Consider the following 71,883-nt stretch of genomic DNA (forward strand, 5'->3'; position numbering starts at 1 on the left):
CCTATGGAGGTCTGCCCAACCTGCTATAAAGCAGAATGTAAGCAAACCGAGCATTTGTTACGATTGGCTGTTAAATTGGGGAGATTACGACAGGGGACGCCCGAATGGTGGGATATTTACCTCCATGGGATTCGCCCTAAATTTTATTGTTACCACTCCAATGAACCTAAGCCGATAGTGGCAGAAATCATTGGAGGAGACTGTAGAAAAAAAAAAAAATGTGGCTCACTTACCCTGCCATGGTCCAGTGGTTAAACATAAAAACTGAGACAGTTATAAAAACAGATCATTTACCCCGGAGCCCCCCCGAGGAATATCCTTGCTGCCAAGAAGATGGTGACCCCCGTGGCTCGCAGCAACCGAGTCGACGGGCGAGGCAGAGGGATTGAACCTGGGAGAGTAAAGACAGTCCGTGGGACTATGAAAAGATCTGGACCGAGCTGCCCCAAGTCTTGGAAGGACTTTAAAAGGGTTCAAGAGCCCAAGCAGCAAAGTGGGTATCAAATACAGGTAAGAAGTACATGTTCAGCCATGGGACCATCACTTACATGATGTATATATATGTGTAGCTTAATTTTGTTAAAATGTATCATGAGTAGCACTAGCCATCATCCTCATGAACTGTTTAAATGGTCTCTGATCCGATGGGAAGATCAACACATCATACAAACACAAACTACTGTGGGAAACCCCTCTTTTCAGATCCCAGTCGGGTCATTAGGACCATACTAGTATCTGAATCGTACTACAGATTACTATATGTGCCCAAGTTCAAATCCTGGTCTTGAGTACTGTAATCAACCAACAGCTTATTATTGTGCACATTGGGAGTGTGTAACTGTAGCAGGAAGTTGGACTCCCAGGAACAGTGACAAACATATTTCCACAGGATGGTATCCTCAAGGGTGTACATCACCTACTAAGTACAATTATATTGACACTGGGAACTCAAACCATAGCAACATTGCTAGCTTTAAGAGCTACTAGAGCCAGTACAGGTATAGCATCTCTTGTAAACAAAAATTTACTGCTCTGCGGGTAATATGCTGACCACACAGGGGTAGTGAGAGATGCTATGTCTGAACTCCGTAAAAGATTAGAAAAACGCAAAAGAGAAAGAGAAAACACCCGGAATTGGTATGAAAGCTGGTTCAATACATCCCCGTGGCTTACAACCATGTTATCTACCCTAGCGGGACCTCTGGTTGTACTAATATTGACACTTACATTTGGACCATGTATATTCAATCAACTTTTAAGTATAGTTAAAGGAAGATTGGAAGCAGCACACCTAATGCTAGTTAAGGCTAAACTAGAGATAATACCCGATCAGCAAGAATATGATATGGCCGAAGAACTGATCCTTAGCACAGAGGCCTTAAGGCGATTTAGTGAACAAAATGGTATTAAAGAAAGGGGGGGGATTGTGATAGATAAGGATTGATTCTCTAAATCGCAACAGGAAAACAGGGCCCCCACGGGCCAAAGACCTCCTGCTGGCATAAGCAGAACTTAAGCATCCTGTTTACACAAGGCTTATACAAAACTTGCAAGGTTTAGGAAGAAGGGCAGGCTGCGAACGTGACTACGACCTTTTGGAAGGCAGCGGCGGACCCTCTAGCAACAGCAACAGACTACGCAGACACAGCCTTATCTCCAACAAATGACACGTAACCCGGAAAAAGGGACTGCATAAAACCTCGGCACACACAAACCTCTGCGCGGTGTGTCTTAGGCAGAGCAAAGGAGCCTGCCTAGCCCGCCCAGCACTGCTTTGACCTGTATCCGCTTGCTTGAATAAATTACAAATTACTGAATTGGAATTGTCTCTGATTGACTTATTGAGACCCAATTTATAACTGTGGTATGTTAATCCAATCTCCGTAGGGTGATACTATATCTCTTAAAAAAATTAAAGAAAGCTCCTTTCTCTAGGTAAAGTCAAGTAAAACTAGCTAGAGAGATACAATAAAATTTCTAAAGTTATATTGTTTCTGACACTGGTGGGATCCATGGAGTTGTGATATTTTCTTTAATCTGTCTCTGTCACTCTCTTTCTGTCCCTTCACCTCTTTTCTATTCCTTTCTCTTCCTTCTTCCCTCTCTCTCTCTCTCATACTTACTATTAAATAAAATCCATACTATTGACATCGGCATATGGTCTTGTTTGCACCTTAATTCGGGCAGAGGCATTTCTAATAACTTTAAAAACTGGACCATAACACCTGTTAACACCATCTCTTTTTTGCATGCCAAAAGACTAATGCTAAAAGCAATGCCTTTGTGACACTTCATATTACAGAAGGATAGCAGAGTTCTTCATGTTTTTATCTTAGGGCTTCTTTGGAATCACAATAGGGGGCAGACGATTTGAAAGCACACAACAGATGCATTGTTCTGCTCTAATTTTTAACTTGAGCCTTATATCTTTATTGCACTTTTTAGTCACTTTTGACCCAGATGGATCCTTAGTCTAGCTTTGCTGAACTAAATGGATTTACACTGGGAATTAATTTGGCTCATTAAAGTAACATCTATCCAGATGTTTTCTTCATTTTAAAAGAGTGAAAAATTACTCCCATAAATAATACTCCCTCAGGGAAAGGGAGATGAAAAAAATACAGAGAGAAATGAGAGAGATAAAAATACAGAGAGATAAAGAAGTACAAACAACAAAACTTTCCAATAACTATGATGGAGCCCATGCAGGAACAAGTTTTCTGGCAGGACCTGTGGCTATTTAGGGGACTCACACTGGAGTAGTCCATTTCTGAAGGACTGCACCCCATGGAAAGGACCCACAAAGAGAAGTTAAGTGGAAGATTGTGTCCTGTGGAAGGGACCCCACGATGGAACAGGGGAAGAGTGTGAGTAGGAAGGAGCAGCAAAAACATGTGATGAACTGACTGATCCTTGCTCCCTACCCCCCTCTGCCACTTAGTGGGAGAAGGCAGAGAAATCAGGATTGAATGTGACCCCATGAAGAAAAGAGGGGTGAGGGGGAAAGTGTTTTAAGACTTGTTCTTATTTTTCATTACCATACTCTGACTTCTGATTGGCAATAAACTAATTTCCTGGAGTTCAGTCTGTTTTACCCATGATGGTAATTTCTGAGTCATCTCCCTGTCCTTATCTCAACCTATGAGCCTTTAGTTATATTTTCTCTCCCTCATCCTGTTGAGGAGGGGGAGTGAAGAGGCTTAATGGGCACCTGCCATCCAGCCAATGCTAGCCCACCACAGGTTGCCATGTAACATGTTGCACAAATATTTGAAGTTTTTTCCTGTACAGGTCAAAGAACCATTGGGACAAAAATGGTAACTTAAAGGAAGAGAGATTTGTTTGAAATGCAATAAAGAGAACTGAAGGGCATGAAAGTAGCTGAAAAATGATACTGTGTTTGACTGTCTAGGAAATGGATGTATGTTTCTGGGATATCTTGCCTGTTTCCTAAAGAATGAGATATATGTGTATTGCTTAATCTAGCCTCATATCTGGGTAGCAGTGATAACAAGGTTATGTCTATTCTAATGGGTTTCTTAAAATTTGTCAATTGTGCAACATCAGGGATTCTAGGGAGAGCACCAGTATAGGTGAGATTTCTTTATCAGTGGTATTTAATAATGCATGATACAATCTTCTTTAGCTTGCTTGCTGTAAAGGTCCTACTGAGTCCATATAAGTTCTTAAAAAAAATTGATTTTGCTCAGTGATTAAAACTTTGGTCTCCTTTTTTTGTGTGTTAGTATAGATTCTTTTAAAAATATCATTTAAACAACACTAGAATTAAAATACTAGGGCACTAAAGCCATGTTTGTTAGAGTTCAACCCACCCATTAAATAATTTTTCTTTCAGTTAATAAAATAGGCATGTTTCAATTGCATATTTTTATAAATACCACCAAATTCTTACCAGCAATAAAACCTCATGGCAGAGTTCCATGGGTGAACTGTGAATTTTCTGCAAAATATATACATATTTTGAGAGTTTTAAATTCAGAAGTTCTAAATGTGTCTCAAAATTTCACTTTCCAAGTAAGTCAGATCTCTTATTGTTCTTATAATACTTATACTAGGAACGAGATTAATGCTGTTCAACTAGCTCTAGTTTAGAATTTATTTTCTTTGGTATTCTCTGTATGCCAAAAATATATGATTAAGTTTAAACAGACTCAGAATCATAGAATATCCTGAGTTGCAAGGGACCCGCAAGGATGACTGAGTCCAACTCCTGGCCCTTCACAGGACACCCGCAAGAATCGTATCATGTCCCTGGGAGTGTTGTCCAAATGGTTCGTGAACTCTGGCAGCCTTGGGGCCATGACCACTTCCCTGGTGTGTTGGTTTTGCTTGGCCCAGTTTTTGGTAGTGGGGGGGCCACAAAGATGGCTCCTGTGTGAAGCTTCTGGAAGCTTTCACCACGTCCAGCAGAACCAATCTCTGATGGCTCTGAAGATGATGGATATGCTGCTGGCCAAGGCTGGGCCAATTAGAGAGGTTGGTTACGCCTCTGTGATAACATATTTAAGAAGAAATCAAAACAATGGGGTACGCAGTTCTTTTTAGCCAGAGAAGGAGGAGGAGGAGGTGAGAACATGTGAGGGAAAAAACCATGCAGACACCAAGGTCAGTGGAGAAGGTGGGGGAGGGAGTACTCCTGGCACCGGAGCCGAATTTCCTCTGCAGGCCATGGTGAGGACCATGGGGAAGCAGGTTGTCCCCCTGCAGCCCATGAGGTCCACGGGGATGCAGAGATCCACCCACAGCCTGTGGGGAGGTGCCCATGCCGGAGTGGGTAGATGCCTGGAGGAGGCTGTGGTCCAGTGGGAGTCCCAATGGAGAGAGAGGCCTTGCTCCTGAGATGGAACAGCTTGACCTCGTATGTCTGCACCCCATGGACGAGGGGCCCACGTCGCAGCAGGTTTTTTGGGAGGACTGTCTGCCTGTGGGAGGAGGCTCACGTTGCAGCAGGTTTGGGCAGACTGCTGCTCGTGAGATGGACCCATGGAGAACTGTCTCCCGTGGCAGGGACTGCATGGCAACACAGAGGATGACTCCTCTCCCTGAGCAGCTGAAGAAGATCTCAGTGATGGACTGACCAAACCCCCATACCCTGTCCCCCTGTGCCGTTGGTGGGAAGGAGGTAGGGGGGTGAGCAGACAAACGGTGTCTTTAAGGACTTTATTTTACTTCTCATTATCCTTCTCTGATTCCGTTAGCAATAAATCACTTTGCAACTTTAAGTTCAGCCTGTTTGGCCTTGAAGTATTTTTTTCCGGATTCCTTATCTCAAGTCATGAACCTTTTTGTGTGTTAACCCTATTTTTTTTCCTCTCCTCTGCCCAGCTGTGGCAGGGGAGAGTGGAGAGAGCAGGTGTTGTGGAGTGCCTGGCATTTGGCCAGGGTCTAAACCACAACACCTGGGGAGACTGTTCCAGTGCCCAACCACCCTCTGGGTGAAGAACCTTTTCTTAATATCCAACCTAAAGCTCCCCTGTCACAGCTTCATTCCATTCCTTTGGGTCCTGTCACTGGTCACCAGAGAGAAGAAATTGGTGCTGCCCTTCTGCTTCCCCTCATAAGGAAGTTGTAGACTGCAATGAGGTCCCCCTCAGTCTCTTCTTCTCCAGGCTGAACAAGCCAAGAAAGCTCAGTCACTCTTTGTATGGCTTCCCCTCCAGGCCCTTCACCATCTTTGTAGCCCTCCCTTGGATGCTCTCTGATAGCTTTAGATCTTTCTTATATTGTGGCACCCAAAACTGCCTCCAATGGCTCAAGGTAACACCGCCCCAGTGCAGAGCAGAGCGGGACAATCACCTCCCTTAACCTGCTGGTGATACTGTGCCTGATGCCTTCCAGGACACAGTTGGCCCTCCTGGCTGCCAGGGCACTGCTGACTCATCTTCAACTTGCCATCAACTTGCCATCAACCAGGACCCCTAGGTCCCTTTCCACAGCACTGCTCTCCAGAGCCCTTTCCCCAGGCTGTCCGTACATCCAGGGTTGCCCCATCCCAGGTGTAGAATCTGGTAGTTGCCTTTGTTGAACTTCATACGGTTGGTGATTGCCCAGCCCTCTCATTTGTCAAGGTCTCTCTATAGGGCCTCTCTGCCTTCGAGGGAGTCAACGTCTTCTCCCAATTTAGTGTCGTTGGCAAACTTACTTAGTATACCTTCAAGTCCTGCATCCAAGGTGTTTATGAAGATGTTGAAGAGAACTGGGCCTAAAATGGAGCCCTGTGGAATCCCATTAGTGACCAGCCAGCAGCCTGATGTTACCCCATTCACTATAGCTCTTTGTGGCCAACTCGTGAGCCAGTTGCTCACCCATCGCATGGGGTGTTTATCCAGCTGAATGCTGGATATTTTGTCCAGAACAATACTGTGGAAGACTGTATCATAAGTTTTACTGAAATCCAAAAATATTACATCACCTCTCTTCCCTTGATCAACTAGGTGGGTTACCTTGTCATGGAGGGAAATTAATTTTGGCAACACGACTTTCCCCTCATGAAGCTGTGCTGGCTGTGACCAATGACTACATTGTCTTTCAGGTGTTTTTCAATAACTCCCAGAATAATCTTCTCCATAATTTTACCAGTCATCAAAGTGAGACTGATAGGCCTTTAGTTTCCAAGGTTATCCTTCTTGCCCTTCTTGAAAACTGGGACATTTGCCAGCTTCCAAACAACTGGGACCTTTCCAGATCCCAAGACCATTCAAAAATCATTGAGAGAGGCCTCACAATGACATCAGCCAGCTCTTTGAGTATTCTCAGATGAATCCCATCAGGTCCCATAGACGTATAGGGATCCAGCTGGAGCAGCAGATCCCATACAAGTTTGGGTCGACTGGGAGTTTATCATTCTCAAAGCCACGGTCCTCCAGCTCAGGGCACTGGGACCCCCTTCATCTGTTATTAGTGTTGAAGACAAAGGCAAAGAAAGCTTTAAACACCTTTGCCTTGTCCATGTCCCTGTTTTTGAGGTGACCATCCTCATCTTGTAATGGGCCAATGTTATTTCTTCACTACCTTTTGTTATTAATATCTTTAAGAAAACCTCCTTTTATTGTCTCCCACAGTATTGGCAGCTTCAACTCCAGTTGAACTTTGGCCACATTAATTTTCTCCCTCCAGTGACAAGCAGTATCCCTTTATTCTTCCCATGTCACCTGACCTTGCTTCCACTGGGCATACATCATCCTTTTTTGCCTTAGCTCCAAAAGAAGATTCCTGTTCATCCAAGCTGACCTTCTGCCTCACCTGCTTGACTTGTGACATTTAAGAATTGCCTGCTCCTGTGCCCTTAGGAGGTGGTACTTAAAAAGTGACCAGCACTGATGGACCCCAGCACCTGCAAAAACATTTTCCCAGGGGACCTTGCTCACTAGTTCCCTGAGCAGCCTGAAGCCAGCTCTCCTCATGTCCAGGGTTGCTGGCACTTTTCCTTCTGTCAACACAGATTTTAAACTTGATTGCTTCATGGTCACTGTGGCCAAGACAGTCACCAATCTCCACTCACAAGACCCTCTCTGTTGACAAGCAGCAGATCAAGGAGGGCACCCTTCTGAGTCCGTTCCCTTAGGACCTGTACCATGAAGTTGTCATCCAGGTGTTTTAGCAATCTCCTGGACCTGTTTGTGCCAGCTGTGCGGTGTTCCCAGTTAACATCCAGCAAGTTGAAGTCCCCCACAAGGACAATGGCAGTTGATTTGCAGGCGTCCCTTAGTTCCTTGAAGAATAATTAATTGATATCATGGTCCTGGCTAGAAGATCTATAGTAGACTCCCACAGTGGCATCTGCATTATGTTTGCCCCTTGATTCTTACCCAGATGCTCTCAACTGTGCCATTTCTAACTGTGAGCTCCATACATTCTAGCCCCTCCATTACATACAATGCCAACCCTTCCACCTTGTCTGCTCTGCCTATCCCTCCTGAAGAGCCTGTAACCATCCATCATAGCACTCCAGTCACAGGATTCATCCCACCAGGTTTCACTTATATGAATGATGTCATGTCTCTGGGACTCAGCCAAAGCTTTGAGCTCCTCTTGCTTGTTCTCCGTGGTTCATGTGTTGGTGTAGAAACAGTTCAAGTGTGGTTCATTGTAGCTGACACCTCATGGAGCAGATTAAAGGATCTCACTAGTGCTCATTTCCTCACGTTTTGGCACACTATCCCATCGCTCATCACTGGCGAGCTTGGTTTTGTCCCTTTCCCCCTTCCAAGCTAGTTTAAAGCTCTGTCAATGAGCCCCGCTGGCTCCTGTGCTAGAACACTTTTTCCCCTCTGAGAAAGGTGCATCCCATCAGGTGTCACTAGACCAGGTGTTGAATAGATCCTCCCATGGTCAAAAATCCCCAAATTATTCCGATGATACCAGCCTTGGAGCCATGTGCTGATCTGATGGGTCTGCCTGTTCCTTTCAATATTATTTCTTGCTACTGGAAGGATCAAGGAAAACACTACATCTGCTCCTGATCCTTCAACCAATCATCCCAAGGCCCTGAAATCCCTTTTGATTACTCTCAGACTTCTCTTTGTTATCTTATCACTACCAACTTGAAGAACCAATAGTGGATAATAATCAGAGGGCTATACTAGACTGGACAGTTTCCTAATAATGTCCCTTACCCGGGCCCCAGGGAGGCAGTAGACTTTTAGAATTTTTTATTTCTTTAAATTGACAGTGCTCTGCTCTACCATGCTACATTTGCCACAAATAACATAGTTTTAATAAATTGAGAGCCCCAAGTCTGACTAAAATGAAATTATTCAAATAGGTCAAACCCATCTTGTCTTCACCCCTGTGCTGCTTCGACCCCCGAAAGACTGCCAGCTGCCCCAAAAGCAGCAACGGAAAGGCGGCTGGCAGCGCTGAACACGGCCCCGGGCGCGCAGCCGCGATGAAGCAATCAGGCGAGTGCGGCTTCCAGGAGAACAGTAGCGCTTTAGGAAAGCGGTAAATACGAAAGAGGCGTAGACTCCTGCGTTTGGGATTCTAGAGGGTTTATTATAGGAACGGGGGTGGAGGACAAGGTAAAGGATAGGGTAGCCTAGAATCCGGAAACCCAGAAGCCCCGAGCCCGGTTCTGCACAGTGTTAAAAGGGCGGCGAGCACGGGGCGTGTCCAGACCCAGAGGACCTATCAGGAAGGGTCTTAGGGTGAAGGGCAGGCTTACAAACCAGTAACAGTATTGCAGGGGACGGTACATGACTTTTAACCAATGGGATGTTTTAGCTGGGGGAAAATTCTGGAACAGAAATTATAAATTCAAAGCTAGTTCACTGCAACACCCCTGGTACTATAATCTTTTGTATCTGAATGGATTCCCTTTGAAGTCTATTTATTCTCTATTGTTTCATTTTTGTAATGTTGAGTGCTTTTTGTAATTTTCTTTTATCTGCTACATATTTCAAAGGAACAATTAAAAATGTCAGAATGCCATAGTTTCTAAGTCTCCATGGCAGTTGTTGCTTTTAAATTATCTTTTCCAAAGTATTTGTGTGTGGTGTGAGATTTAGATTCACTCTGAACCACTCTCTTGAGATTTTCTGAAAGTTAGCCAAAATACCAAAAAAATTATTTCTCTATCCAAGCAGAATTCTTGTGTTTCAGTTTCCAGTTCACACATGAAGTAATGTGTTGGTATACAAAAGAGATATTTTGTTATTTCGGTTATAGATACAATTTAAAATTGTTCTTCTGTGATGGTATTAAGGCATGTTCTGTTATGATGATGAAGGGAAGGTTATTGTCTAAGCATCAGTGTTGATAGGAAAGATGTGTGTTAATGTCTTTACAAATAATTCCATGGGTGAGGGTATGGATGTTAATGTCTTTGAAATGGGTCTTAATGTCTCTACCAATTTAGCCACAGGTTTGTTACAGAGCCCGGGCAGTTTGACTCCTGAAACAGACAAATGGGTCAGCACAAGCCTGAGTTTCTGAACTTTGGGGCAAAATGACAGGTTCAAGGGGGAATATGTGGTAGGTGGTTTGGAAAGACTGTACCTTCCTAGTACCTCAGCCAATGGGGAAAGGAAGAGGGCAACCTGCAGCCAGGAGTTTAGGAAAAAGTAGGCTGTGCCCTCCAAAACCTCGAGAGAGAAAACCCCACAGGTGTATGCCCCAGTGAACTCTCTCCCTTTATTTGAATAAAGTTACAGGACTCCTCTGTCTCCCTTTGGACATAAACCTCTGGCGTCATTAATAGTTTTCCAAACAATGTACACAATAGCTCCACATTGGCAGACAGAACTGTTTTCTGTGTCTGCAATACAGGATGCTAGCATTGGTAGGGTGTCGCTGTCGAGCCGCTAGCAGAGTAAAGAGGACCAGGTTTTCAGTGGCATAAAAAAGTGTCTTTTATTATTTAATTCCAACTTATATAGACTTTTGAAAGGTGACATAACGACGAGAGGGAACTCACAGCAGTCTCAATGTGAGATATAGAGTAAGCTCCGTTTTATTTCACCAAACGAGAAAAACTTAAATACTGTTACAGATGTTACTAATTATAGTTACACACGTATCTGCAGTCTGTTCTCACACATTCAGGGATCCTCCTGGTAACTCCCTTTTTCTTTCTCATAACACTTCTGACTCCCTATTCTTTCCCATGACATTCTTCTCACAGAACATTCTCAGGTAAACAAGTCACTGTAGCTTGTTAGGATTTTACTGAGGCCTGAGTATGCTGAGGCCCTGCTCAGGTATATTCAGTTAGCATAAGTTTTGCTGGAAAACTGCGTTTTCCAACAGAAAGGTCACCCAGATTGGTCAGTCCGAAACCTCTCCCTGAGCCAATTGGCCAGGCCTGAACTGTCCAAATCTCGAGACACTGTTTTTAATAACAACCAAAATTTATCTTTGTTTATAAAACACAGAAAAAAGAGAGAAGAGAGTTCCCATGGGAAAGGTCTGTGCTAACCACAGCAGGGTAGGGTGCTTTTGAACCTGGGAAGTGGTGTGTCTTATGCATCTCTTGCTGGTGTGCTGTGATCCCTTCAGGCTGATGGCTAGCTAGGCTTTTCAGAAGGCTTCACAGTACTCTAACATAGATTAGGGAAAAAGGTGATTATCTTTAATTACCATGTCTATTCATCATTCACTAGAAGAGAGTGCATGGGAGCATCTGTAGCAGTGTTTCAGCCTTAGTGCCACCTTCAACCACTAGCTTGGGATCATCACAGAGAGGAGCCATGCAGGGGACCATGTAAGGGTTCAATCTCCAGCAATCCTGGGGCTACAGATGGAGAAGGGACTGTCTTCCAAAAGCAAAGTGTGGCTCATGGGGGTAAAATGATCACTCACAACTAAAGCTTCCAGTGATTCCAAATCGAAACCATGACATTGCAGGCATAACAGGAGAGGAAAAAGAAAAGGCAGGAAAAGAAAGCTAACAGGGCAGGTGGGGCAACAGGGCTGGGGTTGGCTGAGGCAAGGGAACAGAGTGGTGCCATGCCCAGCTGCCTGTGCACACCACCACAGGTCCCCTGAATGAGTCCTCATGGCAGGGACAGACACTTGCCACCAACCACCTCACCAGGGGAAGAAACCATCACCACCCTCAGCAGCACATGCAGGCACCTGGCACATTCCACTCCTATCCCATTGAGCCACACCTGAGATGCAAGAGGGCCCTGACATCTCTGCGTATACACCTTGGCCATTCCACCCAGCCTCTCTGGATTGTGCCAGGGCCCATGTGTGGAGGTGTCATTATGCCTTATGGCTGAAGCTGCTGTCAGTAGCAGCCTCCTTTTCCCTCCTTCTCCCTGCGAGCTGCTGATCTGCAGCTTCAATTTAACCCCCGCCAGACTAGTGTTTGTCTCTCAGCAAACACTTTTCTCTGGGATTGATTATGTTGCCCATTTCATCTCGAACACCACCTGACCGCCTGCCTGCTTGCCCTGCAGGGAACCTGGCTGTCTGCCTGCATGCCCGCCCCTCCTGGGCCACAGTTATGTGGCGTGGCGTGGCGTGGCGTGGCGTGGCGTGGCGTGGCGTGGCGTGGCCGGGCCGGGCCGGGCCGGGCCGGGCCGGGCCGGGCCAGGCTGGGCCACAGAGCTCTGTCTGTGGGGCTGAGGAACACTGCTCACTCCTGCGAGGTTAGCAGTCTGGTGGTCTCCCATGTCACGTGGTGAGGGTCACGCTCCCGCCCTGCGCAGAACCAGTCATTGTTCCTGTGCCTGATGGGGAGAGTACTGGAGACTTGCTTGCTTTGTTCCCTGATAGGTGCCTTTCGTCGTCTAGTTATTCTCCCTACGTGAGGGTGAAACAGCAGGCGCAGGGTTGGCTAATATCGAGCAACCTTGATACTCTATGGTTCTGTCTTTGCAGGCAGTTCAGCGGACAGCTTAGTTGGGCCTCTGGCTGCCGGGGTCCTGGTGTGACCTCTGTGAGGTGAGGCAAGATGTGAGTCAAGTGGGAGCTAGTGGGTGGTTGGTCTTTGATGGGTGTTTGGTTGCTAAGGTGGAGGTGGCGTGGAGCGGCAGATTTATGAGCTTGGAGGAGAGTGAGGCTGAGCAGCTGGAGCAGCAGCGGCGGATGAGAGCGACTCGAGCATCATGGTAAGAGAGAGGATAGCTCCTATGTGTGGGCCGGTTGGGGGACTCGGGCTGCGGGACTGAGTCTCTGGAGATGTAACCTCTGCACTGGAAGGAGCTGAATGGGTGAGATGGTACTTATGGATCTCACTTGGCTCTGTGCTTATGAGCCGGGGGTAGGGGCCCTCTTTGCTCCTCTGCTCTCTTGTGACTTAGGGCTGAGGATGTGACTTATTGGGGATGAGGGGATGTCTGGAGCAGAGAGTAAGCCAAAAACCCCAAAATACCCAACACCCCCTTCTCCCCCAGCAAAAGTGTTATAGCTGGTCTCTGTTACTAGTACTTGTTGGAGAAATACTGTTCTGTTTTCAATCTCACAATGACTTTATACTGGTATGTTTTTATGTCACAATGGTTATTTTCAAATCTGGTTCTTTTTCAGTCAGAAGTAGTCAAAATCGATGCATTTAATGGTCTGTATCAGGTTTAAGATGCACTTTTCTAAATAGAAATGTGCATACATGTATATATGGGAATTCACACCCCATATAGCCAAGAAAGAATAGAGCATGTAATGATTTGAATCAGCTGTTATCTTAAATATTTTTAAAAGCTTTACCAAGTGCTCTGATTTATGAGATATTTGGCTTCAGATGACTTTTTTAATAGATGTCTTATCATAGACACAAGCTATTGCACCTGGCATAACTTACGGTGAATCAGCTTCTTGTAATACAGACAGAAACAGAGAAGAATGAAGCTTGACTGGTGTAATTTCTAATAATGATATAAGCTGTTTGGATATCTCTAGTTTAAATAGCAGAGACATAAGTATTTTATGAGCTGTCCTGGAGTGATGTTATGATAATCCTTTATCCCCTATCGTTGGCTTATATGCTCAAAAAAAAAAAAAAAAAAAAAGTGGTCCTGTCGCTTTAACTACGTTTAGCCGCAGAGAGAAACGCGGGTTGTTTTGAAAACTTTTTCCCCAAGCCTCGCGCGGGGGAGGATTCTTCGCTCGGCAGAGACTGCGCGCTGGATCGGCTGTCGGAGTGGGCTCTGTTCCGGTTGCTTTTTTTTTTTTTTCTTTTTTTTTTAATTTTTAATTTTTCTTCATTTGGACCCCTTTTCTTCGATCTGCTTTGTCACCCGAAGACCCAAGGGAGCCAGAGGACGGCAGAGTTCTTGGGGAGCTCCGCCCAGCCCCCAGGGCGGGCGAGGAGGGGAGAGGCTACGTCTGAGGAAAAGGACTCTTTTTTTCAATCAGGTTTAATAATTTTTTTTCCCCTTGGTTTTCCCCTTCCCCTGTGCCTTGCAGGGCACTCTGCGTGGTTTTATTAAATAAATAGTTTTTTCTTCACTTCCATCTAAGAAATTCTGTTGGGGGGGGTGTCAGAGCCCTTCGCTCTCGGAGGAGAGAGAGAGTTTTATCATTAATCCGAGACATGAGCTCACATCCTTTGCTATAAAGATATATTGAATTCTGTGTTTAGGTCTTAATTCCAATGTGCAACACCAGGATTGGCTGAGTCCATTTTTAATATACTTGCCAAATATGGGATATATGGGGCACCCTAGGACTACATTTGTACTGGTGTAAAAAGTCCATTTTATATGTGCCATTAACACATATATTTCTGATTCTACTTGCACATCTGTTAGTTCTGTTTGTTTAGGAACCTGCAAAGAAATGTGTAGCTGTTGGGTGGTTTGAGGGCCTTGTTTTGGGTTGTTGTTGTTCCCCTTTCGTGCATATATTTCTTTTCATAGAAGTTAGAATATTGAATCAAAAAAATTTAAATACTTGCATTGTTTGTAGGATTCCATGGGTGCTGTCATCAAGCACTGTACATGAAACTGGCTTTGGAAGGTTGTGGTCTAATAGCTAGTTTTCTCAATGTAGATCCTTATTAAAAAATAACAAACCCCAAAGGATTTTTTTTGTTGCCTGATAGGCATGAAAAATCAGAACCAATTTTTCTTATCAGTTGCTGGAAGTATGGAAAAATAATCCTTGCATATGATTCCATGATATAAGGAAAATTAAAATATTATCTGTGATGGTCTGCTCTTATGCTGTTTGAAGGCTGTAATCTCCAGCAGCAAGTCAAGAACAGAATTAAATGTTCACCAGTTTCTTTTGCATTTAAAAGTTTATAAATTAAATTATCAACATAATTTGCTAGCTACAGTATTCCAAGTTGTTGCCATTGGGACTCATCTATGTAGTTATGCTCACAAATTTGAATTCTACACAAAGATCCTAATACTACCCAAGGCCATGTTTAGACTGTTCAGCAGAGGCATTAAAGACAGTTCATAGAATCATCAATGTTGGAAGAGACCTTTAAGATCATCAAGTCCAACCATCAACCCAGCACTACCCCTAAACCACATCACCCGGTGCCAGATCCAGATGCCTCTTGAACACATCCAGGGATGGTGCCTCCACCACCTCCCTGGGCAACTTGTTCCCATGCCTGACCACCCCAACAATGAAAACTTTTTTCTAATATTCAATCTGACTCTTCCCCTGTCTCACCTTAAGGCCATTTCCTCTTGTCCTCTCACTGCAGGCACAGGAGAAGACACCAGCCCTCACCTCACTACAACCTCCTTTCAGGTAGTTGTAGAGAGCGATGAGGTCACCCCTGAGCCTCCTCAAAACAAACCCAGCTCCCTCAGCCATTCCTCATAAGACATGTTTTCTAGACCTTGCATGAGCCTTGTTGCCCTTCTCTGGACACACTCCAGCACCTCAATGTCCTTTTTTAAGTGAGGGGCCCAAATGTGAATGCTGTACTCAAGGTGTGGCCTCACCAGTGCCGAGTACAGGGGTATGATCACTTCCCTGGTCCTGCTGGCTACACTATTCTTGATAGAGGCCAAAATGCCATTGGCTCTCTTGGCCACCTGGGCACACGCTGGCTCATATTGAGCTGGCTGTCGACCAGCAAGCACCCCCTAGTGTTGTTCTGCCCAACAGCCCTCAAGCTACTCCTCCCCCAGCCTGTAGCGCTGCAAGGGTTTGCTGTGACCCAAGTGCAGAACCTGGCACGTTGCCTTATTGAACCTCATGCAGTTGTCCTTAGCCCATTAAGTCTGTCCATACTCTTTGCAAAGCCTTCCTACCCTCGAGCAGATCAACACTCCCACCTGACTTGGTGTCATCTACAAATTTACTGAGGGTGCACTCAATTCCCTTGTCCAGATCATCAATAAAGATATTGAGAAAGATTCTCTGAGCTTTTGCCCCCCCTTCCACCAGCACAGCGGCACCTGTTTGTGGCTTCCAGGGTTGAAGGCTTGTCTTGGTTTGAAAGACAGGTGTCTGCCAAGAGAGGTTGAACCCTCCCTTAGATCAGAGAATGTGATTTTTTTTTCCCTCCCTCTGAATTATTTAATTTTGTAAATCAAGGGCTTTCGGGCAAAGGTATGGGAAAAAAGGAATATCAGTTCTTTACTAGTATCTATAAACAAACAATAACAATAATAGCAACCACAACTAGAACCAGAAAACCAATAGCAGATAACTTGTGAGCTGCTGAGCCTTCTCCCGTGTGGTGTAATCACAGTTGCAAGCAGCAGGGGCGCTGTTGAGCTCCCGGCCCGGCAGGGCAGGTGCGATGACTCCCGAGCGGCTGCAGGTGGCGCTGTGGCGCAGGGTCGGGTCAGTGTTGGGGAGCTGCAATGGCGGACAGGCTGAGAAACATGCAGGGCATCGAAAAGCAGCTCGGAGCAGCGAGAAAGCAGGGCAGCAGGGGCGGGCGCCGGCTCTCTCTCTCTCTCTCTCTCCCCTGCCAGCGAGGATTTCTGCAGTCACAGCAGATGCCGCGGTCTCGTGCGGCAGAGGGCGGGGACAGGCAGCAGAGGCCGCGGGGCTCTCCCGGCAGCAGCCGCGAGGGAACGCAGCCCGGGGGGAAAACGTGCCCTTCCCCGTGGGGAGAAAGGTTGAATCAAAGCTCACCCAGCCAGGAGAAGAGAAAAAAACAGGGCACAGTTGGATTCGCTTTGATCCCAGGCGAAGAGCAAAAAAGAGCAGCCTCTCCTCTCAGCGTCCGAACCAGGAGTGAGAGTTCCCAGGGCCGGCTCTTCCCTTACCGTGCCCTCCCAAGCACACCTTTTGTCTTTTACAAAAGACTTGATGGCTCTAAAACACCCAACTATTTGTTGCTTAGTAACAGGAATGGGAAGAAATTCCAAAGGTACTCAACCCCCCACAAGGCTGAACTCTTAATTCAAATTCAAATTGTAGGTAACAGCTCTGGCCTGATGGCTTATCAGCTAAAGCATGCATTTGAAACCAGCACAGAAACCGCTGAATCATCCCATGAAGGACCTTCACCTTGGAGGGGGCTTTGGGGGTCTCCAAAGACCACCAGGACATACAGAGAATACGTGGTGCACATGCTAATGATATTAATGACTTCCGAGAAATGATTTGTATAACCACTCATATCCTGAAGAATGTAATTATTATTCATGAATTTTACCTATAACACTGTGTCTTTGGGGGTACTGAGGTGTGTGTGTTTGGTGGAAACAATTCCCACACATCTGGTGCACTGAATAAAGCAAATACCCACTTCTCTGATTTGGCCTCTGAAGTGTCTCTGAGCTCGATTGGGGCGAATCAAACTGGCACCCCAGATGGGACCCTGACTCTGCTCAGCTGCCGGATCCAGGGGTAAGCAGACTTCCCAGTCGCAACCCTGAATTTTCAGGGGGAGCTCAGCTGTCCTTTGGCTCACGGTGGGAGTAGACTAAGGACCATCTGCACCAAATTAAGGTATTTGCTACTTTTAAAATAAATGCCTGCAGGTCCGGGGTGCTGGTCCCCGAGGGTGGGTTGAGACTGGGTCTCCCAAAATTAGTCCCGGGCAAGGGGTTGGACCCCGCTGTCAAGAAAAGGTACTTTTAAAGGGTTGGACCCCGGGATTGGACCCCGCTATAGTGAAAGGTACCTTTAAGGGGGTTGGACTCCACTGTACTACACCACCATACTGTGATTTTTGTTCTGTCTGTCGTTATTTTGTCACTGTATTACTGTGTCATTATTTTGTTACTGTGTGAGTGGGAATGAATGAGAAAAGTGAAGCGACTGGCCAAGAATGAATGAGTATAAATCATATATAAACTGTTGGTTTGGAGTATCTGGAGGGGGGCAGATTGTATTATTGAAGGGAAAGATTTTAACTGCTGTGATAAATACATAATAATATAGTGTTGGCTTTTCGTAGATATTCATTGTGTGTATGGTTTTATTCTTTTTACAGAAGTAGTCTTGTCATAAAGATAGAGGTATATAACCAATGTTTTAATTTCTGTTATGAACTAGATTTCAATATAGTAGTAAAATAACTAGTAAAAGTAGTTTAAAAGACTTTCCTTTACTAACCACACTACCTGCTTGACTGGATAACACCCAAAAAGAAGACCTGCCATTGATACCTGACTATCAGCCTATAACTAGATGCAAGGACTATGGACCCAAGCCCAAACTGGGAGACGATAACCAAGGCTGGAAGAAACCACAGCCGAAAAAGCGCATGCTCTAAAAAGGTGGGACCAAGGAGGAGCCATGCAAAACAGTTCTTGGAACATGCAAAATAGTTTTGAGAAAAGTTTGAATATGCATGAATGCTTATGAATAGGCATGAGGCTGACGCAATACAAAGAGTATTTAAGACAACTCCCTCACTGGCAGGTGTGCTTCTTGGCTTAGGACCAAGCACCCAGCGCTGTTTCTTTGCTTTATTGTTTGGTGTCCCCTATTGTCTTTTATTAAACTTTTAAATTTCAACAGGAGAGTGAAGCTCGTTTTTCACACTGCTGAATTGAAAACACTCAGACCCCAACACCTTTCTAATATTGCTCCTTTAGATTTTGCCTTTAAAATTCTGTTTTGTGTGTGGAAACAGTTGTGAAACTTAAACTTAGTGCACATGTATTAATTGTGAGAGGAAGTGATATTGTCTATTTGCTCAAGTGCTTTTGAAATTTTTTAATGTGTGTGCACGTACTGTGTTTGCAAAATTTTACCTGTGTTAATTTGCATTTTGCCGGCATATAAATTTATGCGGGGACAGGCGTGAGATAAAAATAACTAATTGAATCTAATAAGTACCTCTTTAGAACTCCTGTGTGTAGCTGCTGGAATATGGCTGTATAGAATGTTGTAGTAGATAGAGCTTGCAAGTAAATAAGAGTAAAAAAGAAGGAAGAGAGGAGAAGTATTTCAAGACCCTCCCCCATCTTGCCTAAAATTTTGGCAGCTGACCCAGGGCGAGCTGCAATTCCCTGTATCCTCCTGTTTCAGAGCAGCAATAGCAAGCGCAGAGGTGCGGGGCTGGGTGCACTGGCTGGGGGACTGTGGGGAGGTGCGGAGCCGAGCTAGAGCTGTGAGACAGCTGTGAGCTCAGCACCAGGCAGTCCCTGACCCTGCCAGCCCCTGGGGCAGGGCGGCTGTGGCCTCCCAGCCTCCGTGAGGCTGCGGGACACCCTGGTCACCTTTGGTGCTGCTGGCCTTGCCTGCTGAGAGCCTAGGAGGGGGCAGGGCTGCGTTTGGATACTGCAGAGGGAATGTTTAGAAATGTAGATTGTCTGTTAAGAGTTCTGTCTGGGTCACCAGAATGACTTTGTAAGACAATGAGCACCCTCAGGCAGTAGTGGGGGTGGGGGATAGAGGAAGGGCAGAAGCCCCTGAACAAACTGGTTAAAAAGATACTGCAAATGTATGTAAGAAAAGATAAAGAAAAGGCAAAGGCAAAAGTGATGCCAAAGGTATTACAGCCCCAAAAGAATAAACTGCGAAGTCCCCGGGGCAGAGGAGACAGAGCCAGCCACCAAGACATGGCAAAGGCATTCCCTCCTCAGCAAGAGAAAGCTGATCAGAGCAGCAGCTGATAAGAGATCAGACTGCTATCTGCAGGACAGAGTCACTGAAAGCAGGAATGTCTGTAGAAACAACTGAATCCTCAAGAGGTTCAGTCCTCTCTGTATGGTTTGTTGTCATGGCAAGTAACTTTTGCAAAAGTGTTTTTCCCCATGCTTTGAAAATTTAGCAGCCACTTTTGGAGAACACGGTGGCCTGATGCTAATTTTGTGAGTTGCCAGATCCAGTGGCTGGCAGCTATTCATTGTCTCAGAATGTAGCCAGAGGCTGGCCGCACTGTCTGCAAAAGTTGTGCAGTCAGGGCTCTGATGGTAAATGAAGCCTAAAGGCTGACAATAGGAATATACCTCATAAGTTTCACACCAAGCTAAAGATTTATTAACTCAAAGAACATCTGAGTAGATGACCAGCACAGTTATTGTACTGTGAATCTTGTCTAGTAAAACAAGAGTATTTAAGAAAAACCCCAAAAAAACCAAAAAACAAGGGGTCTGACTCAGCCTCCTTAAAGAAGTTGAAGAAAGCCCATGACTGCACAACATTCAGGTAATAAATCTCCAGACCCATGCTAGGGAAGATTTGCGAGGCACTCCCTGGTCTGGGGAGAAAATGTATTTAGTAGTGAGTCTTCAAAAGTACTAGAAGAGTAACAATTTAAAAGATACACTATCATTAATGAAAGAAAGTTAAAATAAGTGAAACATTGCCTCTCACATAGTCAGCTTGAGCAGCAGAGCTGTAAGTGCTTGTAAAATCCTGCAAAGTATATCGAGACAAAATAGTGAATATTTTTTACTAATTCTAAATATGCATATAGAGTAATACATGCATTTAAGAAATTATAAGAAAAAAAATTATTAACCTGCAAGAGTAAAACATTAGTTCATTAAATCTTCATTTCTCACTTATTAAAAACTTGATTTGTATAAGAATTTCCAATAGAGAGTTGAAAGAGGCAAGAATTCATCCTTCTCCCCACTCTAACATGTGTTATCACTGTGCAAGTTTGTTTTAACATCCTTAAGTGTGTCCTCATCAGATAAAAAGCTGTGTGAGACAAGGAACCACTCAAGCCACAGAAGCAAAAGAACTGCTAACTTCCCTCACAACTGTGAGATCTATGGCCAGAGACTCCTCTCCAATGTGAAACTCCAGACAAAGAAGACACAAAAGAACCATATTGGACAATATAATATACAGTAAATCAGTTAAAAGCTGCAACACCAAAATGAAACTCATTAAATGGTTTTGCCTTTTGTATTTCCAGAACAGTGTTATCCACAGTCAGCTATCCTAGCAAAACCTTGTAATAATTGTAATGGCAAGTATGGCTTCAGATGCAAAGGGGTAAGTAAGCCAGAAAAAAAAAAAAAGAGAAAGCTATATGGGCTTAAATCTAAATTTGTGAAATTGAAATATAACAATAACAAAATAATTTTACTTTTAAAATGAAAAGGTTTCAAAAGGATGGCTGGCTATTCTACTAAGTAGTTCTAACTGTTGCTGTTTAATGCATATTTGTTTGCCCAGTGTTTGAGAATGCTAAGCCCCACAAAAGGAAAATACTGCCTTTGAAAAACCGCTAAAAGTCATAGACCAATCTGCCAAGCTTTGGGCTCTGCAATTTTAAAGATAATTTTAAATTTAAAATAGCAGTTAAAAGTGCCATTTTTCAGTAGCACATTTGAGGTCCTAAAAAGAGCTCGCAAAATCGTATAAAAGGATCCTAAACGTCTGTTGATTTATGTGAGTGGCTAATATTTGTGAGCATATTTTTTCTGTAAATTGAAAGATAATCTAGATTTACAGAGAGTAAAACAAAAGACTGAAAAGGAGAGAAAAGATAGCCTAATGGATCACAAGCAAAAGACTAACAGTATGAGAGTCTTAGTCAGTTATCCTTTATGCTTTCTTCTCTCCTTTCTGCTCTGTTTGCTAGAAATTCTACCAAGGTGAGGAAGAAAAGTACCCCATTTTGCAAGCAAGAAAAGCTATCAGTGGTCCTGGTCACTGTCTGGAGCCATGATGTGAGCTGCCAAAACTAGAAAAATTAATGTCTCTGAGACACTTCAAAATGCCAGTGTGTGTGGTGTGTGTGGGGAAGGGGCAGGTCAGACCTTGCCCTGGTGAGACAGTGAACTGCCTCTTAACTCAGCCCCAGAGCATCCCAGCCCTACAGTGAGGTCCAGTCATGGACACAGCAGAGGCAGTGCTGCACAGAGCTCCAAGCCCAGCCCTGTAGTGGGGCCAGCCATGCACACAGCAGAGGCAGTGCTCCATTCTCCCCATCCCTGACTCCAGAGGAACCTGCTGGCGGATGGAAGGCCCAAGAAAGCCAAAAGAATTAACATTCCTCTTAGAATTTCTATAGATTCTGTCTTTCTTCTTTTTCTTCAAAATAACTGCTCAACCAGTATCTCTCCACATTAGTGTTGTTTCTCAACAAAGCTTACTCCGAACTTTTATACTAATATATAAACCCACCAATTTTCACAGTTTTGCCAGGTAGTTTATACCCTGGCCCAAAGTAAGTAAACTAAAGAAGAATCGTTCTACCATTGTAGAGACCATAATGAATGCCACTGCAGATGCCATAAGAGCACAGCAAATCAAGATTAAGAACATCTCACAATTAACTATAGATTTGCTGTATGCCAAAAGAGAAAGAGTATGTACAGTTATAAATACAAGCTGTTGCAATTATGTTAATCCTAACTTAAACAAATGTATATAATAGTTATTTGTGTTATTGCATTGTTATTTACTGTCTGCAATAGTAGTTATTGTTGTATGATATTATGTACTTGAAATTGCAGTGCTTATATTCAATGGCAAAAGTACAAATTTAGATATGAAATAGAAAAAAAGTACTTTTCATGACATACAAGATTTGTAAAGAATTACAAAATTACAAAAAGAAAAGGGGGGATTCAGAAAGGAGTGGTCAAATAGAAAACCCAAATCTATTTGCACTTCAACCATTCTTGTTTCTTTGAGCTTTCAGCCCTTCCACCAGCACAGTGCCTGTCAGTTCTGGCCTTGTGGATTCCCTTAATCTTATCAAGATAAAAGGGGGCAAAAGGAATCCTTTTGCCATTGAGCACAAGAAATCGCTAATAATATTAATGACTTATGAGAAGTAATTTGTATAACCACTCCTATCCTGAAGAATGTAATGAATATTCATTAATTTTACCTATAACACTGAGTCTTTGGTGTACTGAAGTGTGTGTGTTTAGTGGAAACAATTCCCCACACATCCGGTGCACCGAATAAAGCAAATACCCACTTCTCTGACTTGGTCTCTGAAGTGTCTCTGAGCTTAATTGGGGCGAATCAGTATGGGATGTCAAAATTCCAGGAAGATCAAAACAGGCTTCCTCAGTGGTTATTGAACTGCTGGAAGGAGTACAGCCAGTATCAGTAAAGCAATATCCACTAAGGCATGAAGCACGGGTAGGAATAGAACCAATAATTGCTAAATTTATTGATCAAGGGTTGTTGAGAGAATATAGGTCTGCCTACAGTACCCCAATTCTACCAGTGCAAAAGCCAAATGGAAGTTACAGATTAGTACAGGACCTGAGGGCAATAAATGCAATAACAAAACCACTACATCCTGTAGTGTCTAACCCTTTCACCTTGCTAACAAAATTGCAAAGTGACTGGGTGTGGTTTTCAGTTTTAGATTTAAAAGATGCTTTCTTTTGTCTGCCATTAGCTGAAAGCAGTCAGGAAATTTTTGCCTTTGAATGGGAAAACCCCAAAACAGGGAGAAAAATCCAACTTACATGGACTGTATTGCCACAAGGATTCAAAAATAGCCCCACAATATTTGGAGATCAATTAGCTAAAGAACTGGAAGGCTGGACGCCGCCCCTTGGGGAAGGTACACTTCTGCAGTATGTTGATGACCTACTAATAGCAACAAGGACTCGTGAAGACTGCAAGAATTGGACTGTAAGCCTTTTAAACTTCCTGGGACTAAATGGATATAGGGTCTCTCCTGAGAAGTCTCAGTTGGTCCTCCAGAAAGTTACATATCTGGGATATGAATTGGCAGGAGGAGAGAGAGCCTTGGGAAACAACAGGAAGGAGGCAATCTGTCAAATGCCCCGGCCAACTACAATCAAAGAACTGAAAACCTTTCTGGGCATGACAGGATGGTGTAGGTTGTGGATCCCTCGTTATGGGTTGATTGTGAAACCCCTGTACCTACTCCTAAAGGAAACCAAGGGGACCTACCTATGCTGGACACCAGAGACTAATAATGCATTTGTAACTCTGAAACGTGAGCTAATGCAAGCCCGGGCATTGGGTATACCAGATATCACTAAACCTTTTCAGTTGTTCTCACATAAGAGGCAAGGACTGGCGTTGGGACTTTTGGCACAGAAGCTGGGACCCTACAAAAGGCCAGTGGCTTATTTCTCTAAGCAATTGGATGTGGTCAGCCGAGGATGGCCCGCCTGCCTGCGTGCAGTGGCAGCTGTGATCCTGGACATAGAAGAAGCCCGCAAGTTCACAATGGGCCAGAAGATAACTGTTTTTGTCTCTCATACAGTGTCAGCAGTGCTCACACAGAAAGGAAATCACTGGTTAACCCCATCTCGCTTTCTCAAATATCAAGCTGTCCTAGCAGAATCAGACAATGTGAGTATCCAGGTAACCAACATCTTAAATCCAGCAGCTTACCTCCAGGGCAGAGCTACCGAAGAGCCTGTACAACATGACTGCATTGAAACCATGGAGGCAGTTTACTCCAGCCGTCCAGACCTGAAGGACTCTCCGCTGGAAGATGCGGAAAACTGGTTCACTGATGGAAGCAGTTATGTCAGAGATGGTAAACGCCTTGCTGGGTATGCAGCTACAACCACAGATGCCGTCATTGAAGCAAAACTGTTACCTGTGGGGACATCTGCTCAAAAGGCTGAGATAATAGCTCTAACTCGAGCCTTGGCACTAGCCAAAGGAAAGCCTGTCAACATTTGGACTGATTCAAGGTATGCTTTTGGGGTGGTACATGCTCATGGGGCTATCTGGAAGGAGAGGGGTTTATTAACCTCGCAGAAGAAAGAAGTCAAGCATGCTACTGAAATCTTACAATTGCTAGAAGCAGTGCTGAAACCTTTAAAAGTGGCTATAATGCATTGTAAAGGGCACTCCCAGGGGAACACCATCCCTGAACTGGGAAATGCTATGGCAGACAAAACAGCAAAGGCAGTGGCTGGTGCAGTTCAAATACAAGCCCTAGCTCTAATCCCTTCTAGCATCCTTATGGGTGAGAAACCCCCACTATATGACACCGATGATTTGAATTGGATACAAAAAGAGAAAGGACAAATAGGAGCAGACGGGTGGGCTAGAATAAAGGATCTCCTGGTCATACCCAGAAAATTGTTATTTATCCAAAGCGAACATTCCAAAACACATTGGGGAGTTGATGCCTTACATAACCATTTAAAGAGCAAAGTGATAGCAACAAAATTAAAGGAGACAATCGAGGACATAACTTCCACTTGTGAAATCTGTCTTAGAAACAACCCTAATACCACTGTTAGGCAAAACACTGGAACAATCCTCAAAGGAGCCTTACCAGGGGATGTATGGCAAATTGACTTTTCTGAATTACCTAGAAAAGGGGGATACAAGTACCTTTTAGTCCTCACAGACACTTTCTCCGGTTGGCCGGAAGCCTTCCCTTGTAGAACAAATAAAGCTAGAGAAGTTGTTAAAGCCTTAGTACAAGAAATAATTCCACGATTTGGGGTACCCAGGGAAATTAATTCTGATAGGGGATCACACTTTGTAGCTCAGGTGGTTCAGGGAGTAAGTAATCTACTAGGCATATGCTGGCAACTACATCCACCATACAGGCCACAGGCAAATGGACAAGTCGAAAAGATGAATCACTTAATAAAGCAACAATTAGCCAAAATTTGTCAAGAAACCAACTTATATTGGTATCAGGCTCTGCCCATGGCTTTGCTAAGAATTAGGGGAAAACCACGGCTCAAGGAAAAACTGAGTCCCTTTGAAATTTTGTATGGAAGGCCCTATGGAACAAATGTGATTCACAATGACAGTGTGGCTCTGGTAGGGCAAAACTATCTAATAGATTATGTAAAATATTTAGGTCAAAAGTTACAATCAATACACACTACTGTTGTTAATTGTAAACCCCCACCACCTGATAAACCCTTTCATAATGTGAATCTGGGGGACTGGGTTTATGTTAAGTCTCTTTCAGGAAATCCACTCCAGGAAAAGTGGGAAGGACCTTATCAAACGTTGCTGGTGACTCATACAGCAATTAAAGTACAGGGAAAATCGACTTGGATGCATTATACCAGGACCAAACTCGCACCAAGACCAGAGTGGGAGACAAGAAGAACAGGACCTCTGCGCCTTCAAATACGAAAAATCAATACAACATGATCTGGATCATGCTAGTGACACTGGTAATTGGGGCAGGTGCATGGGACCAAAATGCATACCTTCAATTAATTGACAGTTATAAATACAAGCTGCTGCAGTTACAAAATACGAACATTGCATCAGATCACATTAGATGACACTTCTTGAAGGTTTAAAGAGGTATGGGACAAACTTATAGCATGGTTACCCAACTTAACCTGGCTTAAACAATTGTTTGTTATAGTTAATTGTATTTTTGCATTGTCACTTTGTGGTGGTTTTGATTGGCCCAAAACATCAGCGAAGTGTTTTTAACATCTAGGAGAAATTTGGGCCCCTCAGAAGCTGTTCTAGTAGGCCTAGGGAGGTGTCTGAGGGGTGGGGTGTGGCACAAAGATGGCTCCTGTGTGTCCTGAGTGCAAGTTCTGGAAGTTTTTACATCAAGTCCAGCAGAGCCAATCTCTGATGGCTCTGAAGGTGATGGACATGCTGCCGGCCAAGTTTGGGCCAATTGGAGGTGCTGGTTACGCCTCTGTGAAAACATATTTAAGAAAAAGTCAAAACAAAGCAGGCGCGCACTTCTTTCACTTTGTAGTTGGAGGAGGAGGAGGTGCAGGTGAAAATATGTGAGGGAGAACAGCATGGAGATTGCCAAGGTCGGTGAAGAAGGGGGGAGAAAGAGGTGCTCCAGTGCTTCCGGCACCAGAGCTGAAACTTTCTGCTAGCCGTGGTGGAAGCTATGGGGGAGCCAGAAATTCCTCCTGCAGCCCATGGAGTCCATAAGGATGCAGAAATACACCCACAGCTCTCTCCAGAGGAGGAGGTGGATGCCTGGAAAAGACTGTGAACCAGTGGGAGTCTCATCTAAGAGTTAAAACTGCAAAAGGCCTTGACTGAGAGAGATAGGCCTTGCTCCTGGCATGGAAGCAGCCTGGCCTCAGCTCGGGAGAGTCTGCACAGCACCTTATGGACAAAAGACTCATGTTGCAGCAAAAATTCGGGCGGGATGTTGCTCGTGAGATTGGACCCACGCCAAAGAAGTTCTCAGAGGACTGTCTCTCGTGGGAAGGACCCCTGGCTAAGTAGAGAACCTCTTTTCCTGATTGGACTGACCAGAAGACCCCTCAACCTGCCCCCTGTCTGTGTTGCTAGTTTGCAAAGAGGGAAAAGCGGGTGGGGGGTGAGTGCAGAGACTGCTTCTTAAGAGGGTGGGGGTGAGAGCAGAAAACTGTCTGAAGAGAGAGAGAAACAAGTAGAGATAAAGAGTATTTGTAGTAGAAGAATTGTGGTGATGAGTAAATTTGAGAATCTGCTCTGTGGACTGAAAAGAGGCCCCACACCCTGCCCCCCCCACCTGGCTTGTGGATTGTAGAGGAGGAAAGGGGGTGAATACTATAGGTTCATAAGAGGGAGGGGGGGAGTGAACAAAATAATGTATGAAAAGTATATTTTTGCCTTGCATTTATCCTCCAATTCTGTTAGGTAATTAAACACTTTTTGCAACTTTAAGCTTGAAGCCTGTTTGCCCTTTTTTGTGCGTCCTCCTGGCAAGGGTCCTGTCTCAAACCCACGACACACTTACTGTTTGTATTAGTAGTTATTTTTGTATAATATTATGTACTTAGAATTGCGATGCTTATGCTCAATGGCAAAAGTACAAACTTAGATATAAAATAGAGAAAGGTATTTACTTTCATGACATACAAGATTTGTAAAGAATTACAAATTACAAAAGACAAGGGGGGATTGAGAAAGATTCTCTGAGCTTTTGCCCCCCTTCCACCAGCACAGGCGCCTGTCTGTGGCTTCCAGGGCTGAAGGCTGAACTCTTAATTCAAATTCAAATTGTAGGTAACAGCTCTGGCCTGATGGCTTATCAGCTAAAGCATGCATTTGAAACCAGCACAGAAACCGCTGAATCATCCCATGAAGGACCGTCACCTTGGAGGGGGCTTTGGGGGTCTCCAAAGACCACCAGGACATACAGAGAATGCGTGGTGCACATACTAATGATATTAATGACTTCCGAGAAATGATTTGTATAACCACTCCTATCCTGAAGAATGTAATTAATATTCATGATTTTACCTATAACACTGTGTCTTTGGGGGTACTGAGGTGCGTGTGTTTGGTGGAAACAATTTCCACACACCCAGTGCATCGAATAAAGCAAATACCCACTTCTCTGACTTGGTCTCTGAAGTGTCTCTGAGCTTGATTGGGGCGAATCAATATTAAACAAGACTGGCCCCAAATCTGAGCCCTGCAGAACACCATTGGCAACTGGATTTAGCTCCATTCACCACAACTCTCTGGGCCTAGCCATCCAGCCAGTTTTTTACCCATCGAAAAGTCCACCCATCCAAGCTGACAGCAGCCAGTTTTTCTAGGAGGATGCTGTGAGAGATGGTGTCAAATGCTTTACTGAAGTCTAGATAGATGACATCCACAGCCTTTCCCTCACCTACTAAGCCAGTCACTTTGTCCTAGAAGGATATCAGGTTGATGACCTAGGACCTGCGTTTCGGAAGTTCATGTTGGCTGGGCTTGATCCCCTGGTTGTCCTGCATGTGTCATGCAACGGCACTCAGGATGATCCTTTCCATAACTTTGCCCAGAACTGAGGTTAGGCTGACCAGCCTGTAGTTCCCTGGATCATCCTTCCAACCCTTCTTGTAGATGGGTATTACATTTGCTAATTTCCAGTCAGTTGGAATTTCTCCAGTTAACCAGGATTGCTGGTAGATGATTGAGAGTGGTTTGGCAAGTTCCTTTGCCAGTTCCCTCATTATTCTTGGGTGGATTCCATCTGGGCCTATAGACTTGTGAGTGTCTAATGGGCATAGCAGGTCACTAACCGTCTCCTCCTGGATTATGGGGGCTTCACTCAGCTCCCTGTCACTAACTTCCAACTCTGGGAGCTGGGTATCCTGAGGACAACTGGTCTTGATATTGAAGAGTGAGGCAAAGAAGGTATTAAGTACCTCTGCTTTTTCCTCATCCCCTGACACTACACTACTCTCTGCATTTAACAAATGATGGAGACACTCCTTGACCCTCCTTTTGCTGCCAAGGGATTTATAGAATGTTTTTTTTGTTTTCTTTAACTGTAGCAGCCAAATCAAGTTCCAGGTGGGCTTTGGCCCTTCTAATCTTCTCCCTACATGACTGCAACATCCTTATAGTCCTCCCAAGTTATTTGACTCTCCTTCCAGAGATGGTAGATTATCTGGTTTTCCCTAAATTCCAGACTAAGTTCTCTGTTTAACCAGGTCTGTCTTTTTCCCTGACAACTTGTTTTTCTATACATGGGAACAGCCTGCTCCTGAATATTTAGCAATTCCTTTTTAAAACACATCCAGCCTTCCTTGACTCCTTTGCCCTTCAGGACTGATTCCCAAGGGACTCTGTCAAACATCCTCCTAAACAGGCCAAAGTCTGCCCACAGGAAGTCCAAGGTGGAAATTCTGCTGGTGCTCCTCCTTACTTCACCCAGTATTGAAAACTCTAACATTTTGTGGTCACTATGGCCAAGATGGCCACTGACCACTACATCACCCACTAGTCCTTCTCTGTTCACAAACAACAGGTCCAGCAGGGCACCTCCTCTGGTAGGTTCATTTACCAGTTGTATTAGGAAGTTGTTTTCCACACACTCCAGGAACCTACTAGACTGCTTCCTCTCTTCTGTGTTGTATTTCCAGCAGACATCTGACAAGTTGAATTTCCCCATGAGTACAAGCGCTGGTGACTGTGAAACTTCTGCCAGCTCCTTGTAGAATGCCTCGTCTACCTGTTCGTCCTGGTTGGGTGGTCTGTAACAGACTCCCACCATGACATCCACCCTGCTGACCTTCCCCCAATCTTTACCCAGACATACTCAACCTTGTAATCTTCATCATCGTCAATTTCAATACAATCAAAACACACTGTAATATACAGAGCAACCCCACCACCTCTCTTGCCTGTCTCTTCTAAAGAGCTTATAGCCATCCATTGCAGCACTCAGATCATGTGAGTCATCCCACCACATTTCCATGATAGAGACTACATCATAACTTTCCCGTTGTATGATGGCTTCCAGCTCCTCCTGCTCATTGCCCATACTGCATGCATTGGTGTAGATGCACTTCAGCTGGTCTATGGATTTCACCCCCAACACAGGCATGCCACCCCTGGGCTCATCTCTAGTGAGCCTGGTCTTAACCCCTTCCCCCTTCAAGCCTAGTTTAAAGACCTCTCAATCAGCCCTGCTAACTCCTGGGCCATAATCCTTTCCCCCCTCTGAGTCAGGTGTACCCCATCCAACATGAGCAGGCCTGGTGCTGTGTAAGCTGCCTCATGGTCAAAACTCACAAAATTCCACTTATGGCATCAGCCTCTTAGCCCTGTATTAATCAGTTGTCCTTTCCTATTACTTTCAGTATTTTCCTCTAATATTGAAGAAATTGAGTAGAAAACTACCTGTGTACCTACTCCTTTAACCAAGTGCCCCAGTGCCCTGAAGTCCCTTTTGATTACCCTGGGACTTCTTCCTTCAATCTTATCTCTACCCACCTAGAATACTAAGAGAGGGTAATAGTCAGAGGGTCACACCAAATCAGGAAGCTTCCTGGCTACATCTCTTACCCAAGCCCCAGGGAGGCAGCAGACATCCCTGTGGGTTGGGTCTAGTCTGCATATCGGGCCCTCCATTTCCCTCAGTAGGCAATCACCCATAATAATTACCCTTCTTTTTTTCCTTTTTGTAGCTGGTTGCAATACATCTATTTGGATGATTCTGCTTAGGCAACTCCCTAGGTGGTCCTTCATTAAGACCATTGTTTTCCTGGCCCTCAGTTTCCAGAGCCTCATACCTATTCTGTAGGGGGATGTGGGATGCAGAGGGAGGCTGTGAAGGAATTCCCCTGCCACCCCAAGCAAGGACCTGCCTCTATTCCCCCTTCCCCCATCCTGCCCGTCTCCTAGGTCCCCTCCTGCCTGTTGTAGAGAGGGGGGAGGATCCTCCACTTCCTGCAGTACATTTGCCTCAGGGCAAGTAGAGAATGGCTCTGCCAGTCAATCTCTTCCTCAGTTCTATCTTTGTATTTGGAATTATATTTTTAATGGCAGAACTTTCTATTTAAAAATAACTCTGGAGAGTAACAGCTTCCATAGTTCTTGCTCATGTATTAATTGAGAAAATATGGGTAAACTGGATTAAAAAAAATTGTAATAATATTAACCTCACATTCTTTTTTCACCATAATTTCACCTTGGGTTTTTTCCATTGTCATAGATCAGATTCTTTGGACTGCTGCTTTGATCTAGATCTTTAAATTTAATAATACATTTAGTATATATTATTGTTCTGCATAATGGATATCATATATTGGTTGCTTCAGTGGTAATGGTAGTTGTGATTTTAGAAATACCTTTATTCTGGTCATGAGTTTTCTACAGTAATAACTTGATTTGTTTAGTAGTCATGAGCAGAGAGTTGTATAGTCTTCATGTTGTAAGGAAAATTAATTCACAAACACCAGAGGTTTATGTCCAAAAAGGAGACAGAAGAGTCCTGTAACTTTATTAATGAATAAAGGGAGAGGTCATAGGTATTTCCCATGGGGTCTCTCAAATTGCTAGAGGACGCAGCCTCTTTCTTTTATCTTACTTTCCCGGCCGAATTTCCCTCTCTCTTTCCCCATTGGCTGAAGTACTCAAGAGGTACAGGCTTCCCGGAATGCTTAATGCAGACCCCCTTAATACATATCCCCCCTTTCTTCTTTTTCTTATGTCTCTGTTCTTGTAGTTCATTAACACAGTCTTGGGTAAGTCAAATTAGGGAAATTCCTATGGAAATCCTTCCCATTGTTTCTTCTATCTCTCAGTATTTGTCTTATCTTACCAGCAGACTCAGGTCTTATCTTACCAGCAGTTTTTTTGTTTGTAAAGACACTCCCTTATTCCTTTCAATGTGTAGAGAACCTCAGTGAAAAAAATAAATAGGACTGTTACAATGCCATTGATTGGCTGTAAGGTAATTTTCTTTTTAAACAAAATACCTTAATGGGAGTTGTGCTGTTGTTGACTACTTCAGTCTAGCAGTTTATGACTCTCCTTTGAACATGTGGAAAGATACTGGTCAAGAGAAGTGACTTTCAGGTGGGAAAGGCCCAGGAAGGTGAGCAGTTCAATGGTAGTCCTGACTTCCTTGTGTGTTCTTCATGCCACTCTATGAATCTTTTTTTCTTCTCTGCTGTGCTTTAAACAGTGGTAGGAAGAAAGAAACAAATTTAGGAAAACTGAGATGTGAAAACAAAACACCTCTAAACTTTGAAGAGACCTCCTGATGTAGATGTCTTGCCCAAAGCTAGCTTTGTGCATACTTTATGCCTACAAGCTATAAGATTTGTACATGCCTTAGAGCCTTTAAATATCAGATTGTCAACCATATCAGCTATCATTCCAACTGTTTTGTAAAAGTAATCTTTTCACAGAAAGCATTCATTTTAAGACTCGATAGAGTGAGTGCTCTCTTCTTTGGCAATCCTATAAAATATTTTATATGATATAGTAGCCAATTTTGAATTACATTTGCATTTCAGCCTAGTACTGTCTTGTTTTTATTAGTGCAGCTTGAGCATGCACATATGGATGAAATATTTTGCATGTAAAGTCCAGTCTAATAGAGCAATAATCTGTTATCGATTAAATGGCATTTCAAATACATTGTGTTCATTCAGCTTCTAAACTTAACAAATGCCATTACATTTTTTCAACTGTACCAGATGAGTATTCCTTTTATTCTCCTAGAGACCTTGCTGATAGTTGCTAAAACAAAAGCTTTTCCATTTCTCACTTGAAAATTTGCAGCCTTTTTAGCAGGTTTAGTAGTTTAGTATGCTACTATTAAAAAAATTAAATTGATGTGCCTTGAATTAATATCTACAGAATCTATAGGATACTAGAATGCACTTGTAAAAACAAGATTTTTAAACAATACTTGTGTCCTGGGTGACCCAAAAAATGTGTATTGTATTCCATTTTTCCTCTGTTTCAATCTGCGCAGTTTGTGTTACTGTCCCTTTAAGACCAGGGGGCCGGAAGCAGAACTGGCGTGTTTTACCCCGGGCTTGTGGAGGTGGGAGGGGGTTCGAAGAGTCCCTTTAAGAGACAGGGAACAGGCACACTGAGTGATCTTTCATTTGCTAAGAGTGCCCTGGGGCAGGTGGCAGAAGCTCTCTTTTGTTTCTGTCAGGAAAATTAATCCACAAACACTAGAGGTTTATGTCCAAAAAGGAGACAGAGGAGTCCTGTAACTTTATTCATGAATACAAGGAGAGGTCATGGGCATTTCCCATGGGGTCTCTCAAATTGCTAGAGGATGCAGTCTCCTTTTTATCCTAATTTCCTGGCTGCATTTCCCTCTCTCTTTCCCCATTGGCTGAGGTACTCGAGAGGTACAGACTTCCTGAATTGCCTAATACAGACCCACTTCTAATGTACATTCCCCCCCCTCCTTATTTTATTTGTGTCTCTGTTCTTTTTCTCTAAGTCCAGGGATTTAACACAGCCCTGGGTGAGTAGCAGTCTGTGTCAATTAATGGAATTCCTATAGAATTTATTGTTCCTCCCATTGCTTCTTTCACCTATCAGTATCTGCCCTTGTCTACCAGCAGGCCCCACAGTTTGTAAAGAAATCTCCCTCTCGTTCCTTTTACTTCTCTCTGGACTTTGGAGAATTTTGCAATACCTTTTCATCTGCGGGTGCCAGGGGCAACCTCCATCTCTGGAGCTGGGGGAGGACGTTTTCTTCAGACCTTTTTTTCGCTGCTGCTGCTGCTCGGGACAGTCACACTGGGAAAAGTGGGACCCCTCTTCACTCTTCACAAGTTCTGGCTGCTGCCCCAGTTCCATCCGCCACTGACAATGGGACCAGGGCTGCAGCGCCGAGCAGGACCCGACGGTACCAGGGCTGCAGGTTTCGGTGCTCAACAAGTCCATTTTCTTCACCCCTCTGCAAGCAGCAGCGACACGGAACTGCAGCACTGACACCAACTGGGTCCAGCCAGCCACAAAGAAGCAGGGAAACTGACATTGCTGGTTCAGAGCTGTCCCAGACAATGCCAGCACCAGGGAAACTGACACTCCAGGGGGAAGGTTGAGCTGAGTGGGGCTTCTCTGTCATCTTGTCTTTTTCCCCTGGGCCATACGGTTGGTTACGGACACTGCCATATTTGGGGCAGGCCTGCTCTGCCATCTTCTAGTGCTTATTACTGTTATCCTGGTTGTTGCTGTTTTGTTTTTTAGTAAACTGGGTTTTTTTCACTTATATCTTCTTGCATTTGTCTCTCCTTATTGGTGGAAGGGGAGTGGTTAAAACTTAAGGGAAAGTAGCTTGTTTCCCAGGCTCCATCCCATAAATTGTCTTAAACTAAGACAATTTGTTACATCAGAAAGTAAGTAGTTGGCATTGCATTTCTGAAGGTGAAGTTGTAAATTAGATTCTACTGACTGCTTTTTCAGGCATGCATTTATGTGAGTAATCTTGGTGCATATAACTGTTGACTTCACATCAAGGCTGGCATCTTGCAGTGGTGGAGATGGTTATTATTAGTGAATAAGTAGTTTCAAAGTCCTATATAAAAGTAGGTGTTGAATTATTTGCAAGATCTGGGTATGTGATACAGTGACTACTTGGAGGATCCAAGGGGAAATGGTCAGTGATCTGATATGTTACTTAGACACTCAGAAGCCTATGGGGCCAGATAGGATCCACCCAAGGAAGCTGGCAGAAGTACTCACAGAGGCACTTTCAATCATTTGTCATCAGTCCTGACTAACCTGAGAGGTTCCAGTTGACTGGAATTCAGTAAATGTGACTCCCATCTACAAGAAGGGCCTGAAGAAGGATCTGGAGAACTACAGGCCTGTCAGTCTGACCCTGGTGTTAGGGAAGGTAGTGGAGCAGATCATCTTGAGTGCCATCACATGGCACATGCAGGACAACCAGGGGATCAGGCCCAGACAGCATGGGTTTAGAAAAGGCAGGTAGGTCCTGCTTGAGTAACCTGGTCTTCTTCTAGGACAGGGTGGACCCACTTAGTAGATGAGGGAAATGCTATGGACATTGTCTACCTAGACTTCAGTAAAGCTTTTAACACCATTTCCCGCAGCATTCTCCTGGAGAAACTGACTGCTTATGTCTTGGACAGTGTAGTGGGTTGACCTTGGCTGGGTGCTAGGTGCCCACCAAGCTGCTCTATCGTTCTCCTTCCCAGTGGGACAGGGGAGAGAAAATAAGATGGAAAACAGCTAGTAAGTTGAGATAAGGCAGTTTACTAAAGCAAAAAAAAAAAAAAAAGAGAAAAGGGAAAGTTTGCACATGCATAAGCAAATGGAAAAAATTAATCTCTACTTCCCATCAGTGAGCGATATTCAGACACTTCCCGGGGAGCAGGGGTTCAGCATGCATAGCAGTTGCTCCAGAAGACAAACATTGTAAATAACGAATGTCCCCTGTTTCCTCTCCCTCCCTTAGCTTTTATATCTGAGCTGATGTCATATGGTATGGAATATCCCTTTGGTTAATTTGGGTCAGCTGGTCTGGTTGTGTCCCCTCCCATGATCTTGCCTACTCCCAGTCCCTTGATGGGGAGGGAGAAATGCTAGAGAGAGAGTGCTGCTCAGCAGTAGCCAAAACACTGGCGTGCTATCAACACCTTTCTAGCTACCAATGCAAAGCACAACACTGTGAGGGCTTCATATGAAAAATGAATTCTATTTCAGTCAGACTGAGAAAGGAGTGGTCAAATAGAAAACCCAAATCTATTTGCACTTCAACCATTCTTGTTTCTTTGAGCTTTTGCTCCTTCCACCAGCACGGCGCCTGTCAGTTCTGGCCTTGTGGATTCCCTTAATCTTATCAAGATAAAAGTGTCGCTGTTGAGCAGCTAGCAGAGTAATGAATGCACCAGTTCTCAGTGGCAAGAAGGAATGACCTTTATTGTTTTGATTTCATCACATATATAGAGTTCTCAAAAGTCACCCAGATTGGTCAGTCAGAAGCCTTCCCCCAGGCCTGATTGGCCAGGCCTGCACTGCCCAAGTTCTGGGACACTGTTCCAACAACATCCAAACTTTATCTTTATTTACAAAACACAAGAAAACTTCTCATGGGAAAAACCTGTGCTAGCCACATACTTCTGCTTATATCTTTCCCCTATTGTCTTTTATTAACCTTTTTAATCCTAACAGGAGAGTGAACCTCGTTTTTCACACTGAGCCACCATGCCGAAAGAGATCCGGCGCGGACTGCCCTGGCTCCAGGCGGCGCCCCACGTGACGGCTCTGGATTCCAGAGTGGCAGGGAGGCAGGGGAGAAGCAGGCAGATTCACTCGTAGTGCCGAATTGCAGCATAGCAAAGTCCCAGTGCCGAATACAAAAAAGTTCCCACAGCAGCCACTTAACCGACTACGCTGACCCCCTGGCAGAAAGAAGGCAGGCAGGACCCACCTCCCGCAAGGTCTTGTCACAGACTACACCTCTCACACGATATCTCCTGAACCGCGGAATGGGGGGGGGGACGGACTGCCTAGGTAGCCTTTAAGAACACGCATGCTAAAGCAAACTCCCCACCCCCCCCAGTTATCACAGCTGAGACTCATCATTATGAGTCATTCCCCAAGACACCAGGTAAACAACATCTGCTGATCTTCGTATGTCAACAGATGTTATTTTGTTGTAGGTTATCTGATTAGTCTGTCATGATTTGCCTTTGGTAAATCTATGCTGGCTCTTTCCAATTACCTGCTTCATTTGGTTCGTAAAAGTTTCTAGGAGGACTAGTTCAATTACTTTCCCAGGGATGGAAGTAAGACAAATGGGCCGGTAGTTTCCTGGGTCTTCTTTTGGGCCCTTGTAGATGGGTATGACATTTGCCCTCTTCCAGTCATTAGGGACATCCCCTGATCTCCATGGCTTTTCAAAGATTGTAGACAGTGGCCTCGCAACATTAGCCACTTCTCTTTAACACCCTGGTGTGGATTTTTTTCTGGGCCCATAGATTTATGTGGGTTGAGCCCTTGCAAGAGGCCCCAGACCAGCCCTCCATTAGTGGTGGTTTGACACATGCATTGTAGCTACTTGATCCTGTGATCTGGGGTCCAGCTATGCTAGTCAAGACAGAGGCAAAGAAGGTATTAAAAACTTCTGCCTTGTCAGCATTATTGCTGACTAGTTTACCTGCCCTGTTTAGCCGTGAGCCTATGTCTTCCCTGTTCTTCTGCTTACTGCTCACATATCTGAAGAACACTTTCTTGTTCTTGACATCTCTGCCCAATTTCAGTTCTAGCTGAGCCATAGCCTTCCTGACTGCATGCCCTAGCAATGTTCTTGTAGTTCTCAATGGCTATTTGGCTGCCTTTCCATAGCCAGTAAACTGCTTTATTCTTTTAAGCACACCCAAATGCTCATTGTTAAATTGTGGCGGTCTCTTGTTCTGCCTTCTTCCTTTCCCTTTGTAGGGGATTGTGGTGGGTTGACCAAGCCACTCCATCACTCCCCCTCCTCAGCAAGATAGGGGGAGAAAATAAGATTAAAAACATGGGGGTCAAGATAAAGGCATTTTAATAGGATATATTTTGTCATTAGGATATTATTAACTAGCAATATCCAAAGGTTGATGTTTAGGAATAAATATGCATATAAACATTCTTATACCACTACTTAAATGTGGTATTTTGTGTGCTGATTGAAAATGTGCATATGCTCCTTTTCATGAGAGAATATTTTGAAAAACATATTCCTTTAAAAAGGTGATGTTATTTCTTTGTTTTATCTTTGGCGGTTTTTAAATTGCATATATTGGTAAATTTCACTTGTATGGCTGCATTTGGGAGTTTGCTTTTTGTTGTTTGTTTTTTCTTTCTTGTGATGTTTTAAGCATGAAAATGTTGCATATAAATAGAAAGATGAAATTTTGAGTCATAAATGCAAATTTTATAAATTACTGTTAATTTTTAGTTGGTTTGTGCAGTGTCAGTTAATAAGACATGTCAGAATTTAAGACCCCACCAAAAGCAAGACTGTGATCAGTGATGTAATTTTAAGGTATAATGTCCTGTGAAATATGCTGAAATGTGACCTAACATCAGTTAAATGGAGAAGATCTTGTATTTGAGCTGTCAGATACTACATACATTACTATTCTTGTGGTTTGACAATGCCTTTTCTTTTTGGATTATTATAGCACGTTCTGGAGGATTTCTTGAAAACTAATGCAATATTGCTTTTCTTTCTCTGCAGTTTAAAAAGAACCAAAAATGTTATCCCTACTATATGAAGGTGTTTTTAAAATATTAAAAAAATTAAAAAGTACTTCAGTGCCTTTTTTTAAACATGCTGATTTGTTATTCACTTATTTCTCTGCAGGTTGTGATAGGTATACAGCTGGTGATAACTATGGTAATGGCTATTGTCATACAGAAGATCATACCTCATTACTCTTTTGCTCGTTGGCTTCTCTGTAGTGGCAGGTAAGATATGAAAAAGTTGCTGCACTGTGTTTGAATATGGTAGCACAATTATGCATTAGTGTCTTGGTTTAAGACAATTTAAGAGGTAGGCACTCTGGAATGAGTTGCCTCCCCTTATAGTATTAACCAATCCCTTTCCACCAATAAGGAGAAACTAAATACGAGTAGATATAAGTGAAAAAATAACAGTTTACTAACAACCGAAACTGCAACAGGCAAAAAATAACAGTAAATAATCACTAGATACAAAATTGCTGTCTCACTAACTCCACGGGAACAAAGTGAAATTCAAATGGCAGAATACCCCTCTGTCCCAAGATGGCAGCCTTCGCAGGCAACCACACAGTCCAAGACACAAAGGGAAGAGATGGTGGACCAAACAAAACCCTCCTGGTAAGGTAGGTTTTATGTAGCAGTTCTATGGGCAGATGAAGAATTGATGGTTGTTACAGGACGAGTGGGAGCTTCAGACAAGCCCTGCCTTAGCCTCAGACTTCGGCAACAGTTTAAATTTAAGGAATCACTCTGGTCCACCAATTCTAATGATGGCAAATCAGATCTATATATAAAAATAAATTATTTATTAAACAGAGAGGAGATAACAGATGAAAGATCTTAATCAGAATTACTTACTACACAGTATAAAACTAAAGAACTACCAGTAGATTACAGCATAACATAAAAGTGCACGACATCTCGGTACCTATATTAAAGCTAGCAAAGAAATAATATAGATTAGGAGTTGAATGTAGTTTACCACTGAAATGACAATAATGCACACAGATTCCTTCACTTAACCCCTGGGGAGTAACCATGAAGCAGGCGTCCCTACTCTCGGGAGAAACTCCACACATTTCCAAGAAAATGTATAGAAGATTTCTGCTTTGTGAAAGTTTGGTGTTACTTTTATAGTTCTAAAGTGACATGTCTGTCAGTCAGAAATCCAGCTTATCTTGCCAGATCTCACTTCAACTGTAAGATGTTTATTGGCAGTTGGGAGATGCCAGAGCAGTGTTAACCCCATGGCGCCAAAATTACTCAGTACAAGACAGCTTGTCCTGTTTGAGTTATCTGACCACTTAACAAACAACAGATAAGCTTTTGTGGGGGGTGAGATGCCTTGCTACACTGGTGTGTGTGACATCAGTGCCACCGCTTACCACTTCCTCCTGCCACCCACTGGACTCCACTGGTGTTGGTGCTGCTGTCCTCTGAGCTGCTGGTGTATGGGGGTAAAAGGAATGTTCTCTCGGCACTGATGTCGGGTGGACCAGCCCTGGGAGTGGCTCAAGCTTCACACTGTCGGCACGGTTTGCAAAATTCATTCCAAAACAGTTTCAGATTATGAAATGCAGTTTTACTGAGTTGCTTTTGTTGCAAGCCAAGAAAAGCCTGCCCAAGACAACCTCTGATGAAGAAGAGCCTCTGCCTTGAGCAAAAGTCTCCAGGCTAAAGAGACAGCTCTTCTGTGCTCCGACTTAAAAAACCCAGGCAGCCCCTGGGACATTATTCACCTCTTATTGCATATAATCTGATTAATGCCCAAATTAATACCTTTCAACTGTAAAAATATATACATATAACTATATAGAAATGCAATTATTTCAGTAGCCACTGACCATCCTCCACTATATGGACTGAGTTCATTGGCTCCATGACTGATGTAACTGGAGCAGTCCATTGTCATTGTCCATGGTAGTTGCAACGTGCAGTGGAAGTGACATTCAGGAACCAGTGTTGCATATGCATTTCAATATTACAGGCTGTTCTCACCCAAACTCAAATCACCCTGAGGTACACAAGACGTTTCCACATCCCTCTGCATTACTCACCAAGTGTAACCAGGTTCTTGAGCAAAAAAAATCTCACAGATGGGTCTGCCTATGCTCAAGGTGGGATTAATCCAAAGATCTTTTTTAACATACCTCTCATATGCACCACAGGGACTTTATCTGTCTGCTGTATGCAGATGTTCAGATTGGGCAGGGCCAGCTCAGTTAGTGGAACCTCTGGTGTTGACTAGCCATGTAGCCTTTGCTAAATGCAGATCCCACTGCTTGAAGGTGCTACCACCCATTGCCTTCAGTGTAGTTTTTAACAGTCCATTGCACCATTCGACTTTCCCAGCAGCTGGTGCCTGATAGCGATACTGTGTTCTCTAGACCAGGTGTTTATAAGGCTATTTGTGAAATGAGTCCCATTGTCTGACTCAGTTCTCTCAGGGGTGCCATGTCATCACAGGAATTGTTTTTCAAGGCCCAAGATGGTGTTCTAGGCATTGGCATGAGGCACGGGGAACATCTCCAGCCATCCACTGGTTGCTTCTACCATTGTAAGCACATAACGCTTGCCTTGGCAGATTTGTGGGAATGTGACGTAATTGATCTGCCAGGCCTCTCCATACTTAGACCACTACCTCCCATACCACAGGGGCTTTACCCCCTTCACCTGCTTGATTGCAGCACATGTTTCACAATCATGGATTACCTGGGATATAGTGTCCGTGGTTATGTCCACCCCTCGATCATGAACCCATTGGTGTGTCACATCTCTTCCCTGATGACCTGAGGCATCATGGGCCTGCTGAGCCAGAAATAACTCTCCCTTATGTTGCCAGTCCAGATTTACCTATGACACTTTGATTTTGGCAGCCCTATCCACCTGTTTGTTGTTGCAGTGTTCCTCAGTAGCCCAACTCTTAGGCACATGTGCATCTACGTGATGGATTTTCAAAGCCAGCTTCTCTACCCAGGTGTCGCTGTTGAACCGCTAGCGGAGTGAAAGAACCAGGCAGGATCACAGGTGGCACAAATCTGAATTTATTAATCAATTTTAAAACATATAGACTTTCAGAGGTCGTCCGGATCGGGCCAATTCAAAACCTCCCCCTAGGCCAATTGGCCAGGCTTGAACCGCCTATCTTTCCAGAGACCATTTCAATAACATCCAAACTTTATTTATAAAAACACAGGAAGAAGAAGAGAAAATACCCATGGGAAAGCGTCAGTGCTGCCACAGCTCCCCTTTTTTATTTGAGAATAGAAGGCATTGCTTGTGAGCCCCAGTGGATCAGCATGAAGGATCTGCTTGGTAGTGGCCAGTTACCAAACAGAGCCTGGTTGAAACTTGAGGAGGGGTCTGTCCGGCGGTGGCCAGCCACCGAACAGAGCCCAAACCAGATGCTGATTTAAGGTGGACAGAGAGACTCTTTGCAATACCCTAGATAAAGCATATATAAAACCCAATTCTACATACAAATCTATAATTCAATTAAAACATGATTACAAATCCTTGCTTTCTGACTCCAGAAAATAAATTTCAGTCTCTGCTTGTGGAAGGACCAGCTTCTTGGTCATCATCAGAAGGATCACTTGGTTGGTGTTCTGCATTCTGGTTGTTATTTTGAGGTTGCTGGTTCTGTCTCAGAAGCCGCAGGTCAGGGCAGATGCATTTTGCAGGCAGCCATCGCACCCCAGTGTCGTGGGTTTGAGACAGGACCCTGCCAGGAGGACGCACGAAAAAAGGGCAAACAGGCTTCAAGCTTAAAGTTGCAAAAAGTGTTTAATTACCTAACAGAATTGGAGGATAAATGCAAGGCAAAAATAAACTTTTCATACATTATTTTGTTCACTCCCCCCTCCCTCTTACGAACCTATAGTATTCACCCCCTTTCCTCCTTTACAATCCACAAGCCAGGTGGGGGGGGCAGGGTGTGGGGCCTCTTTTCAGTCCACAGAGCAGATTCTCAAATTTATTCATCACTACAATTCTTCTACTACAAATACTCTTTATCTCTACTTTTTTCTCTCTCTCTCTCTCCAGACAGTTTTCTGCTCTCACCCCCACCCTCTTAAGAAGCAGTCTCTGCACTCACCCCTCCCCCCCTTCCCTCTTTCCAAACCAGCAACACAGACAGGGGCAGGTTGAGGGGTCCTCTGGTCAGTCCAATCAGGAAAAGAGGTTCTCTACTTAGCCAGGGGTCCTTCCCACGAGAGACAGTCCTCTGAGAACTTCTTTGGCGTGGGTCCAATCTCACGAGCAACATCCCGCCCGAATTTTTGCTGCAACATGAGTCTTTTGTCCATAAGGTGCTGTGCAGACTCTCCCGAGCTGAGGCCAGGCTGCTTCCATGCCAGGAGCAAGGCCTATCTCTCTCAGTCAAGGCCTTTTGCAGTTTTAACTCTTAGATGAGACTCCCACTGGTTCACAGTCTTTTCCAGGCATCCACCTGCCCTTCTGGCGTGGGCTGTGGGCAGAATTTCTGCACTCCTGTGGACTCCATGGGCTGCAGGGGGACCTCCTGCCCCCCCATGGCCTTCACTGTGGCTTGCAGAGAGTTTTCAGCTCTAACACTGGAGCACCTCCTCCCCCACCTTCTTAACTGACCTTGGCACTCTCCATGCTGTTCTCCCTCTACATATTTTCACGTCCACCTCCTCCTCCTCCAACTACAAAGAAGTGAAAGAAGTGCGCGCCTGCTTTGTTTTGACTTTTTCTTAAATATGTTTTCACAGAGGCGTAACCAGCACCTCCAATTGGCCCAAACTTGGCCAGCAGCATGTCCATCACCTTCAGAGCCATCAGAGATTGGCTCTGCTGGACTTGATGTAAAAACTTCCAGAACTTGCACTCAGGACACACAGGAGCCATCTTTGTGCCACACCCCACCCCTCAGACACCTCCCCAGGCCTACTACAACAGCTTCTGAGGAGTCCAAATTTCTCCTAGATGTTAAAAAACACTTCACTGATGTTTTGGGCCAATCAAAACCACCACACCCAGTATCTGTGGAGACGCAAGCATACCCACGACCCCAATCAATAAGCTCATGTGGGCCTTCCCAGGTGTTAGTAAGTAGGTTCCGTACCCATACCTTCGCCTGGGGCAAACGCAACTCGCCTGATGACTGCAATGAGAGAAAATGGTTCAAAATCACAGGATTATTCGAATTCGGTGACACTGTAAGGTGATTGATTGTATACAAAGCTTTTTCCAATCAACTCTGTGGTGTTTCCCCATGCATTCCCCCTCTTTGCCTTTCCAAGACACGCTTCAGAGTACCATGAGCGAGTTCAACAATGCCTTGGCCAGTAGGAGAATGCAGACTACCAAATGCGTGGTCTACACCCCATAAGTGTAAGAACTGCTGCGTATTCTGCAAGGCATAGGCAGGACCATTGTCGGTTTTCACAGTGGCTGGCATCCCCAGGACTGAGAAGGCTAATTTCAAATGGGCGATGGCATCACGACTTTTTTCTCCAGTATGAGCAGTTGCCCACATAGCTGAGGAGAAAGTGTCAATAGACACATGCACATACTTGAATTGGCCAAATTCAGGAATGTGTGTCACATCCGTCTGCCACAACTGCAAGGCCTTTAGACCTCTGGGGTTTACCCCTGGTGGCAGAGGTGCAGCGAGTCCGTGGCAGTCAGCACAAGCACTGACAATGTCACGAGCCTCAGTTGGCATCAATTGAAACTGCTTGTGCAGGGTATGTGAACTCTGATGAAAGAAATTGTGCGATGCCTTGGCTTGTGCAATTTTGTCAGGCTGAGGTGCCACCCATGCAGGGTTGGCTAGCATGTCAGCCCTGGCATTGCCTTCTGTTATAAAACCTGGTCGATTGGTGTGGATTCGAATGTGCAGAATATAATATATATGCACTCGAGCCTGAATCGCCTTCCACAGGGTTTGCAATAGCGAAAACAAAGCAGCATTATTGACTCTTTTTAGAAGTGAACAATCCAAACATTTGGTTATGTCTGCTACATAAGCAGAGTCAGTGACCAAATTCAAAGGCACCTGAGAGAACCGCTGAAAAGCCATGGCAACTGCTTTCAATTCAACCAACTGAGCAGAGCCTGTCTCATGGCCTTTGAGCACTTGCCACTCAGATCCTTCCTTCCAGGTAACAGTGTGTAAGGGTCGATCCAAGAATTGAGTTCTGTCTCAACATTTCTCATCAGAAACTACAGGTGCAGGACTTATGCAGAGAATGTTTTGTGCCTACCCAAAGCTGGTATGGAGTGAATGCTTTGTACCTGCTTAAGGTGGTACGGAACGAAGACTTTGCACCTGCCTGAGTTGATACAGAACAAAGGCCTTGAGCCTGCCAAAGCGGGTATGTGATGAAGGCTTTGCACCCGTTGCCCTGACACCCATTGTGAAAAACCTGCCGACCATGCCTCGGACACTCCTCCCTTGGCCCTGTCAAGTGGAGATTGGCATATCTCCACAAGAATTAAGGGGGAGCAAAGGCCGGTCGCAAGGAGGGACCAGGTGTATGGACTAGCATAAAAGACAGCTCTGGAGTGGCTGAATCCGAAGATCTTCCCCACCGAAAGATCACATCGATCTTTGCAGAGGCCAAGGAATGCCGACTGGACGGGACTCCAGGGACGCCAGATGTCTGTGGACCCGTGGTGGTAGCTATAGCCCCCTTTCCTTCCCTTTCCTCCCCATCTTTTCCCAATTTTCTCTCTTTCTCTCTCTATCGCAGGCCGCTTTACAGGCCAAATTAATAAAGTTCCCCCTTGGATTGAAATTTAACTCCCTTGACTTGTTGGATTTTGTGTTTTCTTTTCTTTTTGCACTCTGAGATCGTAGCTGGTATGAACCATCACATGTCTGCTTATGAGTGGACCGTGACATAAATTGGCGTCACGGACAGGATCCTGATAGAGGCTGAGGGGCAAAAACCCTCAAAACTCATTTTGAGGACTCTATTGGGATTCCGGCTATCAGAACTTGGAGTGCAAAAAGAAAGGGGAGTTAAATTTTTGTTTTAGTGACACCTGAGAAAGGGTAAAGAGTGGCCATTGGCAGGTATCTAACTTTCTCAAGTAGATTTGAGCTGTTTTTGTTGTTTTTGAAGTTGTTTTGTTTCAGGATTGAGAATTTGTTTCTCAAATGAATTTTGAGCTGTTGTTGTTGCATTGTTTTTGGAGTTGTTTTGTTTCAGGATAGATTTTGAGCTGTTTTTTGTTGTTATATTCTTTTGAGGTTGTCTTGTTTCTGAATCAGGATAGAGAGAAATGTTTCTCAAGTGGATTTGAGTTGTTTTTGTTGTTGGTTTTGTTGTTGGTTTTATTTCTGAGTCAGTATAAGGAAAAAGATGCCTGGCAAACAGGAGAAGAGAGATTCTCAGTTGGTGGATGATAAAGATGTATTATTTACATTTTTGGCTAAATATGGTGCTCGACCCTCTCCTATTGGGGAAGATTGGGCTCGAGAGAATTGGAAAAATATGCAGAGTATAGTAGATCGGATTTCTCTGCTACAGAATGAGGCTAAGGTTAAGTTTTTACTACCAGGAAAAAGCAGGACAATAGTCTGTTCTGTTTTGGGTGCCAGCTTGATCGCAGCCATTGAAGACCGTCATAGGCAGCGCAGTAATGAAGAAAAAATCATAGAATCCTTAGAAAACATGATGCGTTGTCACCAAGAAATAATCTCCAATCTAGAAAAGGAATTAGAGCGCCAAAAGGAAGAAAACCATTCATTAAGGGTTGCTCTTGAAGTTAATCGTATTATGAATACTACTAATTCACAGAACACTAGTTCACAAGACACAGTATCATCGGGATCAATTAACCCGATATATCCACAAAAAGAATTAGAACAGATGAAAAAACTTGATGAAAATCCTCCTAATTTAAGACCCTTAATCAAAACTGAATTTTCTTATCTTAATGATGAAGATACAGACCCCCACATAACCACCTAGGAAACGCCCTATTCTGCCACTGAACTGGCAAAGTTAAAAAGAGAATATGGGCGTCTTACCAAAGAATCTGAAACAGAATATGTGTGGAGTGTGTCTTTAACTGGGGGTGACCAAATACAATTGAGTGAAAAGGAGGCTGAGGGTTACTGGGGCCACGGAGTTTTCTTAACAACAGGTGATCGCCATGCCCCATGGTCTCTAACTCAGCGTGCTGCTTACTGGGCTGGAGGGTTAAACCCTCTGGACAGGGGAGACCCCTTGGCAATAATAGGCACAGCTGACCAATTACTAGAAAGTGTACATAAAGCTGCTTGCCTACAAATGATACATGAGAGAAAATTAATTCCTGGATGTGAATCACCAATGATGTTACCTGTCAACCCTGAAATTATGACTCCTTTAATAAGGGGACTCCCCGAGTCACTCAAAGCCACGGGGATAAGTCTTCAGAGAACCATAGCGTCAATGGGTCCGGTGGAAAGATTGGAAAGTTTTATGCGCAGAGGTGATAATAGCAGAAATACAGGCAGTACTGATCCAGACTCTTATGCTAGTTCCTCTGACTTTTTAACACCAGCCCCGCCAGGTAACAGACCTCACCCTAGACCTAAAGTTTGGACATGGGGGGAGGTAGCACAAGAATTAATTGACTACAGCAGAAAATACTGTCTAATAAAGCCTCTAGAAGAGAGATCAAGAGGTATCAGGCAAGTAGGAGTTAAAAAGGCACTGCCCTGCCCCAGCAAAACTATGGATGCTGCCAAGGAACTGTCACAACCTAAACCTGTTTCGGCCCGACTTGAGTGGTGGCATTTAGGGCTTAAAAAAGGAATTCCTAGAGATTTGATGGATGGTTTGCCTTTAGAAAAATTGTGCAAACTGGTAACTCAGTGGCATGTGACAAAACCACCTTCCTCTGTGAAAGAAAGTGCACCCGTCACAGCTTCTGCCCCCCCTTTCACTGAGACTGCAGACAAGACATTAAAACACACTTTTTCCCTAGAACAGGGAAACTAGAATCTCCATTTCCTAGTGGTGGGCGGGGAAATGGAGAATGGATTTATATTAGACAGCTCACTAAAACAGAAAAAGGAGATGTGTTAATCACAGCTATTGTGGGTCCCAAACGTGCACCAGTGACCTTTTTAATTGATACAGGTGCACAAATTTCTGCCCTGACTGAGGAAGATGCCAAGAGGTGTGGAGTTTCTCCCTTAAAGCGGAATCTATCCGTGCTTAATGCTTTGGGATCAAGGGAGATCATGAATGTCGCTCCGGTAAAGTTAACCCTACCGGGGGAGGAGAGCCCAATTACTATTGTAATGGTGATTGGTAACATTCCTTTCAACCTGTTAGGGATAAATGTCCTTAAGGGGAGACAGTGGGAAGATACAGAAGGACTACTCTGGTCTTTTGGAATACCACAACTTCACATCAGATTGTTGCAAGAAGCTCCACCACTACCGTTTAGCAAGATCACTAATGTCAAACAGTATCCCCTTCCTTTGGGAGCCAAGGAAGGTACAAAACTGTTGGAAAACACAGTTTTCCAGCAAAACTTATGCTAACTAAACAGGCCTGAGCAAAGCCTCAGCATAGTCAGGCCTCAGTAAAAATCCTAACAAGCTGTTATGAGAAACTAACACCTGGGAACCACAGCTGTGTTTCTGAGCTGTGGGAAGAATGTCATGAGAAAGAATAGGGAGTCAGAAGTGTTATGAGAAAGATTAGGGAGTCAGAAGTGTTATGAGAAAGAAAAAAGGGAGTCACCAAGAGGATCCCTGAATGTGTGAGAACAAACTGCAGATACGTGTGTAACTATAATTAGTAACATCTGTAACAGTATATAAGTTTCTCGTTTGGTGAAATAAAATGGAGCTTGCTTTAAACCCACTTTGAGACTGCCGTGAGTTCCCTCTCGTCGTTATGTCACAAAACCAGTAATACAAGAAATGAAAGAACAGGGAGTTGTGATAAATACACATTCTCCTTACAACTCCCCAGTGTGGCCAGTAAAAAAGCCTAACAGGAAGTGGCGACTTACAGTTGATTTCCGAAGGCTAAATGCCAACACTGATCCTCTGACTGCTGCAGTCCCAAATTTAGCAGAACTGGTAACATCTATTCAAGAACAGGCTCATCCAATCATGGCAACCATAGATGTCAAGGACATGTTTTTTATGGTACCATTGCGACCAGAAGATAGGGATCGTTTTGCTTTCACTTGGGAAGGGCAGCAATATACTTTCACCCGACTCCCCCAGGGGTATAAACATTCCCCTACATTGGCACATCATGCTTTAGCCTCAGAGCTGGAGCAAATCCCAAAACCCAAAGACATTGCTGTCTATCAATACATCGATGATGTATTAGTAGGGGGAGATCAAATAGAGAGGGTGGAGGAAACTCAACAGAATATAATTTCCCATCTAGAAAATCTGGGATTGCAAATTCCCCCAGAGAAAGTCCAAAAACCCTCCCAAGAAGTAAAATTTCTGGGTATATGGTGGAAAGGAGGAATGACCTGTATCCCACCTGACACTCTCACCTCCTTAGATCAAATTAAAATGCCTTGGTCTAAAATGGAGCTTCAACACACTTTAGGTATTTTAGTGTTTTGGAGAAAACACATCCCAGACTTTTCCATTGTGGCTAGACCCCTTTATGATTTGCTCAGGAAAGGTGCAAAGTGGGAATGGACTTCTGTCCAAGATGAAGCACTACAACTGTTGGTTTTTGAAGCTACTGCACACCAAGCCTTGGGACCTATCCATCCTACAGACCCTTTTCAGGTAGAATGGGGTTTTTCCTTATCAGGGTTGTCAGTACATTTATGGCAATGGGGTCCCAAAGGTCCAACTCGACCTGTGGGATTTTATTCTTGCAGTTTTAAGGATGCTGAGAAAAGGTATACTATTTGGGAGAAAGGTTTGTTTGTGGTAAGCCTGGCTTTCATTGAAGTAGAGAAAATAGCACGTAATCAACCAATTGTGCTAAGAGGCCCCTTCAAAGTAATAAGAGCAATCACTGCTGGAACTCCTCCCCCTGAAGGAGTTGCACAGAAAGCCTCCATACGAAAATGGTATGCACAGATTGAGCATTATTGCAATGTGTTTTCTGTGACAGAAGGAGCCCCCAAGAACCTTTCTATCCAAGAAACAGAGAATCTGGACATCAGCCAAGGCAAACCTGCCTCAGTCATCTGGGTGGCCCCTCCTTTTTCCTAAGACCAAACAGTAAATGCTTGGTTTACCGATGCTTCTGCCAAAAGAGAAGGGAAAGTGTGGAAATATAGAGCAGTTGCCCTTCACACTTCCTCTGATGAACAGATTATCACCGAAGGACTGGGTAGTGCTCAAGTAGGTGAACTAATTGCAGTGTGGAGTGTTTTCCAACGAGAAGCCCAAAACCCTTCTCCTGTTCATATCTATACAGATTCATATGCTGTGTTTAAAGGATGTACTGAATGGCTTCCTTTTTGGGAACAAAATGAATGGGAGGTAAACAGAGTACCAGTGTGGCAAAAGGAAAAGTGGCAAGAGATTCTGAGAATTGCTAGCCAAGGCAACTTTGCTGTAGGCTGGGTTGCTTCACATCAGATAGATGGGAGTACTGCAGGAGAGTGGAATAACAAAGCTGATGAACTGGCTAGACTTGCTCCTATGAAAGAAGAACAAACCTCTGAGAATTGGGAGCGCTTGCTTGAGTGGCTGCATGTTAAGCGTAAGCACACCTGTGCCAAAGACTTGTATCGAGAAGCCCTCGCTTGTGGCTGGCCAGTTACCAGAGAGATGTGCAAAACCTGTATATCAGCCTGCGAGCAATGTCGATCCCGACTCGAAAGGCATCCTCTAGAGGATGATCCTTTGCATTTGAGAAAAGGTAAAGGCTTATGGGATGCCTGGCAGGTGGATTATATAGGTCCTTTTAAAAAATCAGGAGGAAAACATTTTGTGCTAGTTGGTGTTGAAATTACATCAGGTTTAGTCCAAGCTGAAGCTTTCAAAAGGGCTACAGGAGACAACACCGTGAAAGCACTGAAAGAATGGTTTGGAACTTTTCCAAAACCCCAGGAAATACAGTCTGATAATGGCTCTCACTTCTCTGCCAAGGTGGTGCAAGAATGGGCAAAGACTGAAGGAATTAAGTGGGTTTTCCATACCCCCTACTACCCTCAAGCTAATGGAATAGTAGAAAGGACCAATGGTCTTTTAAAACAACTCCTGAAACCCCATGAGGGGAATTGGGATGTCCAATTGTGGGAAGCTGTCAAAGGTGTAAATGATCGTTGGGGGGTAAATGGATGTCCAAAGATCACTGCTTTTTGCCCAAAAGCTCCTACTCTAACTCCATCTGTGAAAGAACCTGATGATTCTAAAGAATCATCCTATTTCTCAGGTCAGCCAGTTCTGGTGGAACTCCCTACAGTGGGAAGTGTACCATTGGTACTAAAGACCCCTTTAAATAAACATGTATGGATAGCCACCAATGCCCTGGGAAAGGAACTTAAAATTAATACTCACTGGATTATTCCATCATTTTAATTCCTTTTTGCCTAAAAAAGGCAAGTTTTCTATTCTTTGTTTTTGCAGGAGAACCCCGTGGGACTTCGAGAACTCCTACAGAAGAAATATGAATAAAAATTGAACACTCAAATCTGAAAATGACCTACAAAATTTTGATTAGGTTGCTTCTTCTTTTCTGCATTACACCTTTTACCTGTAACCAAAATAATAATGAATGGCCTTGGTCTCAAGCTTTTCTGGGATATTCTAGCTCTTTCGGGAACTATCCTAAAAACAGACATCCAAATTTGGCTGTAGTCGTAATACATGATGACGAAATTTACCATTCATCCGAGTGGGGTTGGGATAAGAATGAGTGGATTAGAACCCTACCTGGTTTTATTGATGAAAAAATTCAAGTGGGATGCAGAAAAGTAGAATCTGGTTTTCAAAATGAAAAAGCCTCTTATATTTCAGTTCGTGGTTATTTTTCAGATTTCAATATGACATCCAAAATTCGCCCCGGCATTTCAAAAGAAATAAGTCCTACTAAAGATTGGAAATGTACTAAACAAGATGCTTTTTCCTTGTGTTGCCACCAGAAATTTACAGACAACTATACTCCTGTAGACCCAAGTAATATTAATGTAGAAATTATCAAATCTTGTCAGGAAGAGCAAGGTGATTGCTGGTTCAATTTTACTATGGTTAATTCTCTCTATGTGGTGTGCGAGTGGGTTTTTGACCCAAAGAAACCATCATTATCAGGTTTAAACCAGAAGTTCAAAATAAATGCTGTGACTAAACCAAACCTAGTGGCAACACTCACACACCAAAATAAAAACATTTCCCTTGATTTAAACAATAAGGAAACACCCTTTTTTGTCATTACTCAGGGTGATGACATCTATATAAGATGCCGATTAATGGCTGAATCCCTCACGGAACCAGTAAACAGCTATGGTATTGGATCACATGGCTCTATCCTATCATGCAGAACTCAAAATTTGGACTGTTGGTTAAATTTCACTGCAGTAAAATTTTCCCATAAGGTTATGTGTGGAAAAAATGACACCAAATATTGGGGAGAATTAATAATAGAAGTTTCAAAGCCTACGATTCCCCCCAAATTAACACTTCAACCAAAAATCTATGAAGTTGGACCCTTTGTGATTGGAAACACTGGCCAACAACAAATGATATTGTGTTGGTTTAAAAAACAAACCAGTGGGAGATCACAAGTCAAGATTGAAATTAAAAATAAGTGAAATAATACAAGGAAAAGCACTGACAAGGTCAGATACAAACTGACACCCGGTTAGGGTGGCAGTAGCAGTCCAACTGAAGTAGTCCAGTTCATGCGGTGATCCTGTGAAGGTCTGGTCTCCAGCTGAAGGTCCAGTGGTAGCTCTTGTCCTCTGGGAACCCAGTAGACAGGGCTAGCTCAGGCAGTTCCAAGGCCAGGTTATATCCCGGTGGGAACACCTGGCTCCTCCCTCCTGGGCAGAGCATCCCACAATGGGATAAGTCCATGAGTCATGCGGTAGGTCCCTGATGGCTCATTGTCTATCATCCAGGGTAGGTCATTAGCAGCTGATAACAGCTAACAGCCCACAGCTGGTGGTAATAGAATACTTAAATACATCTATATTGCAACCTAGGACAGATATTTAAACCAGAATGGTCTCTAAAAAAAGGTTGAATTACTAATGCAAAATAATATCTCAGAAATTCAACCTGCCTTTTCTCCCTTTTTGCGCACCTCTTATGAGGGATGGACCACCTGGCTACGTAGATCTTTTCGGAGACGAGCATTGAGAGACCTGACTGGTATTTTGGGAACCGGACTGGGGGTTCTAAATGGCATTGATTCGGAGGTGTTATTGAACAAATTGGCTACTACAACCTTCGATCTGACAAAAATGCAACAGCTTTTACAATCTTCCCTTTTGGCTTTGGGAACACATCAGTGGCTACTGTCCAATGTGTTACCAAAATGGGAAAAAATAAACATAAAAGATCATGAACTGATTCTAGACACACTCGGTATGGCCCAAAGTAATATTTCTTTGGCTCTCAGTTGCATTCAAGCTCAATTGTGGATGCAGTCAGTGGCCGCATCTATTATAAGAGAAGGAGAAGAAGGCATTTTTCCTGCAGAAATCAGTAAAATAGTTTGGGATAGTGCTAACAATTTTGAAAGGAACCTCCAATCATGGTGGAAGTTAGTAAATTCTACCTATGATCCTGTTAGTAACACTGCTACAGCTTATGTGTTAACTATTCACAATGCTTCAGTATCTATGATTTATCCTGTTTTTGCATTAGGCTTGAATCACAATGGGACTATACTCTATCCTTTCGAGCATAGAGCATGGGCCCAAAAGGTGAATGATAAATGGCAAACAATAGACCTGGAATCCTGCATTGTGTGGGAACAACTAGGAATTATCTGTGAAAGTAACACCATCAGAACACGAGACTTTTGTTTAGACACTGACTAAAAGGTTTGCCATTTTGAAATTCGTCCTGAAATTAACCCTGAAACTGTAATAATTTACATTGGCAAGGGTTGTGTATGCTTAAGAACTGTTTGTAGTAATATCACAGTAGGAAATGTAATAGCTTATACCAATAATCATACGAATTTTTGTGTTTGTAATTTTACTGAAATCATGGGGTGTGACTTCTCTTAGCTCCAGTCACTTCCCACCAAATTCTGAAATCGAACTTCACATTGATTCATGAGCTAATGCCTGTATCTATTGGAATGAACATAACTCATACAAAAGAATTGCTGCAGCATCGAGATTATATTCAAATATTAGAAGAGATCAAGAAAAATGGACAAAAAACTCTAATAACAGTTCACCATAATGTAGACAAATTACAAAAGGTCATGAAGAGAGTGAAAAGGGATGGAGAACATAATTGGTGGGACACACTTTTTGGGTGGTCACCTACTGCCACAGGCATTCTGAACAAGCTGTGTCACCCAATCGTCGTTCTCCTGATCCTTTCCCTAATCAGTATCATCCTGTCTGTAATTTTATACATAATTGGCGAATGATCAAGCAAATGAAACTTTTGTCATCCACATTTAATACATGCAAGCCCTTGAGTGTTATATCCAGTATTGACATACCAAAATCTTTTGATATTGAGCAAGCGGCATGGCAAAAGGTTATGTGAAAATTTCCTTCCTTTCTTGTTTCCCTTCCTTCCCTTCTCCCCCCTTCCCCCTCCCTTAGTGTTACCACCATGTGGTCCCAAAGACAACTCATCCAGAAGATACCTCATCACAAAGAAGGACAACTCACCCAGAAGACGACTCATCATGAAGAAGACAACTGGTCCTGAAGATAAATGTTGAGCCACTGGGTGGTGTAAGGGTCGATCCAAGAATCGAGTTCTGTCTCAACATTTCTCATCAGAAACTACAAGTGCAGGACTTATGCAGAGAATGCTTTGTACTTACCTGAAGCTGGTACGGAGCGAATGCTTTGTGCCTGCCTAAGGTAGTACGGAGCGAATGTTTTGTGCCTACCCAAAGCTGATACGGAGCGAATGCTTTGTACCTGCCTAAGGTGGCACAGAACAAAGACTTTGCACCTGCCTGAGTTGATACAGAACAAAGGCCTTGTGCCTGCCAAAGCGGGTATGTGACGAAGGCTTTGCACCCGTTGCCCTGACACCCATTGTGAAAAACCTGCCGACCATGCCTCGGACACTCCTCCCTTGGCCCTGTCAAGTGGAGTTTGGCAAATCTCCACAAGAATTAAGGGGGAGCAAAGACGGGTGGCAAGGAGGGACCAGGTGTATGGACTAGCATAAAAGACAGCTCTGGAGTGGCTGAACTCCGAAGATCTTCCCCACCGAAAGATCACATCGATCTTTGCAGAGGCCAAGGAACGCCGACTGGACGGGACCCCAGGGACGCCAGACGTCTGCGGACCCATGGTGGTAGCTATAGCCCCCTTTCCTTCCCTTTCCTCCCCATCTTTTCCCAATTTTCTCTCTTTCTCTCTCTATCGCAGGCCGCTTTACAGGCCAAATTAATAAAGTTCCCCCTTGGATTGAAATTTAACCCCCTTGACTTGTTGGATTTTGAGTTTTCTTTTCTTTTTGCACTCTGAGATCGTAGCTGGTATGAACCATCACATGTCTGCTTAGGAGTGGACCGTGACACTAGGGAAGAAGAGGGTGGATCAAGTCAATTCGCTGAGCTCAAAGCCATTCAGTTAGCCCTGGACATTGCTGAAAGAGAAAAATGGCCAAAGCTCTACCTCTATACTGATTCATGAATAGTAGCCAATACTCTATGGAGTTGGCTGGAAAAGTGGAAGAAGGCTAGTTGGCAGCGTAGGAAAAAAACCAATTTGGGCAGCTGAAGAGTGGAAAGACATCGCTAGCCGGGCAGAAAGACTACCTGTGAAAGTCCGCCATGTAGATGCGCATGTCCCAAAGAGTTGAGCTAATGAGGAACACCGAAACAACGAACAGGTAAATCAAGCTGCAAAGATAAAGGTGTCCCAAGTAGACTTAAATTGGCAGCATAAGAGAGATTTATTCCTAGCTCGATGGGTCCATGATGCCTCAAGCCATCAAGGCAGAGATGCCGCCTATATGTGGGCACGAGACCGAGGAGTAGATCTAACCATAGACTGCATCTCTCAAGTTATCCATGACTGTGAAACGTGTGTTACCATCAAGCAAGTCAAGCGGGTGAAACCCCTGTGGTATGGTGGAAGGTGGTCTAAATACAAGTATGGTGAGGCCTGGCAGATTGATTACATCACACTGCCTCAAACCCGCCATGGCAAGCACTATGTGCTCACAATGGTAGAAGCCACCACTGGGTGGCTGGAAACCTACCCTGTGCCTCATGCCACTGCTCGTAACACCATCCTGGGCCTTGAAAACCAAGTCCTGTGGAGGCATGGTACTCCTGAGAGAATTGAGTCAGATAACGGAACTCATTTTAAAAATGGCCTCATAAACAACTGGGCTAGAGACCATGGCATTGAGTGGGTGTACCACATTCCTTATCATGGACCAGCTGCTGGCAAAGTAGAACGATATAATGAACTGTTAAAAACCATCCTAAAACCACTCGGTGGGGGAACTTACAAAAATTGGGAGCAACATTTAGCAGAAGCCACCTGGTTCGTCAATACCCGAAGCTCCATCAACCGAGCAAGTCCTGCCCTATCTGAGCTTCTACATACAGTAGATGAAGTCCCAGCAGTACATGCCAAAGCCTTGTTAAGGAAAACTGTCTGGATTAATTCTGCCTCACATAAAGACAAACCCATCCGTGGGGTTGTCTTTGCTCAGGGACCAGGGTATACTTGGTAAATAATGCAAGAAGATGGAGAAACACGATGTGTCCCTCAGGGAAATTTAATTTTGGGTGGGGGCCACATGTAAGGTTGGCAACATATCACCGTTTGCTAAATAACATTATTTGTACATAGTTATGTGTACATATGTATATGTGTATGTATGTATGTATGTATGTATGTATGTATGTATATATGTATATATGTATATATGTATATATGTATATGTATATATGTATATATATAAGTGTGTATTTAAAGTTAGAAGATGTTAGGGTGGGCTTTAAGCCAACGCTATGGAATAAGGGGTGGAATGTCTTGGAGTGATGTTATGATAATCCTTTATTCCCTATGGTTGGCTTATATGCTAAAAAAAATGTGGTCCTGTCACTTTAACTACGTTCAGCCACAGAGAGAAACGCGGGTTGTTTTAAAAACTTTTCCCCATGGCTGGCTGCAGGGGGAGCGAGAACGAGGAAGGGAGGATTCTTTTTTGCTCGGCAGAGACTGTGCACTGGGACGGCTGTTTGGAGTGGGCTCTGTTCCAGTTTTCTTTTTCTTTCTTCTTTTTTTCATTTTTTCTTCGTTTGGACCCCTTTTCTTCTATCTGCTTTGTCGCCCGAAGACCCAAGGGAGACAGAGGACAGCGGAGCTCTCGGGGAGCTCCGCCCAGCCCCCAAGGGGGCCGAGGAGGGGAAAAGCTGCGTAGGAGGAAAAAGGACTTGTTTTTAATCAGGTTTAGGTTTAATAACTCTTTTCCCCCTTGGTTTTCCCCTTCCCCTGTGCCTTGCAGGGCACTCTGCGTGGTTTTAATAAATAGTTTTTTTCTTACCTTCCATCTAAGAAATTCTGTTGTGGGTGGGGGAGGGGGTGTCGGGGCCCTTCGCTCTCGGAGGAAAGAGAGTTTTATCATTAATCCAAGACAATATTTGGCGCCCAACTTAGGGGCCCTTGATTACGTGTTTTACACCTTTTGTGGGGCTAGAGAAAGTGAAGAAAAAAAACCCTAATAATTACATTCTGGTTTTAAACGCTTTGTATTGAATTAGAGCCATCAGTAGTCACTATGTTGTTTGATGGGAGGTTGTTTGATGTAATACTGTCTGTTTGGCACATAGGTTTGTTTCCCTACCAACAGGGAGGGGCAATCTTGTCCCTAATGTATAATTTCCACCAATCAGGGACACGACTCCGGCTTGTTATAGTAATGTGTGTGATACTGACGATCTGTAAGAAGGTATGGGACACAGTTAAAGATGTACATGCTCTGTTGCTTTCCTCCTCTAGTTTTAGTAACCTGTTTTGGAGTTTTGTTAGTAATATTACCCAGCCTGCTAGAGAAGTAGAGGGTGAAGCTTCCTGGCTCCTCACCCATCTCTTTCCCTTTAAATCTGGTATATCACCTTTTGAGAATATTCAGTTTCCCCTGGATGTTAAAGAGACCATTAACTTGGTAGTACAGGTGCTTTAGCTGGTAGGTTCCATGTATATGATGTTCAGCTTTACCAGAATGAGGGCTGAGAAGTCCAGAGGGGCTGAGCAGGAGCAGGCACCTAATCCAGATGTGAGGAAATTTGAATGGTGTGGAGTACGGGAGGACATAGGTAAAACTTTAAAGAAATTCTCTGACCCAATAGATTGGGAATTTCCCCCTGGACAAATCCCGAGACCAGCTGAGGCGGGGAAGTATCTGAAAGAGAAGTGCAGAGACAACTGCAGTGCAATATGTTGGGCCCTGGCATATGCTTATCGTACACTGTCGGATATTATAGAACAGGAAGTAAGGGAGCCTAAGCCAGTGGCAGTTGCTCCTATTACAAGGAGCAGGAAAGCCCAAGTCAAGACTGATCGCCCAGATGACAGTGGGGAGGGACCCTCAAGGTCAGCAACTGAGTCAGAGATCATTGTTGAATCCATGAATGTGAGAGACCTTCACAGCCTAAGACAAGATTATGTCCAACGAGATGATGAATCTGTGATTAGTTGGTTAGTCCGTCTTTGGGATGTCGCAGGCGATGTTACACTTCTAGATCCTACTGAGGCAAGGCATTTAGGGACTGTGTCACGTGACCCAGATATCAACCAAACTATACGAGATGGGCCTGACTGCTGCAGCCTGTGGAGACAAGCTATCGGAGCTGCGAGGGGAAGATACCTACATCTCGATGACCTCTATTCGCAACAGACCCAGTGGAGAACCATAGAACAAGGGATTCAACGCTTGAGAGAAATGGTGGTGGTAGAAATTGTCTTCTCAGGGGACATAGCAAACGCAGATCCGATTATGGACCCAGATAGAATAGAATGTACACCTGTGATGTGGCGGAAACTCCTAAAGCTTGGGCCATCAGAGTATGCTTCTGCTTTAGCAATTATGAAGCGAGATGACGGGCATGAAACCGTGTGTGATATGACAAGAAAGCTCCGAGCATATGCAGATGTCGTGCATAGCGCAATGAATGCAAGAATCTCAGCGGTGGAAACAAACCTGCAGAAACTAGGAAATAAGACAGAGGAGAATCATGAGAAACTCAGTAAAGAGATTAAAGACAGCCTTTTCCAAATTTCAGCAGTACAGATCACAGGTTCTGTTACCCTTCGCAGACGCTCCTCAGCTATGAGAACTGGATATATCCCTCGACGTGAGTTGTGGTATTTCCTGTGTGACAGTGGAGAAAACATGAACAGGTGGGATGGACAACCCACTACTGTCCCGGCACGATGAGTGCGTGAATTGAAGGAGGGCAAGACTCAGAGAGGGAACTCCACCAGAAGGGAAGTAGCTCCAGTCAACATGTCTGATCCCCTTAAAGGAACCTCTAACACGAATGCCCACCATGGTTAGAGGGGCCCTGCCTCTAGCCAGGTAGAGGCCAGGGAAAACCGAATTTTTTGGACAGTGTGGATTCGGTGGCCTGGCACATCAGAGCCACAAGAATACGAGGCTTTAGTTGACACTGGTGCACAATGCACGATAATCCCATCACGACATGTGGGGACAGAACCTGTTTCTATTTCTGGCGTTACAGGAGGATCACAAGACTTGACCCTGGTAAAAGCTGAGGTGAGCTTGACTGGAAGAGAGTGGAAAGAACATTCCATTGTGACTGGCCCAGAGACCCCATATATTTTGGGTATAGACTTCCTCCGAAATGCATATTTCAAAGACCCAAAGCGACTCAAGTGGGCATTTGGGATAGCTGCTGTAGAGACAGAGGGCATTAAGCAATTGAACACCCTGCCTGGACTGTCAGAGAACCCATCTGCAGGAGCACTCCTGAAAGGGGAAGAGCAACAAGTACCGATTGCAACCTTGATTGCACTCCGCCGACAGTACCGGACAACTCGTGATGCCGTGATTCCCATTCACAAACTAATCCGTGAGCTGGAGACCCAAGGGGTGGTCAACAGGACACATTCAGCCTTTAACAGTGCCATCTGGCCTGTGTGAAAATCTGAAGAATGGAGATTGACTGTGGACTATCGTGCCTTGAATGAAGTGACTCCACCTCTGAGTGCTGCCGTGCCAGACATGCTGGAGCTCCAGTATGAGCTAGAGTCCAAAGCAGCAAAGTGGTATGCCACTATTGACATTGCAAATGCATTTTTCTCCATTCCTCTGGCTGCAGAATGCAGACCTCAGTTTGCTTTCACCTGGAGGGGCGTGCAGTACACGTAGAACCAACTGCCCCAGGGGTGGAAACAAAGACCCACCATTTGTCATGGACTGATCCAGGCTGCATTGGAAAAGGGTGGGGCTCCAGAACATTTGCAATACATTGACAACATCATTGTGGGGGGGACACAGCAGAAGAAGTATTTGAGAAAGGAAAGGAAATCATCCAGATTCTCCTGGAAGCCGGTTTCGCCATAAAGAAGAGCAAAGTCAAGGGGCCTTCCAAAGAGATCCAGTTCCTAGGAGAGAAGTGGCAAGATGGACGGTATCAGATTCCTACTGAGGTTATCAACAAAATCACCGCAATGTCTCTACCAACCAACAAGAAAGAGACGCAAGCTTTCCTGGGAGCTATAGGCTTTTGGAGAATGCACATTCCTGAGTATAGCCAAATTGTGAGCCCTCTCTACCTGGTTACCCGTAAGAAAAATGATTTCCACTGGGGCCCTGAACAACAGCGAGCTTTAACCCAGATCAAGCATGAGATTGCTCATGCAGTAGCCCTTGGCCCAGTCAGGACAGGGCCAGAAGTAAAGAATGTGCTTTACTCTGTAGCTGGGAGCCATGGTTTGTCTTGGAGCCTTTTGCAGAAGGTGCCTGGTGAGACTCAGGGTCGTCCATTGGGATTCTGGAGCCGAAGTTACAGAGGGTCTGAAGCCAACTACACCCCAACAGAGAAAGAAATCTTGGCAGCATACCAAGGAGTCCAAGCTGCCTCAGAGGTAACTGGCACAGAAGCACAACTCCTCCTGGCACCTCGACTACCGGTGCTGGGGTGGATGTTTAAAGCAGAGGTTCCCTCTACTCACCATGCCACCAATGGCACATGGAGCAAATGGATTGCCCTTATCACACAGCGTGCCCATATGGGAAATCTGAATTGCCCTGGGATTTTGGAAATAATTACAAATTGGCCTGAAAGTGAAGATTTTAGTCTGATTGAGGAAGAGGAGCTGGAACAGGTGACTCATGCAGAGGAAGCTCCACCATACAACCAACTGCCAGCAGACGAAAAACGCAACACTCTTTTCACTCATGGTTCCGGTCGTCTTGTAGGGACAAAACGAAAATGGAAAGCAGCTGTGTGGAGCCCCACACGATGGGTTGCAGAAGCTAGGGAAGAAGAGGTTGGATCGAGTCAATTCGCTGAGCTCAAAGCTGTTCAGTTAGCTCTGGACATGGCTGAAAGAGAGAAGTGGCCAAAGCTCTACCTCTATACTGATTCATGGATGGTAGCCAATGCTCTATGGGGTTGGCTGGAAAAGTGGAAGAAGGCTGGTTGGCAGCATAGGAGAAAACCGATTTGGGCAGCTGAAGAGTGGAAAGACATCGCTAGCCAGGCAGAGAAACTACCTGTGAAAGTCTGACATGTAGATGCCCATGTCCCCAAGAGCCGAGCCAATGAGGACCACCGAAACAATGAACAGGTAGATCAGGCTGCACAGATAAAGGTGTCCCAGGTAGACTTGGATAGGCAGCATAAAGGAGGTTTATTCCTAGCTCGATGGGCCCATGATGCCTCAAGCCATCAGGGCAGAGATGCCGCCTATAAGTGGGCACGAGACCGAGGGATGGATCTAACCATGGACTGCATTTCTCAAGTTATCCATGACTGTGAAACGTGTGCTGCCATCAAGCAAGCCAAGCAGGTGAAACCCCTGGTCCCTGAGCAAAGACAACCCCACGGATGGGTTTGTCTTTATGTGAGGCAGAATCAATCCAGACAGTTTTCCCTACTAAGCCTCTGGCATGTACTGCTGGAACGTTGTCTCCATCCACTGAATGTTGAAGCTCAGATTGGGCAGGACCTGCTTGGTTGATGGAGCCTCGGGTATTGACTAACCAGGTGGCCTCTGCTAAATGTCGCTCCCAATTCTTATAAGTTCCCCCACCCAATGCCTTTAGAGTGGTTTTTAACAGTCCATTATACCGTTCCACTTTGCCAGCGGCTGGTGCATGATAAGGAATGTGGTACACCCACTCAATGCCATGGTCTCTAGCCCAGTTGTTTATGAGGCTATTTTTAAAATGAGTTCCGTTATCTGACTCAATTCTCTCAGGAGTACCATGCCTCCACAAGACTTGGTTTTCAAGGCCCAGGATGGTGTTACGGGCAGTGGCGTGAGGCACGGGGTAGGTTTCCAGCCACCCAGTGGTGGCTTCTACCATTGTGAGCACATAGCGCTTGCCATGGCGGGTTTGAGGCAGTGTGATGTAATCAATCTGCCAGGCCTCTCCATACTTATATTTAGACCACCTTCCACCATACCACAGGGGTTTCACCTACTTTGCTTGATGGCGGCACACGTTTCACAGTCATGGATAACTTGAGAGATGCAGTCCAGGGTTAGATCCACCGCTCGGTCTCGTGCCCACTTATAGGTGGCATCTCTGCCCTGATGGCCTGAGGCATCATGGGCCCATCGAGCTAGGAATAAATCTCCTTTATGCTGCCAATTTAAGTCTACTTGGGACACCTTTATCTTTGCAGCTTGATTTACCTGTTCGTTGTTTCGGTGTTCCTCATTAGCTCGACTCTTGGGGACATGGGCATCTACATGGCGGACCTTCACAGGTAGTCTTTCTGCCCGGCTAGCGATGTCTTTCCACTCTTCAGCTGCCCAAATTGGTTTTCCCCTACGCTGCCAACCAGCCTTCTTCCACTTTTCCAGCCAACCCCACAGAGCATTGGCTACCATCCATTAATCAGTATGAAGGTAGAGCTTTGGCCATTTCTCTCTTTCAGCCATGTCCAGGGCTAACTGAACAGCTTTGAGCTCAGCGAATTGACTCGATCCACCCTCTTCTTCCCTAGCTTCTGCAACCCATCGTGTGGGGCTCCACACAGCTGCTTTCCATTTTCATTTTGTCCCTACAAGACGACAGGAACCATCAGTGAAAAGAGCGTAGCGTGTTTCGTCTGCTGGCAGTTGGTTGTATGGTGGAGCTTCCTCTGCATGAGTCACCTGTTCCAGCTCCTCTTCCTCAATCAGACTAAAATTTTCACCTTCAGGCCAATTTGTAATTATTTCCAAAATCCCAGGGCAATTCAGATTTCCCATATGGGCACGCTGTGTGATAAGGGCAATCCATTTGCTCCATGTGCCATTGGTGGCATGATGAGTAGAGGGAACCTCTGCTTTAAACATCCACCCCAGCACCGGTAGTCGAGGTGCCAGGAGGAGTTGTGCTTCTGTGCCAATTACCTCTGAGGCAGCTTGGACTCCTTCGTATGCTGCTAGGATTTATTTCTCTGTTGGGGTGTAGTTGGCTTCAGACCCTCTGTAACTTCGGCTCCAAAATCCCAGTGGTCGGCCTCGAGTCTCACCAGGCACCTTCTGCCAAAGGCTCCAGGACAGGCCATGGCTCCCAGCTGCAGAGTAAAGCACATTCTTTACTTCTGGCCCTGTCCTGACTGGGCCAAGGGCTACTGCATGAGCAATCTTCTGCTTGATCTGGGTGAAAGCTTGCTGCTGTTCAGGGCCGCAGTGGAAATCATTTTTCTTACGGGTAACCAGGTAGAGAGGACTCACAATCTGGCTGTACTAAGGGATGTGCATTCTCCAAAAGCCTATAGCTCCCAGGAAAGCTTGCGTCTCCTTCTTGTTGGTTGGGGGGGATATTGTGATGATTTTATTGATAACCTCAGTAGGAATCTGACGCTGTCCATCTTGCCACTTCACTCCTAGGAACTGGATCTCTTTGGCAGGCCCCTTGACTTTGCTCTTTTTTATAGCGAAACCGGCTTCCAGGAGAATCTGGATGATTTCCTTTCCTTTCTCAAATACTTCTTCTGCTGTGTCCCCCCCCACAATGATGTTGTCAATGTATTGCAAATGTTCTGGAGCCCCACCCTTTTCCAATGCAGCCTGGATCAGTCCATGACAAATGGTGGGACTGTGTTTCCACCCCTGGGGCAATCGGTTCCACGTGTACTGCACGCCCCTCCAGGTGAAAGCAAACTGAGGTCTGCACTCTGTTGCCAGAGGAATGGAGAAAAATGCATTTGCAATGTCAATAGTGGCATACCACTTTGCTGCCTTGGACTCTAGCTCATACTGGAGCTCCAGCATGTCTGGCACAGCAGCACTCAAAGGTGGAGTCACCTCATTCAAGGCACGATAGTCCACAGTCAATCTCCATTCTCCTTCAGATTTTCGCACAGGCCAGATGGGGCTGTTAAAGGATGAATGGGTCCTGCTGACCACCCCTTGGGTCTCCAGCTCACGGATTAGTTTGTGAATGGGAATCACGGCATCACGAGTTGTCCGGTACTGTCGGCGGTGCACAACTGAGGTTGCAATCGGTACTTGTTGCTCTTCCCCTTTCAGGAGTGCTCCTGCAGATGGGTTCTCTGACAGTCCAGGCAAGGTGTTCAATTGTTTTATGCCCTCTGTCTCTACAGCAGCTATCCCAAATGCCCACTTGAGTCGCTTTGGGTCTTTGAAATATCCATTTCGGAGGAAGTCTATACCCAAAATACATGGAGCCTCTGGGCCAGTCACAATGGAATGTTCTTTCCACTCTCTTCCAGTCAGGCTCACCTCAGCTTTCACCAGGGTCAAGTCTTGTGATCCTCCTGTAACGCCAGAAATAGAAACAGGTTCTGTCCCCACATGTCGTGATGGGATTATCGTGCATTGTGCACCAGTGTCAACTAAAGCCTCGTATTCTTGTGGCTCTGATGTGCCAGGCCACCGAATCCACACTGTCCAAAAAATTCGGTTTTCCCTGGCCTCTACCTGGCTAGAGGCAGGGCCCCTCTAACCATGGTGGGCATTCGTGTTAGAGGTTCCTTCAAGGGAATCAGACATATTGAGTAGAGCTACTTCTCTTCTGGTGGAGTTCCTTCTCTGAGTCTTGCCCTCCTTCAATTCATGCACTCGTCGTGCCAGGACAGTAGTGGGTTGTCCATCCCACCTGTTCATGTTTTCTCCACTGTCACACAGGAAATACCACAACTCATGTCGAGGGATATATCCAGTTCTCATAGCTGAGGAGCGTCTGCGTGGGGTAGCAGAACCTCTGGTCTGTACTGCTGAGATTTGGAGAAGGCTGTCTTTAATCTCTTTACTGAGTTTCTCATGATTTCTCTCTATCTTATTTTCTAGTTTCTGCCGATTTGTTTCCACAGCTGAGATTCTTGCATTCATTGCGCTATGCACGACATCTGCATACGCTCGGAGTTTCCTTGTCATATCACGCACAGTCTCATGCCCGTCATCTTGCTTCATAATTGCTAAAGCAGAAGCATACCCTGCTGGCCCAAGCTTTAGGAGTTTCCGCCACATCACAGGTGTACATTCTATTTTATCTGGGTCCATAATCGGATCTGGGTTTGCTATGTCCTCTGAGAAGACAATTTCTGCCACCGCCATTTCTCTCAAGCGTTGAATCCCTTGTTCTATGGTTCTCCACTGGGTTTGTTGCGAATAGAGATCGTTGGGATGTAGGTATCTTTCCCTCGCAGCTCTGATAGCTCGTCTCCAGAGGCTGCTGCAGTCAGGCCCATCTCGTATAGTTTGGTTGATATCTGGGTCACGTGACACAGTCCCTAAATGCCTTGCCTCAGTAGGATCTAGAAGTGTAACATCGCCTGCGACATCCCAAAGACGGACTAACCAACTAATCACAGATTCATCATCTCGTTGGACATAATCTTTTCTTAGGCTGTGAAGGTCTCTCACATTCATGGATTCAACAATGACCTCTGACTCAGTTGCTGACCTTGAGGGTCCCTCCCCACTGTCATCTGGGCGATCAGTCTTGACTTGGGCTTTCCTGCTCCTTGTAATAGGAGCAACTGCCACTGGCTTAGGCTCCCTTACTTCCTGTTCTATAATATCCGACAGTGTACGATAAGCATATGCCAGGGCCCAACATATTGCACTGCAGTTGTCACTGCACTTCTCTTTCAGATACTTCCCCACCTCAGCTGGTCTCGGGATTTGTCCAGGGGGAAATTCCCAGTCTATTGGGTCAGAGAATTTCTTTAAAGTTTTACCTATGTCCTCCCATACTCCACACCATTCAAATTTCCTCACTTCTGGATTAGGTGCCTGCTCCTGCTCAGCCCCTCTGGACTTCTCAGCCCTCATTCTGGTAAAACTGAACATCATATACATGGAACCTACCAGGTAAAGCACCTGTACTTACCAAGTTAATGGTCTCTTTAACATCCAGGGGAAACTGAATATTCTCAAAAGGTGATATACCAGATTTAAAGGGAAAGAGATGGGTGAGGAGCCAGGTGTCTTACATGGGAGAGAGGAGATTTATGTGCTTTTGCAGTTTGACAGGCTTTAAGACAGCTAGTTCCCCAAGACTTAGTCCCGTTCGCAAGATTCTTTGATATCTGGCCGATTTGTCTAAAAATACCATTTATTTGACACAGAACATAACAAACATACAAACATAGAACAGATTGACACACATAGACACACAATGAATACATAATTGCAACACTATGGTAGCTAAAAATGCAATTATGGGGTAAAACCTTGCTTGAACTATAAAAATAGTTAAAAACGCAAGAAATGCTTACTTGAACGATAATGCAAGTTAAGAAATGCTTGCTTGAGCTAGCTGAAATGCAAGTTAAGAAAGGTACCTATAAGTTAGCCGGAATAATACAATTTAGGAAACTCAATGATCTCACCAAATCCAGGTTTTGGAGCTGGGGATACATCAGCGTCCTCACTCAATCCCTCGGGAAGTAACCGCAAAGCCTGCGTCCAAGCTTAGGGGAGAGACTTTTCTCCACGCTCCGATATCCATGTCGAAAAGCTTCTGATTTTACTGAGTTTTTCGTGGTGTTTTATAGGGAAAAGAGTGTGTATTTGCGGTCACCTGAAAATTATTCACATTCTCTCAGTGTCTCGCTCTGAGTTCCAGACGCCAGCACTGATAGTCAGGATTAAGCCATTGACTTAATCTGAGCCATCGATCTCGGCTAGCAATCAGGGAGAGAGAGAAGGGGGGGGGGGGGTGTCTGTCCTGCCACACCAGGAAGCTTCACCCTCTACTTCTCTAACAGGGTGGGTAATATTACTAACAAAACTCCAAAACAGGTTACTAAAACTAGAGGAGGAAAGCAACAGAGCATGTACATCTTTAACTGTGTCCCATACCTTCTTACAGATCGTCAGTATCACACACATTACTATAACGAGCCGGAGTCGTGTCCCTGATTGGTGGAAATTATACATTAGGGACAAGATTGCCCCTCCCTGTTGGTAGGGAAACAAACCTATGTGCCAAACAGACAGTATTACATCAAACAACCTCCCATCAAACAGCATAGTGACTACTGATGGTTCTAATTCAATACCAAGCGTTTAAAACCAGAATGCAATTATTAGGGTTTTTTCTTCACTTTCTCAATCCCCACAAAAGGTGTAGAACAAGTAATCAAGGCCCCACGTTGGGTGCCAAATCCTGTCCCGGGTTAATGATAAGACTCTCTCTCCTCCGAGAGCGAAGGGCCCCGACACCCCCTTCCCCACCCACAACAGAACCTCTTAAATGGAAGTGAAGAAAAAACTATTTATTTGACAAAACCACGCAGAGTGCCCTGCAAGGCACAGGGGAAGGGGAAAACCAAGGTGAAAAGGAGTTATTCAACCTGATTAAAAAGTCCTTTTCTCAGACGCAGCCCCTCTCCTCCTCGCTCCCCCCGGGGGCCGGGTGGAGCTCCCTGGAGAGCTCTGCTGTCCTCTGGCCCTCCTGGGTCTCCGGGTGGCAAAGTAGATCGAAGAGAAGGGGTCTAAATGAGGAAAAATAAAAAAATGGAAAAAAAACGGGAACAGAGCTCACTCCGACCCCCGTCCAGCACGCAGTCTCTGCCGGGCGACGAATCCTCCCCCGGAGCGAGGCTTGGGGAAAATGTTTTCAAAACAACCCGCATTTCTCTCTTCGGGTGGGTGTAGTTAAAGAGACAGGACCACACATTTTTACACATTTTTCTTTCTTGGGCATATAAGCCAACGATAGGGGATAAAGGATTATCATAACATCAATCCAAGACACTTCTTTTTTTCATTTTTTCTTCGTTTGGACCCCTTTTCTTCTATCTGCTTTGTCGCCCGAAGACCCAAGGGAGACAGAGGACAGCGGAGCTCTCGGGGAGCTCCGCCCAGCCCCCAAGGGGGCCGAGGAGGGGAAAAGCTGCGTAGGAGGAAAAAGGACTTGTTTTTAATCAGGTTTAGGTTTAATAACTCTTTTCCCCCTTGGTTTTCCCCTTCCCCTGTGCCTTGCAGGGCACTCTGCGTGGTTTTAATAAATAGTTTTTTTCTTACCTTCCATCTAAGAAATTCTGTTGTGGGTGGGGGAGGGGGTGTCGGGGCCCTTCGCTCTCGGAGGAAAGAGAGTTTTATCATTAATCCAGGACAGAAAGGCTTCTGCCAATCCTCGAGAGCCCCAATGACTCCCTTCATGGAGTTGTTTTAATATTTGTAAGGCCAGAGCTTTTGGTATCCACTGTTTACCATTCCTTGTAAACCAATTATCCCCTCTTTCCTCTGCCCCACTATTTTTAATTATCTCAAGCTCCTCTGGTGGAAAAGACAGTTTCTCTGGCAGCGATGGGGCTACTGGGAGCAAGGGGAGGATCTTAGAGATTTCTGGCAACAGTGCAGCTTTTCGAGCCTCTTCATCAGCTAGTCGATTACCTGTTGCTTCCTCTGAGCTCCCTGCCTGGTGTCATCTAATGTGTATTATTGCCACCCCTTTTGGTAAATTCACTACCTCCAATAGAGGAGAAATTAAGCTTTCATGAGCTGATATTTCCCCCCTGCAGGTTAGTAAACCTCTTTCTTCCCATAATTTCCCAAATGCATGTATCACCCCATATGCATACTTAGAATCAGTAAAAATCTTCACTATCTTGTCCCAATATAATTCACAGGCTCTTACAAGTGCATACAGCTCTGCTGTTTGAGCTGACCATGTGGGCGGCAACCTCCCCCCTTCCTTTAATTCCCTTCCATTAACGATAGTGTATCTTGTAACTCGCTTCCCTTCTAATTACCCTTAATGACCCATCAATAAGCACATTTTCTCCCTCAGGCTGGGGCGTGTCTCGTAAATCTTCCCTAGCCCAGTGTTATAAATGAAATCATGGAGTTGGCTTTCGTAAAGGGTTATGAGGTATTTGTTATGGTTATTTGTTAATGGTTGTGTATATGTTATGGCGACCTCTATAGATTTGTTGGGGCTAACTGATAAATGTTATGACTACCTCTATAGGTTTGTTATGTCTAATTGTTAATTTGTTGTGGCTAACTTAAATGTTATGGTTAAGAAAGGGGAGAGCTGGGCAAAGCAGCTAACCTATCAGAAGATGAGGACTGAAGACAACGAGCCAATCGGAGCACCAGAAGGAGGCGGGGTTAGGGGGTTATAAAAACTGTATCCCCCTAGCCAGAAGGTGCCTCTGGCTTCCTCCCATCGGAGGCTAAGCACCCAGCGCTGCACTTCGCTTTATGTAATGGCAGACAGCCATTCTAAGCCTCTTATCGTTGTTTGTACTATGAAAATGAGTGAATAAATTCTTTCAAAATTTAAGTAGTGAGAGGACCTTTCTCACACCCAGGTTTGGAGATTTATCACTTGAATGCAGTCATTGGTTTCTTCCCGGCCCCCCTCTTCAGGGCCATTGAGACAGGAGGCCGGGTTAAACCCTTCCCTACTTCTCAATTCTAAATCCTCCTGTTCCATTAAACAGGATTCATACTGTAATAACAGAGCGCTGGTCATCCACCTAGAGGCTCTTTCAGTTAACAAGCCTTTAACTTGATGCGAAACTTTAACAATCAGATATCCACCTATTGTCAGCTTTTGGGCCTCAGTTACTATGAAAGCCATGGCTGCACAATTCTGAAGACAATGAGGCCAGCCTCTGGCCACTGGGTCTAACAGCTTAGAAAAATAAGCAACAGGCCACTGTGTTCTCCTGTGTTCTTGCACCAAAATTCCTTTAGCATGGCCTTGTTTAACATCCACATATAACTCAGATTCCTTTTCTGAGTCTGGAAGAGCTAAGACTGGGGCATAAATCAATTTGTCTTTAAATTTTCTAAAGCTTTGCTTTCCTTCTGGTGTTCATACCACAACATTAGGACTGCTTTGGGTTAAAAAGCAATATAAAGGTCTGGCTACAACAGAAAAATCCTCAATCCATGCTCTGCAGTACCCCACCAACCCTAAAAACTGCCGTAACTCTTTTTTAGTCTGGGATAACGGTACTTGTAAAATTCCTTGTATCCTTTCTGGATCAATACACCGTAAACCTCCAGTCAAAATGTGTCCCAAATATTTAACCTTTTTCTCTACTAACTGTGCTTTCTTTTCGGACATTCTAAGCCCCTTTTTAGCAAGAAAATTAAGCAGCCTCACAGTAGCCTCTTCAACCGCCTTTTCCTGCTCCCCTGATAAACGCAAATCATCCACATACTGCAACAATCTAACTCCTGGGGGTGGAGTAAACTCTCTTAACATTTTCTGCAAGGCTTGCCCAAACAAAACCGATGACTCTGTATATCCCTGCCCTGTGGGAGGACTTTCCATGTCAATTGTTGTATTACCATTTTCCCTCTTTCCTCCTGTTTCCACTCAAAGGCAAAATACTGTTTACTGTCCTCTGTTGTGGAAAGCTGGCTTCTAGAGAAGGGACACACCGATGTAGATAGATTGCTACTTAACAAGCCGCTTCTTAACAATAGCCATATTCAGCCAACTATTAATTAGATACCTTCGTCCAATCAGCGATCTAAGGTCACCACGACTTTCTGCAACATAGAAGTCGTGGGGGCTGTCTAGAATGCATTAATTGGTAACAAATATGTAGAAATCAGGCACTATAGGTAAACATAGATACATGTTAAGGCAAGTAGCCAAACTTAGGGCGTGGAAGTATATAACCAATAGTATTGTATGATTACAGAATATGCATGAGTTAGTTAACTACACTATAAAACTGTATGCTGTAAATCAATAAACTGAAGCTTGTGGTAAATTCATATTGGATTGTCAAGCCTCCGTTTCTCAGCATAATGGTGACCCCGACGTCCAAGGGTCTCGCACCCCTTTTGGCTGGATCCATCTGAGAGCGATGTAACCACGGCTGAGAAGGCATCTGGCTCCGATCACCCCGGAAGGGTCAAAGCAGTGGGGCGCACGCACAGGACGACCGTTATCAGAATGGGATCTGGACACTGCCGGACTTGTGAGGTGAAAATCTCGCACCAGACAGGAAAAGTGGCCGAAAACCTCAGAGGGTGAATGTGAGTGCGCAGTTCCGTACATCGGAATGGAGAGGCAAGCCACTTTTGATCTGTTTTATTGCTTTTTAGAAAAGCGGGGGATTAAGGGTAATGATATAAAGAGTGATTTAATGGCGTTGACAGCATGGGGGTTGGCTAAAGGTTGTTTTATTGACCCTAACAGCATTTTTGACCGTGATGAATGGCAGAAAGTAGGAGATAAGTTGTGGGATGCTATTCTTGAAGATGATAAGGTTGGGAAAACACTAGGCAAAGTGTGGAAGATAGTTAGTAAGGCTCTGTATCAGTATCAGGCAGAACAGAGGGCGGCTAGGGCTGCTTCTGAGCGGCTGAGTCCACCTCCCCCGTCTACCTCAGGGCAAGGTAACGAGTGATCGTGGTCACTGCCACCTTTAACAAACACAGTGCATATCCCCCCCTCCCATCCGTTAACGGAGGCGTCTGCCCCGATACGCGGCGGGGGAGGAGCGGCGCCGCATCCATTCGCCCCTCTGGCTCCTGACCATGAGCAGCGCTCCGCTCCGATATCTCAGAACTCGGTTTCTCAGTCACCCAGTTTGGGGAGCCCCGAACTTCCGCCTACTGGGGGTCTGGCCAGTCCCGGTGGTGCCGGTTTGGGGGCTGCGTGTCAGCATGAAATTTATTGGAGGCTATTTACCTCACAAGCGGGTCAGGAGGGTGACGTGGAAGCTGCGACTGAGATGTTGGGGGCGTTGCCAGTAATTTACAGCCAAGAGCGGGGAGGGCTCGCTGCTTCTATTTTAACCCTAAACTGGAAAATCTTATTTCAGTTGCGAGCTACTGTGAGTGAATTCGGAATTCAGGGAGAGCCTACTAGAGAAATGCTAGATTATATCTGGGGATCAGGACTTCTGCTCCCCAACGATATCAAGGGCATTGCACGATTAATACTTACTCAACATCAGTCTCTGCTATTTAATGCTCATTGGCAGGCATGCTGCCAGG

General features: G+C 44.7%; 2 protein-coding genes, 1 long non-coding RNA gene and 2 pseudogenes across 3 annotated transcripts in view; all 5 read left to right on the forward strand.

The window, feature by feature from the left end:
• Window positions 1-45,275: 45,275 nt before the first annotated feature.
• LOC146425575 (uncharacterized) lies at window positions 45,276-47,572 on the forward strand (annotated as a pseudogene).
• A 4,458-nt stretch (window positions 47,573-52,030) lies between these two features.
• LOC146425576 (uncharacterized) lies at window positions 52,031-53,687 on the forward strand (annotated as a pseudogene).
• A 140-nt stretch (window positions 53,688-53,827) lies between these two features.
• LOC146425577 (uncharacterized) lies at window positions 53,828-54,704 on the forward strand. Its single transcript, XR_014846625.1, has 2 exons — window positions 53,828-54,151; window positions 54,255-54,704. It is a non-coding gene; the product is annotated as an uncharacterized LOC146425577 (long non-coding RNA).
• Window positions 54,705-55,243: 539 nt separating this feature from the next.
• Window positions 55,244-59,310, forward strand: LOC146425578 (uncharacterized). The gene is made up of 3 exons (XM_085041482.1): window positions 55,244-55,356; window positions 57,787-58,601; window positions 59,294-59,310. Exons 1-3 carry the CDS (start codon window positions 55,244-55,246, stop codon window positions 59,308-59,310), a joined length of 945 nt encoding a protein of 314 aa, XP_084897608.1.
• A 12,308-nt stretch (window positions 59,311-71,618) lies between these two features.
• The window catches only part of LOC146425579 (endogenous retrovirus group K member 9 Gag polyprotein-like), a 1,098-nt gene continuing 833 nt past the window's right edge, over window positions 71,619-71,883 (forward strand). The window contains exon 1 of the mRNA XM_085041483.1: window positions 71,619-71,883. This exon is cut by the window's right edge and continues 833 nt beyond it. Within this exon, the coding sequence (XP_084897609.1) occupies window positions 71,619-71,883 (265 nt within the window).

Source organism: Lichenostomus cassidix, chromosome W (genome assembly GCF_008360975.1).
Source record: "Lichenostomus cassidix isolate B80296 chromosome W, HeHo_3.0, whole genome shotgun sequence".
Classification (NCBI taxonomy): Eukaryota; Metazoa; Chordata; class Aves; order Passeriformes; family Meliphagidae; genus Lichenostomus; species Lichenostomus cassidix.

Bases quoted from the DNA above. Each gene is read 5' to 3' on its own strand.
- LOC146425578 (XM_085041482.1), top strand. From the start codon at position 55,244: ATGTGGGCACGAGACCGAGGAGTAGATCTAACCATAGACTGCATCTCT. The intron at 55,357-57,786 runs GTATGGTGGAAG...TACAAGGAGCAG, and splicing joins AAGCGGGTGAAACCCCTGTG to GAAAGCCCAAGTCAAGACTG.